This window comes from Pygocentrus nattereri, chromosome 26 (genome assembly GCF_015220715.1).
Source record: "Pygocentrus nattereri isolate fPygNat1 chromosome 26, fPygNat1.pri, whole genome shotgun sequence".
Classification (NCBI taxonomy): Eukaryota; Metazoa; Chordata; class Actinopteri; order Characiformes; family Serrasalmidae; genus Pygocentrus; species Pygocentrus nattereri.
In genome coordinates, this window is record NC_051236.1 from 8,652,000 (window position 1) to 8,723,739 (window position 71,740).

The window sequence follows — 71,740 nt, forward strand, 5'->3', positions numbered from 1 at the left end:
CTACGTCATTTACATGCTGTCCTCTACCAAAATAAGTTTCTGGACTACTAAAATATGTTCTGCTAACTTTAACAAAAAACCTCATATTACAACTGAGCCTCTTTTTCAGGGTAACAAAGACGCTTTCCTCCGAGCGTGTTCAGCTGTCCAATGACATTTCATGAGCGGCAGTTAGAAGAGAAGTGGTGGCTGGTTTCCCAGGTCTCAGAGGAAGTTTGAAAGTGGAATTCTTGACCATTCTTCCTTTACTTAAGGCTTCGTTACTGTATTTTCGCTTCATAATGTGAGATACGTTTTCAATGGGAGACAAATCAGAATGTATTATTCAACATAGAGAGTGGAATGCCTAAAATCCTTGCAGTCGCTCATTGACCAACATTGTTTTTAAAATGTTGGATTATTTGTTGAGGCATTTTTTGGCGAAGCAGTGAGTCTCAACTCCGCTAGACCTAGATGCTCTTTTTAAGCATGATTGTATTACCTGCTTAAAACCTTTTTTTGAACAATTCTCAATATTCCTAGTCCTAGTTATTTCATTCAAATATTTATGAGTTAAACAAAAACAGTCCGTTTTCTTGTTACCACATGAAGTCATTTTAGGTCACCAGATTTGTAAGAACATTACATTTTTAAATCTATAATCTAATGAAAAACTGAGGCCTTTTCTGATGGCCAGTCACATTCTCAAGCTCTCATTCTCTCATCGAGCTTTGGCCTTTTCACAAAATCAGACCACTTCCTCTAGACTATCACTGTATCTGTTTCTGTTTGTCTGTCATTGCAAGCATCACAGAGTTCACAGAGACGTCTAGTCACAGCCAGCTTCTTACACTCCATCATCACCATCTCTTCCAATGGGTAGCAGTGCTGTTTGGGTCTTCTGGCCTTTTGAGGTGATCATTGCTGTAATATGTTGTCTGGGCAATGCGCTGGTGATTTGGGCAGTGTGGAAATGTGGTGCTCTCAGGCAGCCCACCTTCTGCTTCATTGTGTCCCTCGCTGTGGCCGATTTCCTGGTGGGATCTGTTGCCATCCCCATATCAGTGCTGGTGGACATCCGTATGAAGATCCGCTTTTACGGCTGCCTTTTCATGTGCAGCGTTGTCATGATGCTACAGTTGGCTTCTGGTTCTTCACTTCTGGCCATTGCAGTGGACCGTTTCCTCCGTGTGCGCATCCCTGTGACGTGAGTTGTCCTATCTAAAAGACCCATAGCTACACTGCAGATAATTCAGACTTCAGACTTTGTTTTAGCACCATGCTGTACCGTGAAGATCAATTAAAACACACAACCAAAGAACAAACATAGCATATATTTAAACATAATTAATATAAAAAAAGTAAATTAAATAAACTAACATAGCATTTTTTTTCCTTTAAGCATGGCATATTTGAAATGTTTAAGCAACAAAATAATGCTATAAATGTAATGTTGTTATATATATATATATATATATATATATATATATATATATATATATATATATATATATATATTTATATATATATTTATTTATTTATTTATAATTTTAATTCAATTTCAATAATATTAGAGTAAATAAACATTTTTCATTCAAACATGCACAAACAATTCAGGCAGGTTTGTTTCATTGCTGAGACAAAACACAGATAAATAAAGTGTTTAAAAAAGACAATGTATAAATATCAGGACATATACATACTGAGGTTAGACAGTTAGAGTTTGATAGAGCTACTGAAAATACGGATCAATTATATATATCAGAACGGAAAAAGATGTACCGATATGTCTCAGAAAAAGGCTCTGTGTGCGCAGTAAGTATTTTAGTTTGCTAACAAAAACAGTAATATTACAAAAAAGTGGTATTAAGTACTATTTATTTTGTGTATGCCAGTGTGTTTTTCAATTCATAAAAAAGCAGGAAACATACAATACTTAGGTTTAGAAACCTCAAGAAAGGTGCTCTACCAGTACTGCTGGTATCAGCTCTGAACCTCTACTTGAATTATTTATTATTTTATTATTTATTTGTTACTTTTTTGCTATTTTCCTGGATTTATGTTTGTGTGTAACAAATATAATCAAGTTTAATACACACACACACACACACACACACACACACACACACACACACACACATATATATATATATATATATATATATATATAGAGCATGTGTCACAAATGGCTCCTCCCACTTCTCCATGTGATTTTCTGTTTTGGTCTAGTCCACTTTCTTTGTTTTTTGATTCCCAGTCCAGCCCCCTCATTTTGTGACTACACCCCTGATTGTTTCCACCTGTTTTCTGCCTGTTCCTCGTCATCCCTGTGATCCCTGTGTTCGCTGGTCTTTGTATGTTCTGAATGTTTGTGTGTTTTATGTACTGATTGGAGTGTTTTTGTTCTTCGTGCCACCATTGGTTTTTGCCTGTGTTCTTTTGTCATGTCTGACCCTCGTTATCTCCATGTTGGCTATATGAACCTGGACCCTGGATTTTCCCTCAATAAAACTCAACAATAAAACTTCTCAGCACGTGCGTCCGCCTCATTGCTCCATGTCACAGAAAGACCAGCCACCAAAAGACACAGCAAGAAAGCGAGATTCTGGTTTGTGTCTGTTCCGTTGGGACAAAACTCCAGTTGTTTCTACGCAGTCCAAGTCACCCATGTCCCCAGTCGCCATGCCTCCGGACGTGCTGGCAGTTGTTGCTGCAGGCTTACCTGCCTCTGTGGACATCACAGCCCCTTTGTTCTCACCCATCCCGCCCTTGCCTGTGTCTGCTGCTCCCTGTGGGCCTCCTGTTTTTCCTGTGTCTGTTCCCCACGGGCCTTCTTTTTCTCCTGTGTCTGCTCCCCATAGGCCTCCTGTTTTTCCTGTGTCTGCTCCCCGTGGGCCTCCTGTTTCTCCTGTGTCTGTTCCCCACCGGCCTTCTTTTTCTCCTGTGTCTGCTCCCCATAGGCCTCCTGTTCTGCCTTTGTCTGCTGTGTCCCCTGTTTTGCCTTTTCCTGTGTTTTTGCCCTCCTTGGTCCCTGGTCTTGTCTTGTTCCCTTCTGTTGTGTCTGTGCCATTCCTGTTGTGGTTCCTGTTCCCCGGTCTTTTGCATGGTCTGTTTTACGTTCTATTCCTTGTCCCGTTGTGCCTTCTGTCATCCTTCTTTCGCCGTTGTTTTGTGTTCTGCCTCCTTGTCCTCCCTCCTGGCCTGTGTTTCATCCTTGTTCTGTTCATGTTTCATCTGTTCCTGTGTCTGGTGTTGCGTCTTCTGCTTCTTCTTCTGTGTCTGTCTTCAGCTTCCATTCTGTTTTCTGTCTGTTCCTGTGTCTGCTTGTGTTTCTGTTCCTGTGTCTTGCCCTGTGTCCGTTTCTTCTCCTGTTTCTGTGCCTTCGGATCCTGTTGTCTCGTGTTCTGTGCCTGTTTCCATTCCTGTGCCTTCTTCTGTCCCCGTTTCTGCTCCCGCTTCTGTTCCTGTGCCTTCTAGTCCCGTTCCGTGTCCTGTGTCTACTCCTGTGCCTGTTCTGTCTTCTGTTCCTCCTGTCCTGTGTCCTGTCCCTGCTCTTTTCACCCCCCGCTCCTGTCCTTGTTTAGTTCGGTCTCTGTTTTTGGTCTCTTGTTTGGTTATGTTTTTGTTTGATGCACTTCAGAGCGGGCACCTTGGTGGGGGAACTGTCATGATTTGGCTCCTCCCATTCCTGCATGTGCTTTTGATCTAGTCCACATGCTATCTTTGTTTTGATTCCTAGTCTAGCCCCCTTGTTTCGTCACTCCGCCCCTGATTGTTTCCACCCGTTTTCCACCTGTCCCTTGTCATTACTGTGATATTTAAGCCCTGTGTTTGCCCCTTGTATAGTCAATCGTTACAGACCTCCAAACTTCATGCGGCGTAGAGAGCTTCATGGAATCCATGGCTGAGCAGCTGCATCCAAGCCTTACATCACTAAACACAATGCAAAGCATTGAATGCAGTAGTGTAAAGAGCCACCACTAGACTCTAGAGCAGTGGAGACATGTTCTCTGGAGTGACCAATCATGCTTCTGCATCTGGCAATCCAGTGGATGAGTCTGGGTTTGGCGGTTGCCAGGAGAACAGAACTTGTCTGACTGCTTTGTGCCAAATGTAAAGTTTGGTGGAGGGGGGATTATGGTGTGGGGGTATTTTTCAGGAGTTGGGCTTGGCCCCTTAGTTCCAGTGAAAGGAACTCAATGCTTCAAAAGAGATTTTGGATAATTTCATGCTCCCATCTTTGTGGGAACAGTGTGGGGATGGCCCCTTCATGTTGCAACATGACTGTGCACCAGTGCACAAAGCAAGCTCCATAAAGACATGGATGAGCGAGTTTAGTGTGGAAGAGCATGAGAGGCCTGCACAGAGTCCTGACCTCAACCCGGTAGAACACCTTTGGGATGAATTAGAGCGGACACTGCGAGCCAGGCCTTCTTGTCCAACATCAGTGTCTAACCTCACAAATGCGCTCCCGGAAGAACGGTCAAAATTTCCTATAAACACATTCTTAGCCCTTGTGGAAAGCCTTCCCAAAAGAGCAGAAGCTGTTATAGCTGCAAAGGGCGGGCTGACATCATATTAAACATTATATATATATATATATATATATAAAATCAGTATCTCGCCGTTATCGGAACAAACAGACATTTTTCCAAGTCATTTTGGGCTATTTCTTTTGGTCCATTCTTCATGAAAATTACACACAATGTAAAAAAAAGGCTACAGCAATTTTTAAATTATATTAAATACTGAAAGACATCAAAAATGTTTATACATATACATTGTCCACTCCTTGTCCATTTCCTTTTGTTCACTCTGCCACTTTAACTCCTTCTAACATCCTTCTAATCTTAATATCAACCAGTTGCAGCTGTGTCCTCTCAACAGAAGCTTCACAGAGAAGTCACTGACGTGCTCTTCTATAAGGTGTCAGCTTTGTCATTTCCTCTCATCACAGATATTTTGGGACTCCATTTAATATAGAACAGGAACAGACAACACTGCAGACAGACAATGAGTACAGATAAACTATGCAAACATTAAGCACAGGACAGTAGAGATTAACCCTCGAACAAAGGGGTGAAAGAAAATCTGTTGGTCTGCAGCAGCACTAATAGTTGTGTGTGATTTATTGTCAGTGCACTGATAATTAATAATAGGCTTTTAGTAGCAAAACAACAAGAATTTATAGAATTTATAGAATATTTAAAGTGACTGTGTTTCACATTAAAGTAAACTGACTGTGTGCAGAAGGTAAAGGATGGTAGGTTTGCAGAAGGTAGAGGATGGGTGGCCACAGGCCGGGCCTCTTCAGTCTCCTTATGAAGTAGAGGTGCTGTTGTACGTTCTTCTCTAAGGAAGATCTATTTGTGGACCAGGAGAGACGGTCAATGATGTCTGGTCCCACATTCACGAACACAACTACCTACACATTAGTTGCCTCACACATTTTTCTCATGTGTATCTAAAGTGGATGTTTTTAAAGAGGTTAGATAGAAGATAATCAATTACACTTGCATAAGTCAAAGGAAAATTAGTGCAAAAAACATGCGTTTTCAAAAGGAGTTCAAAAAAGTATTTAAAAAAACACAGAGAAAAATGGGATTCCTTACATCTGTGTAAGACCTGATAGATGAATGAAACTGCCCCTTTAGAAAAACGGTACTTAAAGCTTTCATCTTTCAGCTTTCATCAGCTCCACTTGCTTCAGATCTGAAAAAAAAAATCCTTCAACTGTAAGAAGACAAATTAGTGCTTTGGGTCTGAAGGGGTGTGTAGTTGTAGAGAAGCCTCTACTGAGAAAGGGAAACAGAAAAAATGAAGACAATTTGCACAAGAATACAAAACTGGACATCTGACATGCGGAGTAAGGTTTCATGGTGTCACAATTGGCCCCTCCCAGTCTATGTGTGTTTGTTTTGGTTTGGCCCATGTGTATTTGTTTTGGTTTTCTAGTCCTGCCCCCTTGTTTCATGACTCCACCCCTGATTGTCTCCACCTGTGTTTGCACCTGTCCCTCGTTACCCTTATGTGTTTAAGCCCTGTGTTTTCCCCTGTCTGGTGACTGGTCTTTGTTTGAATCTGTGTTTGATGTATTTTGGTTGTGTTGTAGTTGTAGTCTTTCTACTGTTCTGCTTCTTGGATTCTTGTGTCTGTCATGTCTGTCCCCCGATCAATCCGTGTTGGATCTCTGAACCTGGACTGTTACGACTATGACCCTGGATTTGCCCTTATTAAATCTTGCTTATCTCAGCACTTACCATGCCTTATTACGATCTGGCCAAGCATTAGGATCCGGTTCCCACGTGTGTGTATAAGGCATGACCACACATTATTTTTATTTATACAGGATGTTACCAGCGGGGCTCCGAACCTTTATGTGATTTTGCTTTTTTTGACACTAAAAAATGATGAACTTGTGCTTGTTCTGGATGTACATTTTAAATTATGAAGTGAAACAAATACAATACATTAGCTGCTCCTTTCAATCCTTTAAATCAAACTGGATCCAGAAAGGGCCGGTGTGGGTGCAGGTTTTCATTCCAACCAAGCAGAAGCCACACCTGATTCCACCTGGTTAATTAGTTGATCCTGGCTTTAAAAAGACTATCAGGTACAGCTTCTGCTTGGTTGGAATGAAAACCTGCACCCACACTGGCCCTTTCTGGATCCAGTTTGACACCCCTGCCTTAAATGTATTTAAAAAATCGAAACAAATAATTTTCTTCTTGTTTTCCAGGTATAAGTCTACAGTTACTCAAAAACGCTCTTGGATGGTGGTGGCGATCTGCTGGTTCACTGCTGCACTGTTGAGTTTTATCCCCATGTTCGGATGGCACAACTATAACACATGGAATGGCACAACACAAGCAAACTCCACCAGTTTTGAGTGTAGATTCTTCACTGCTAGCAGCCGTTCATATGTTGTAAACTTTATATTCTTTGGCTTCTTCCTTCCTCCGTTGGTTGTCATGACAGGCTTGTACTGTTACATCTTCCTGACCACTAGAAGGCAGTTAAGACTAAATATAGGTGCAGCTACTGAGTCCCGCACATATTACCAAAAAGAGCAAAGGCTGGCTGCTTCACTGGTTCTGGTCTTGGGTCTATTTGTTGTCTGTTGGCTGCCTCTGTTCCTCATGCACACTATAAAATTATATGGTCCTAAAATCGAGGTGTCCTCTCTCTTCATTCACATAGGTGTCCTCCTGTCTCATGTTAATTCAGCAGTTAACCCCATAGTGTATGCATTTAGAAATCCCAAAGATAAAAGAGGAGTTTAAGAAGCTGTACATGAGAGTTTACCATGACGGACAACAGCACTAGGGAGAGACAGCAGACCATAGGTCTAAATCATGTGTTAGAATCCAGTCCTGGTAGAACAATAAACCTCAATATTTCCACTGATTTTTCGAAACTTCTGCCTAGTTAGGGTGTAAACTTATTTGGAAAGTCTTGATTGTAGAGAAACTTACTGAGTCAGATTTGTTCACAGTGATGACAGAAACCAGACGACTATTTTAGTGTCTCTAAAAGCTCCCACAAGTTGTTATATAAATTGTTTATTAATATGCTGCCGGATGCATGAGACATTGTTCTGTGATAGTTTTCATAGTATTTTTTTCACATTTTCCTTCATTTAATTTCCTTCTTTCATCTTTATCTATATTCCAAACACATTGTAACCCCTGGTTCCCATCACCAGCACTTTAAAGAAATCCATACTGATTAGTTTCTTTATAGTGAGCCATTTTACATTAAATCAATCTGTTAGAGAACAACAAAGTGATGATCTCAACAAGGTTGGATAGTAGTTGAGTCAGTATGTATTGATTGAACTGTAGATTTAAAGTCGTTGTTCAAACGCAAACATCACAAAGCATGTTTTTTTATATGAATTTTAAACATTAAGTTAAATATGAATGAATTGTATCAAGTTGTATTGTTAATTAAAATGATTGTACCTGTAATCAGTGGTTCATAGCTGTTTGGTGGAGTCACTGAAGACCAGCTTCACATTTTCTATTGTCATAAACATTTGTTCAAATAAACATCCTGCTCATCTGTAGGTCTTGATGATTTGCATGTCTCTTTTTTAAGTTTGTGACCTGCGTTGGCCCCTATTAATGAATATTAATATTCATATATGAATATTAATAAAGAATATTAATACGATGAATTCGAAAGCATGGGTGCAGTTTCATTTAATATTTACATTCACTTAGATGTAAGTATTAAAATACAGTGAGACTTGACAGAAAACTTGCGACTGTTAAATGTAGAATTCATTATTATTACGCTCTTTACTGAGAAAACAGTACATCCCTTACAACTTGCACAAAATGTAGTAGCACAGATCCTGATCCTCCCAAGACAAACCATTCAGGTGCCCCATTCAGGTGTGTACCTCATTGACTTAAGTGGCTCTTGGCTTGTGTGATGTATTTTGCTATGGATGCCAGTTAAGCACACAGCAGAGTTAATTGCAGTTCAATTCAGTTCAGAATACTTTATTAGTCCCCAAAAAAATTTGCAGCCTTCTCATCCATACACACAACTGTACATATATATACACACACATACATACTTTAAAAAAATGCATGTAGCAATATTCATATTTTGGCTTCTAAACTATCTTGTAATTCTTCAAATGCTGCAATGTTTGGAGGAAAATGACCAAGAAAACGATCATATTCTGCCATCTATCAGATGTGGCTGATTTCCTGGTGTTTAAACCTTCAGCACTGTCAAAACCATTTATTGTTTAATCCTAAAATAAAAAGTAACCAGAGATGCTAAAAATGTCTCATTCCAACATGATATAGTAAGTTACCAGAACAATAATCAGTCTTGCATTCTGTTAGCTTATTCATTTGCTGTTCAATCAAATTTTTATATGTACATTTTTTTTAACTCGGCCATGTTTTTTCTTTTTTAATCATTTCATAATACATCCTGCTGCTGTCAGTACCCACATCGCCAGGAAAGACTGATCCAGTGATAGCCGTACATGGCCATGGCACCATGTTTCAAAGAGGAGGTGGTTTGATTATTTTTGTGAATAAAGGTTTTCTGTGGTCTTCCAGACTCTGTCAAGTTGCTTTTTATAGTTATCAGCTCACTATTGTGTTGTTGCTTCACAGCAATGTATTAAACAGTTGTTTGATATATTGATTTAATGATGTCTTAGCCTCATGAAGGCCTCCTTTACTAGTATTGACACTTTTGTGGTGCTCATGTAAAGAGAATGCAGAATTAAATGGAAGCCAAATAGAAATGCCTCAACAAAAATCAAAGCTAGACGTTTGTATCACCTCAAAAAGACTCCAAATTTTAGAGAGTTTATGACTTTACACGGTCAAGAGAAACTCAGTCACATGTATATCTACAGCAGGCTAGATTATTGTAAGGGCCTCTTTACTGGCCTCATTCAAAAATCTATTGGACATTAGAATCCCATGAGAAGTAAAATTAAATTATGGTTCAGTTTGCTGGACAAGCAGGTACTTTTTTGTTTTTTTTTTGGCATAGTTTGAAACTCCAGCCACCCATTACACTGTAATAATTTCATGATGAACAGACCGAACAGATATGGTCAAAAAATACAGTGGAAAAATATAGTTACCTTAACTTCCATTAATAGTCAAGAAGGTTGACCAGAGTGACTCAGCTCAGTGCACTGGGTTGAACAGTTACGTTAGGACTTCAGTTTACAGTTCATCCAGTGGGAGGAATCTAATGTTGAACATGATGAAAACGTAGAAAGGAAGGTGGTCACTTTGTGTGAGGGCATTCATTTTATCAAATAGTTTTAAAGGATATAACAAGTTACCAGTCATGGAGGGTCCCTTTTACCAGTCCAGGATACCCTCCCCCCAACATCTTGAATCACTAGTTTGGTCAGTGCCTAAAACCAGAATTAAAACAAGGTGAGGCAGCCTTCAGCAACTATAGGCTGCAAGCAGTTGGATTCAATCTGTTACTCTGGATTCAATCTGTCACTCTGAAACTATTTTTATTAGTGGCCACCACATTGCAGTCACTTTGCAACTACTTTTATTAGCAGCTGCGTCAGGTCGCTGTCGCTTTTATTAGCGGTTGACACGTCGCTGTCGCTTTTATTAACGGTCGTCACGTCGCTGCCGCTTTTATTAGCGGTCGTCACGTCGCTGCCGCTTTTATTAGCGGTCGTCACGCCGCTGCCGCCTTAATTAGCAGCCATCACCTTGGCTGTATGTCATGGGGAGTCTTTTTATAGGCTCACCAGGGGAGGAACCAGGCTCAGCAGGGGAGGACCCAACCTCCTCTGGTCAAGCAACCTACAAGTGATTATCTATGTAATAGATAGACTATATCTAGTCTATGAAAACATCAGTGTAGGGTGGGCAGCTAGTCCAAGGTAGGTGGCGGTAGCTGGGGAGTGGGCAGCTGGTCTGAAGTGGGTAGCAGGAGGGCTCGACAGTCAGTCGTCCTTCAGTGTCCGGCCGGACATGTGGGCGGTCGTATATTCGGAAAAAAAGCAGGGAGAGGGAATTAGTTTTATTCTGTCTGTTTGTACGTAAAACAGGGAATGTGAACATTTTCAGAGTGTGGCTAACGACTCCAGCAGATCTTAACTAAAAGGCGAGAACCAGAAGGACACACAGACACGAGAGCACTCTGAAACAGTTTGGCATCCCTCCGCTCCACCGTCCACAAACCTGAGTGACCACGTGCGAGCAGCAGGACGACAGCACCAGCGTCTCAGTTTACTATAATTCCCTGTGTCCATGGACCCCTGGATCTGCTGCCTTTATCTAAGGGGGAACATTAACTACCAAAAGCTAAACTGAACAAGTGAGTTTTCAGCCTAGTCTTAAAGATTGAGACTGTGTCTGAGTCCCGAACTTTCTTTGATAGATCATTCCAGAGTTTGGGGGCTTTATAAGAAAAGGCTCTTCCCCCAGCTGCAGCCTTATGAATTATGAATTCTAGGAACTATTTATAAGCCAGCACTCTGTGATCTGAGTAGTCGTGATGGCTCGTAATAGGAAATAAGGTCTTGCAGGTACTCAGGAGCGAGGCCATGTAGGGCTTTATATGTCAATACAAATTAAGAGGTTAACAGAAACCAAATGACACCACTGTGTTAAGCCAGCTCCATATAATGCTGCTGCCCTCAAAGATTACAACAATGTACTTTACACTATTACACTATAACAATTTGATTTGACTTTTTGAAAGAAATCATTGTTAAAACAAATGTGCTTATCAGTGAGAAGAACAAATGCTGAAACTTACCTGAGACACAGCTGAGTTTCCACAGACTCCTCACAGACTCATCTTGCTGCCCACAAACAGTTGAGAACAGGACGCTGGAGAGGGTGCATGCACCATAATCATTTAGGTTGTATGCATGAATTGTTATAGTTGTAAATTTCACAGTTGTATTCTTACAAACCACACACAGCTTTATGTTGTGTGATTTATTCTGTACAAGTTTTTTTGACAGTAATCTTACTCCATATAAACCCACCCTCCTCTGTCACAATTACTCCAAGCCATGCAACTACACTAATAAAATCAACAACAACAGTAATCGCAGCAGGAAGGTTTACAAGACAGTAGTGCGTCCTGCTATGATGTATGGTTTGGAGACTGTGGCTCTGTCTAAAAGACAGGAGGCTGAGCTGGAAGTGGCGGAGATGAAGATGATGAGATTTTCGTTGGGAGTGACAAGGATGGACAAGATTAGAAATGAGCAAATCAGAGCGATAACCTTTTAAGCCAGAAGCCATCTTGCATGTCTACACCTCCTAAGCTACTCAGAGCAGTGTGGCCTGGGGGGAGAACACCACAAAAATTATTATTTAGCAGATGTCTTTAATAGACTGAGGCATGTTTCGTAATGCTGGTGTGGTTTTGCATTGTGTAACAAATTAACGTAGAATACATGACATGCAAGTTTTTATTCAAGCTCGCAAGGAGGTCTAGCCCCAGCCAGCTTCTTCATACTCTGCCATCACCATCTGTACTGGTTGGTCTCTTTCTCGTCCAATGGGTAGCAGTGCTGTGTGGGTCTTCTTGGCTCTTGAGATGATCATTGCTGTAGCTTGTTGTCTGGGCAATGCGCTGGTGATCTGGGCAGTATGGACATGTGGAGCCCTCAGGCAGCCCACCTTCTGCTTCATTGTGTCCCTCGCTGTGGCTGATTTCCTTGTGGGATTGGTGGCCATCCCCATAACTGTGTTGGTGGACATTGGTATGACCACCTCCTTTTATGGCTGCCTTTTCATGTGCTGTGTCATCATAATGCTAGAGGTGGCTTCTGTCGTCTTACTCCTGGCCATCGCAGTGGACCGTTTTCTGCGTGTGCACATCCCTCTGACGTGAGTAGTTTTATATCCTTATATCTGAAGGAGATTTAACCATTCTGCAGATAAATAACTTCAGATTTCCGTTTCATACTGTGCTACACCTTAACAACTCCTTCGTCCATTGGCTCTCATGACAGGCTTGTACTGTTACATCTTCCTGACCACTCGAAGGCTGTTAAGAGCAAATATAGGTGTGGCTGCTGTGTCCAACACATACTACCAAAGAGAACACAGACTGGCTGCTTCACTGGTTCTGGTCTTGGTTCTGTTTGTTGTCTGTTGGCTCCCTCTGTTCCTCACGGTTACTGTAAGATTATATGGTCATAACATTGAGGTGTCCTCTGTTGGCATTGACATGGGTGTCCTCCTGTCTCATGCTAATCCAGTAGTTAACCCCATAGTTTATGCGTTTAAGATCCCCAAGATAAAAGAGGCGTGTAGGAATCTGTGGAGAAGAGTTTATCATGACAGAGAACAGCAGCAGATTGAACAGAACAACACACAGAATATTACAAACAAAAACACAAAAAGCAATGCAGAAAATTGGAACATTTTTTAAAATGCAATAAATACAAGAATCTGTGATTTGTTCATTATTTTGAACCTTTATTAAACTGAAAAAAGTACATAGAAATCAAGGTTTAATATTTTGGCTGATCAACTTAATCATATTTTGTAAATACAAACACATTTTAAATACAGACAGGGCAAATTAAGAAGCAGGGAGTGAAAACAGCTGCATTTCAGGTCGGTGGAGTGCCACCAGGGAAGATACTCTGTGTTTGGTGGGGTCTGTGCGTCCCTTCAGTCACTGAGTGTAAAATTTTAAATTGGGACAGGGCAAATTAATAGCAAAAAGTTTAAAGAATATTGAAGTTACACAGTCTTTAAACATTCCACAATTAGCAGGCTGGTAACAGCTGAGTGTATCATGACTGGGTATAGAAGTAGCATCCACGAAAGGCTCAGTCTCAGCAAGCAAAGACCAGTTGTAGCTCACCACTGTTGAAAATGTGTGGAATGTATGTCATGAATAATGAAGAGGAGAATCAGATGACGACCGCAGACGGTTTGCAGCGGAGTCCTGAATCAAGCAAGAATTGGCCAAAATTCTACTTGCAAAACTTATATTATTTCATTACATGTAAATTAATGACATTCTTCATGTTAGGACTGAAAAATTTAGGTAAAATATCCAATTGCAATATTCTGACTTTAACTGCCATTATATTTTATATAAATTGAGATCCAGGTCTGTTTATTTTATATTTGGCCAAGAAAACCAGCACATCGATTTGTGCACTCTGCATATGGGTATACTTGTTATTAGGTTGTTTTTTCATTTGTTAAGACAACCACTGTTCATAATATAGGATATAATAATCTTTCAAATTGTGATTTTGATATAAAAACAATGACTCTTTTCAATCCTGCTTCATACAGTGGAAGCGATGTGTGAGAATTTGTTAGGACCTAACTAGTCAGTTAGAATGTTGAGATGAAATGGTCAAAAGGGAGAAAACAAAATTAACTAATACATCAAAAGAGCTGCAATGAAGGTGAAATGGAATTTTGAAAGGTCTGATGATGAGATCTGCAGTAGCCCTGACCTCTCTGTAGTCTGTGAAGATCTTTGAACCCCTTGTCCTTGCAAACCTGAAGGCCATTACAAACTTTCTGCTGGATCCTCCGCAGTTCGTATACAGAGCTAACAGGTCTGTTGATGTGGTCAACATGGCCCTGCACTTCATGCTACAGCATCTCAACAGTCCTGGAACCTACATTAGAGTTCTGTTTGTGGACTTCAGCTCAGTTTTCAACACCACAGCACCAGAGCTGCTGCAGATCAAACTGTCTGTGCCAGATCCCATCTGTTAGTGGTCACGACCTTCCTGACAGACAGCAGGTGTGGATTGGAAAGCACACATCAGACCCCCGGACCCTCAATTCTGGATTTCCACAGGGCTGTGTGCTCTCATCCCTTTTCTTTAGGGTGTAATGTAATTTTGAAAGGTCTGTGAGAGATCTGCACTGACCGTAATTAAGGCTACAGCAGTAAATGTCTGTCAGTCTTGATCTGCTCTGCATTAACATTATTGACCTGTGGGAGAATTGCTTTTATAGCCATTGTAATTTTCAGACACGTCTGAGTCCAGAGTGGCCCCTGCTGTACAGACACACAGTCTAGGTCATTTATGTGCTGTCCTCTACCAAAATAAGTTTCTGGACTATTAGAAAAAAATGTTCTGCTAACTTTAACAAAAACCTCATATTACAACTGAGCCTCTTTTTCAGGGTAACAAAGACCTTCATTCAAGCGTGACTTTTAATCCTCAACACCTTTCATGTGTAATGAGTTGTGTTTAGTGTTTATGATCCATTCAGGGTTGAGTGGTTTTATACTGAGTAACAAGATCATGAATTTTGTGTCACTTCATATGAACTCATCCCTTCCCGTTCATTTTATGAATAAAATCACATACCTGTCTGTATACTTGAACAATTTAATGCGTTTGCCTTGAAAGGGCTCCACTTCCCCCTTGTCAATGAAACTGCTGTCCAATACCGGATACTGCTACCCACTGCATCTGGGCTTCCACAGCACGTACCGGATTCACTGTGCACAAAACAGCTCACTTTTCCAGCTCCAATTAGTATAGCAGCATCTACTCCAACCAACCCGAATGAAGTATTAACAGCTGTGCTGAAGTTTTAAGAGCTCCTCACGCTGCCCGCACGTGTCCCTGGCAGTGAACCAAACGATATCTGGGCTAAATCTCACGAGACTTTAAAGCCCAGCATCTCGCTCGCAACGAGCCAAACGAGAATTTACTCAGCTCCCACGAGACTTCAAACAAAGCCTGCAGGCACAAAGCATTCACAGTGCACCGCCCCCCTCTGCTGGTCAGGTGTGGGAGTGCCCCAATCTATAGCCTACTATCCCTAGTACAGGCTACATCCACCACCCCTTTAACCGAACACCGTCCCGGTGTCATTTTATTGCTGCCATGGCCTAAAATAATCCCCAACAGACAATGATGCTACTGGGCGAGCTGCAGCCCCACTCACTCCACCCTGTGGTCTCCCAGGCGGGCGAGGAACGTTATAAGGATTGGAACGTTGGCCCGCTGTCTTCCTGGTAGTCCGCCTCACCTGACGAGCTGGTGTATTGCCGCTGGTCACGACTACCCTAGGAGATTGTGGCAGGTCAGACTCACCACTAGATCTCAACCACTGTCCAGCAAGGGGATGACCCTCCTCACTACTAATACTACTACTCCTTGAAGGATACGCTTGAAATGGACTTTCGTCTTCACTTATGGGGCTACTACTCCTCAGAGGAGAAATTTGAAGCTGACCTCCATTTTCTTGTTCAGCTGGACAACTGACTAGAGGATGTCCAGGTACCACTTTCAGTTCTGAACGGTGCAAATTCTTCTCTGGGCCAGGATTCTCTATAGGACGGACTGAATACACCCTTCCTTCTCCATCAAGGCACTGAGTGATACAGTATTTTGTGCTGGCCCATACATCCTGAATCTTATTGCGACCTTGCAAATGATTCTTTCTGTAGACTACCGTTCCAACCGGTAAAATATCGCACCCACCAAGTTCATTCTGCCGTGCACGCTGAGCTGCAGCATTCTCCAGTTGTTTCTTGGCATGAACAAAGACAGTGCGAAGGTGTTCCTGGTGGTGTTCAACCCATTCTTCTACCGTGCCCTCAACGAGGTCTTCTCCTACTCCTAAAAGAGAGTCTACTGGTAGCTGTGGCTCACGACCAAACATAAGTTCCTAAGGGGAGTGGGAAGTGGCCTGATGTACCGTGGTGTTGTATGCAAAAAGTAGTTGCGGTAGGTGCTTGGGCCATCGTTTCTTTTGCTCAGATGGAAGTGTACGCATCAAGTCATGCATTGTGCGATTAAATCGTTCACACTGTCCGTTTCCTTGTGGCCGATATGGGGTGGTGCGGCTCTTTTGAACACCATAGATTTTACACAGACTTTTCAGAAGATCACTTTCAAAGTTTCGTCCCTGGTCAGAATGTATACGCTGGGGAACACCATACACATAAAACCATTTCTCCACCAAGATTTGAGCAACCGTGCTGGCTCGTTGATCCGGTGTAGGGAAAGCCTGTGTAAACTTGGAAAAAACACATCTGTAACCACAAGCACATTTTCTCTCCCATCACTAGCCCGGTCCATCAAAGTGAATTCAATGGCTATAATCTCCAATGGTCTGGAAGCAGATAAACTGCCCATGAATGTTCGTATTTTGGGTTGCCCCATTTTTGCCACCACACAGCGAGAACACTCTTTGCACCACTGTTCGATCTTCTTCCACATGTGAGGCCAGAAACATCTCCGCCTTACCAAACTTGCTGTTCTTTCTGCTCCTTGATGACCATGGTTATCGTGAAGGGCAGTGAGAACTTCATTCTGTAGACACTCTGGTAGCACTAACTGCCAACATTCTTCCACTCCATCCAAACGGTACAACACACCATCACATTCTCTTAACTTACTCCATTGACGCACCAGTTCCAGGACTTCTTTAGATTCTTGTGTTCGCTCCACAGCAGTTGGAGGCTCATGTCTTTGCCAATGTTGCAGGAAGGGCCCGATGACTGGGTCAGCTGATTGTAGTCTTTGCAAGTCTGCCTTGGGACGAAGAGGGACAGCATCTACCGTGGATACCGTAACTTTTGTTGCACCGCCTTGCACTGGAATGCAAATCCCAGGAGCGGTTTCCTTGAAAGACGATGGTGTTAAACAAGCTGATAGCCGAGACAAAGCATCTGCATTTCGATTGGACAGTCCAGGCCGATACTTAATATCAAAATCGAACAAAGCCAATTGGGACACCCAGCGTTGCTCCACCGCCCTGAGTTTAGCTGTCTGCAGGTAACTTAAGGGGTTATTATCCGTGAAAACTGTGAATTTTGCACCTAATAGGTACTCTCGAAACTTTTCAGTGACAGCCCACTTCAGGGCAAGCAGTTCCAACTTCATGGAGCTATAATTAGACATGTTTTTCCTCACTCTCTCGCAATCCACGACTAGCATAAGCTATTGGTCTGCGTCCACCTTCTTGATCTTGTGATAACACCGCCCCAAGTCCCACATGGCTAGCATCAATCTCCAACACAAAGGGTTTTGAAAAGTCGGCATAACCCAAGACAGGCGCACACACTAGCTTTGATTTCAAGGACTTGAAAGCTTCTTCACAGGCCTCACTCCAATGGCCCTCCAGAGGCTTTGACTTGACTTTCCTTTCCCCCCCCTGCAGCACAGCCACGAGTCGATGAAGACTTCCACAAACCTACGATAGTAGGATGCAAAACCAAGGAAAGATCGGAGTTGTGTTACAGTCCGGGGACGCTCCCACTCAGACACTGCTTTGATTTTCTCTGGATCAGTTGCCACACCAGCTGATGAGATCACATGCCCCAAATATTTGACCTGAGACTGGAAAAATTGGCATTTTGCCAACTTAAGCTTCAGATTGTTTTGCTGTAACCGCTTGAGCACAGTTTCTAGGCGCTGGAGATGCAAGTCAAATGTGGAAGAAAATATTACGATGTCGTCCAAATACAAAAGCAAGGATTGAAAGCGTTCATCGCCGAATATACGCTCCATTAATCGCTGAAATGTACTTGGAGCATTGCAGAGGCCGAAAGGCATTCTATTGAACTCAAAAAGTCCAAATGGTGTGCAAAAAGCAGTCTCAGCTTTGTCATGTTCAGCCATAGGGACTTGATTATAGCCACTGGCTAAGTCCAAAGTTGAAAAGAACTGGGCACCCCCTAATGCATCTAATGACTCGTCGATGCGTGGGAGGGGATAAGCATCCTTCCGAGTCTTTGAGTTGAGTTGTCTGTAATCCACACAAAGCCTGATGGTACCATCCTTCTTTTGGACTACCACAACAGGTGAAGAGTAGGGACTGCAACTCGCCCGAATTACCTTACGGTCTAAGAGCTCTTGGATATGACCTTTAACTAAATCGTACTGGGAAGGGGGAAGGCGTCTATATCGCTGTTTAACTGGAGCGTCATCAAAAAGAGGAATCTCATGCTCAATAAGACTGGTACAACCCAACTCTCCCTCATTCTGACTAAAAACAGAACTATAACGTTGCAAAAAGCCTTTCCCCAGCTGCACTTGCTCAGGAGTAAGAGTAGACCACGAAACACCAGTCAAATCAAGAGAATTTTCAGCTATAGTCAAAGACTGAACTACGGCCACCTGTTCAGGGCACTGAAAAACTTCATCTACCTTGCCAGTTGATGTTGGCTGCAATTCCACAATGAACAGCTGTCCCAACGCAGCTCTAGGTGGAAGTCAAATGTCTCAATGTTCTACATTGACAACTGGGACTGCTACTGAACCTGAGTCAATAGAAAGAAGAGCACGAGACATAAGCAGACCATCTGGTAATGTATGTGCATGTGGCTCAAAAAGTGCAGATGACAAGACTGCTCCAAAGCTTGGATTACACACTGCTACGACCAACTTAACTGAACCAGCCGGAACTCGCGCTGCTGCTCGACCACGGACCGTCACCTGACCCAGACAGCCTGTAGGAGGCAAACACTCCAGGCGGTGACATTCAGTAAGTGCTTGTCTCCAAGGTTCAACTGCAGACTGAATAAAAGGACTCTGGAAGAGGGCAGACCCATGCTGAGAGAACAAGTCAGAATAACACTTGTTAATAACATTCATTCCCAACAGCCCTGGTACCTTGGCTTTCTGCTGTCGGAATGACAAGTCGCTGGAATCCCTCACGACCAACACTCCCATGCGTGGTAGCACTTTACCCAAAACTTGAATATCCAGTTCAAGATAGCCCAGGTAGGGAATATCTAAACCATTGGCAGCCATTGGCATAAGCTGCAACCACTGACAGGCTTGTAAAGCCCTACCACCCCTATCCTGGAAGTATTTACGGAAGGCCTCTTCAGTTATAGTAGTGACCATTGACCCAGTATCAAAAAGGCAAGACATGGCTACCCCACCCATATTAACCTCCACCAATGGACAGGTACCAACAAACTTATTAAAACAAACTGAACTACTCGTAGAGCCCTGAACATTCCCGTCCGATGCCTGGCTCTGAACACCAGCGGGAATTAGTTTTCCGAAAAAGTAGGAGTTCTAACTGTGGGCCTAATCTGTCTCTCAGGTGTCCCACCTACTGACACATTATGCCCTCTAGTGGATAGTGAATGTCTTACTCTGCTAGGACAGGACCTTACCATATGACCAGGCTGTTGGCAGTTCAAACAAATAGGCCGACCATCAGGATGGAAACGATAGGGCCGTACATTTGATGTTTGTCCTCTACCCACAGAAGTACTAGAGGAGTCTAAACATTTTAAAATAGCATCAAGCTGAGCTTGCTGCTTCTTAAAACACTCCTTTAATTCTAGCAACTCATTACTTTGATGTATTTGGGGACCATTATCCACTCTAGGACTATCCATAAATCTCACCTGCGAATCACAGGAATAAACCCTACTCCTTGGAGCCACCAGTCGTTCTCCATCTTCTACCTAGCGAATAGCCTCACCACGAATATCTAAAAGAGAAGCTTCAGGATTTCGACGTACAAAACGCTTCAACTCTCTACGAAGGAGACCATCTCGGACATGTTCTACAAATTGGTCTCGAACTAATGCATCAGAGTTTGGAAAACCTCGTACTAGGCACCCCTGGATTTTTAAGCTTATCATTTTCAGCCTGTAACTGTTGAATTTCCTCAGTTAGCTGTCTTAACTGTTCTGCCATATTACCCTCTGAAGTAGACATATTTAACAAAACAGACAAACAAAAAAAAAAAAGACAAATAAAACAAAAGAAGAAAACTCCCGCTTCTTGATAGTCCGATGCTGCAGTGCCAATACTCCCAAGATTAACCACTGTTCTTTCCTTCAACCTAAACGAGTGCCAACTCTCAAAATACTTGTAAAAATAAAATAAACAGTCATCAAACTCTCAATTCACCTTTAAAAATCCTGCCGACTACGCCAATTGTAAGCCGTGTGGCCGAGGCCCACAAAACACTTCCCTTAAATAGATTTACAAGGATTAAGGGCCCAAATGCAAACAAACACTCCAAAAACAAAATATACATAAATTAAATAAATCAAAAAACGAGTAAACAACAAAATTAAGCAAAACACCAAATGAATTATATAAATTTAAATAAACACTGCACTCCACAAAAAAAAAGGAACTTGTTTCTCAGCTTAGTTTATATTACTATGGTAGAAGTAAGCTACTGGTTTCCTCCCCTTAACTGGCCTCCCACAGTCAGAACTGTTAATAAAAAAAAGTGCGACACTAACTAAAACAAGAATGGTTGGCACTTGACTCATTTAAGGCGTAGTTCAGTTAAAAATCCATCTCTAATAAATCTATTTTCTATTAAGACTTAATGGTAAGGAAAGAACAGTGATTAATTTTTTTTCCACATGCCAGGGATACCACTCCTAAAACAGAAGACACACTATTAGTGCTATACAATTTTGCTGAAAGCCCTGAACCCATTGAATAAAATCACATTCCTGTCTGTATACTTGAACAATTTAATGCGTTTGCCTTGAAAGGGCTCCACATCCCCCTTATCAATGAAACTGCTGTCCAATACCGGATACTGCTACCCACTGCATCTGGGCTTCCACAGCACGTACCGCATTCACTGTGCACAAAACAGCTCACTTTTCCAGCTCCAATTAGTATAGCAGCATCTACTCCAACCAACCCGAATGAAGTATTAACAGCTGTGCTGAAGTTTTAAGAGCTCCTCACGCTGCCCGCACGTGTCCCTGGCAGTGAACCAAACGATATCTGGGCTAAATCTCACGAGACTTTAAAGCCCAGCATCTCGCTCGCAGCGAGCCAAACGAGAATTTACTCAGCTCCCACGAGACTTCAAACAAAGCCTGCAGGCACAAAGCATTCACAGTGCACCGCCCCCCTCTGCTGGTCAGGTGTGGGAGTGCCCCAATGCACATATCCCTAGTACAGGCTACACCATCTTTTCCTGTGTGTAACTAAAATTATTCATACACCAGCAAGATGACATCATCTGGTAAGCAACAAATCAGACACACAGTCTACGTCATTTACATGCTGTCCTCTACCAAAATAAGTTTCTGGACTACTAAAATATGTTCTGCTAACTTTAACAAAAAACCTCATATTACAACTGAGCCTCTTTTTCAGGGTAACAAAGACGCTTTCCTCCGAGCGTGTTCAGCTGTCCAATGACATTTCATGAGCGGCAGTTAGAAGAGAAGTGGTGGCTGGTTTCCCAGGTCTCAGAGGAAGCCTGTGCTGCCTTCACCCTCCTAGCTTTGGTAGTATCGTGTGATTGGGGGAGTCCTAAGTAACAGGTGGAATTGGAAATTACTAAATTGGGGAGAAAATCGGGTTCAAAAAAAAGTGCTTGGATTAGAGCTGTAGGAATTTGTAAAGTCTTCATGAATTTCCACATCGAGGTCTTCACATGATTTTTTTCCCCAAGAAAATCCATGATATAATGTTGGTATAGAATGACCCTTATACCAAACTCTGTTCCAAAAAAAGTCAGGAGTGTGTTTACTGCTGTGTTACATCACTTTTCTTTTTAATGAGGCTCAATAAAAGTTTGACGACTGAAGACACAAAGCGATCCAGTTTTGAAAGTGGAATTCTTGACCATTCTTCCTTTACTTAAGGCTTCGTTACTGTATTTTCGCTTCATAATGTGAGATACGTTTTCAATGGGAGACAAATCAGAATGTATTATTCAACATAGAGAGTGAAATGCCTAAAATCCTTGCAGTCGCTCATTGACCAACATTGTTTTTAAAATATTGGATTATTTGTTGAGGCATTTTTTGGCGAAGCAGTGAGTCTCAACTCCGCTAGACCTAGATGCTCTTTTTAAGCATGATTGTATTACCTGCTTAAAACCTTTTTTTGAACAATTCTCAATATTCCTAGTCCTAGTTATTTCATTCAAATATTTATGAGTTAAACAAAAACAGTCCGTTTTCTTGTTACCACATGAAGTCATTTTAGGTCACCAGATTTGTAAGAACATTACATTTTTAAATCTATAATCTAATGAAAAACTGAGGCCTTTTCTGATGGCCAGTCACATTCTCAAGCTCTCATTCTCTCATCGAGCTTTGGCCTTTTCACACAATCAGACCACTTCCTCTAGACTATCACTGTATCTGTTCTGTTGTCTGTCATTGCAAGCATCACAGAGTTCACAGAGACGTCTAGTCACAGCCAGCTTCTTACACTCCATCATCACCATCTCTTCCAATGGGTAGCAGTGCTGTTTGGGTCTTCTGGCCTTTTGAGGTGATCATTGCTGTAATATGTTGTCTGGGCAATGCGCTGGTGATTTGGGCAGTGTGGAAATGTGGTGCTCTCAGGCAGCCCACCTTCTGCTTCATTGTGTCCCTCGCTGTGGCCGATTTCCTGGTGGGATCTGTTGCCATCCCCATATCAGTGCTGGTGGACATCCGTATGAAGATTCGCTTTTATGGCTGCCTTTTCATGTGCAGCGTTGTCATGATGCTACAGTTGGCTTCTGGTTCTTCACTTCTGGCCATTGCAGTGGACCGTTTCCTCCGTGTGCGCATCCCTGTGACGTGAGTTGTCCTATCTAAAAGACCCATAGCTACACTGCAGATAATTCAGACTTCAGACTTTGTTTTAGCACCATGCTGTACCGTGAAGATCAATTAAAACACACAACCAAAGAACAAACATAGCATATATTTAAACATAATTAATATAAAAAAAGTAAATTAAATAAACTAACATAGCATTTTTTTTCCTTTAAGCATGGCATATTTGAAATGTTTAAGCAACAAAATAATGCTATAAATGTAATGTTGTAATATATATATATATATATATATATATATTTATTTATTTATTTATTTATAATTTTAATTCAATTTCAATAATATTAGAGTAAATAAACATTTTTCATTCAAACATGCACAAACAATTCAGGCAGGTTTGTTTCATTGCTGAGACAAAACACAGATAAATAAAGTGTTTAAAAAAAGACAATGTATAAATATCAGGACATATACATACTGAGGTTAGACAGTTAGAGTTTGATAGAGCTACTGAAAATACGGATCAATTATATATATCAGAACGGAAAAAGATGTACCGATATGTCTCAGAAAAAGGCTCTGTGTGCGCAGTAAGTATTTTTGTTTGCTAACAAAAACAGTAATATTACAAAAAAGTGGTATTAAGTAGTATTTATTTTGTGTATGCCAGTGTGTTTTTCAATTCATAAAAAAGCAGGAAACATACAATACTTAGGTTTAGAAACCTCAAGAAAGGTGCTGTACCAGTACTGCTGGTATCAGCTCTGAACCTCTACTTGAATTATTTATTATTTTATTATTTATTTGTTACTTTTTTGCTATTTTCCTGGATTTATGTTTGTGTGTAACAAATATAATCAAGTTTAATACACACACACACACACACACACACACACACACACACATATATATATATATATATATATATATATAGAGCATGTGTCACAAATGGCTCCTCCCACTTCTCCATGTGATTTTCTGTTTTGGTCTAGTCCACTTTCTTTGTTTTTTGATTCCCAGTCCAGCCCCCTCATTTTGTGACTACACCCCTGATTGTTTCCACCTGTTTTCTGCCTGTTCCTCGTCATCCCTGTGATCCCTGTGTTCGCTGGTCTTTGTATGTTCTGAATGTTTGTGTGTTTTATGTACTGATTGGAGTGTTTTTGTTCTTCGTGCCACCATTGGTTTTTGCCTGTGTTCTTTTGTCATGTCTGACCCTCGTTATCTCCATGTTGGCTATATGAACCTGGACCCTGGATTTTCCCTCAATAAAACTCAACAATAAAACTTCTCAGCACGTGCGTCCGCCTCATTGCTCCATGTCACAGAAAGACCAGCCACCAAAAGACACAGCAAGAAAGCGAGATTCTGGTTTGTGTCTGTTCCGTTGGGACAAAACTCCAGTTGTTTCTACGCAGTCCAAGTCACCCATGTCCCCAGTCGCCACGCCTCCGGACCTGCTGGCAGTTGCTGCTGCAGGCTCACCTGCCTCTGTGGACATCACAGCCCCTTTGTTCTCACCCATCCCGCCCTTGCCTGTGTCTGCTGCTCCCTGTGGGCCTCCTGTTTTTCCTGTGTCTGTTCCCCACGGGCCTTCTTTTTCTCCTGTGTCTGCTCCCCATAGGCCTCCTGTTTTTCCTGTGTCTGCTCCCCGTGGGCCTCCTGTTTCTCCTGTGTCTGTTCCCCACCGGCCTTCTTTTTCTCCTGTGTCTGCTCCCCATAGGCCTCCTGTTCTGCCTTTGTCTGCTGTGTCCCCTGTTTTGCCTTTTCCTGTGTTTTTGCCCTCCTTGGTCCCTGGTCTTGTCTTGTTCCCTTCTGTTGTGTCTGTGCCATTCCTGTTGTGGTTCCTGTTCCCCGGTCTTTTGCATGGTCTGTTTTACGTTCTATTCCTTGTCCCGTTGTGCCTTCTGTCATCCTTCTTTCGCCGTTGTTTTGTGTTCTGCCTCCTTGTCCTCCCTCCTGGCCTGTGTTTCATCCTTGTTCTGTTCATGTTTCATCTGTTCCTGTGTCTGGTGTTGCGTCTTCTGCTTCTTCTGTGTCTGTCTTCAGCTTCCATTCTGTTTTCTGTCTGTTCCTGTGTCTGCTTGTGTTTCTGTTCCTGTGTCTTGCCCTGTGTCCGTTTCTTCTCCTGTTTCTGTGCCTTCGGATCCTGTTGTCTCGTGTTCTGTGTCTGTTTCCATTCCTGTGCCTTCTTCTGTCCCCGTTTCTGCTCCCGCTTCTGTTCCTGTGCCTTCTAGTCCCGTTCCGTGTCCTGTGTCTACTCCTGTGCCTGTTCTGTCTTCTGTTCCTCCTGTCCTGTGTCCTGTCCCTGCTCTTTTCACCCCCCGCTCCTGTCCTTGTTTAGTTCGGTCTCTGTTTTTGGTCTCTTGTTTGGTTTTGTTTTTGTTTGATGCACTTCAGAGCGGGCACCTTGGTGGGGGAACTGTCATGATTTGGCTCCTCCCATTCCTGCATGTGCTTTTGATCTAGTCCACATGCTATCTTTGTTTTGATTCCTAGTCTAGCCCCCTTGTTTCGTCACTCCGCCCCTGATTGTTTCCACCCGTTTTCCACCTGTCCCTTGTCATTACTGTGATATTTAAGCCCTGTGTTTGCCCCTTGTATAGTCAATCGTTACAGACCTCCAAACTTCATGCGGCGTAGAGAGCTTCATGGAATCCATGGCTGAGCAGCTGCATCCAAGCCTTACATCACTAAACACAATGCAAAGCATTGAATGCAGTAGTGTAAAGAGCCACCACTAGACTCTAGAGCAGTGGAGACATGTTCTCTGGAGTGACCAATCATGCTTCTGCATCTGGCAATCCAGTGGATGAGTCTGGGTTTGGCGGTTGCCAGGAGAACAGAACTTGTCTGACTGCTTTGTGCCAAATGTAAAGTTTGGTGGAGGGGGGATTATGGTGTGGGGGTATTTTTCAGGAGTTGGGCTTGGCCCCTTAGTTCCAGTGAAAGGAACTCAATGCTTCAAAAGAGATTTTGGATAATTTCATGCTCCCATCTTTGTGGGAACAGTGTGGGGATGGCCCCTTCATGTTCCAACATGACTGTGCACCAGTGCACAAAGCAAGCTCCATAAAGACATGGATGAGCGAGTTTAGTGTGGAAGAGCATGAGAGGCCTGCACAGAGTCCTGACCTCAACCCGGTAGAACACCTTTGGGATGAATTAGAGCGGACACTGCGAGCCAGGCCTTCTTGTCCAACATCAGTGTCTAACCTCACAAATGCGCTCCCGGAAGAACGGTCAAAATTTCCTATAAACACATTCTTAGCCCTTGTGGAAAGCCTTCCCAAAAGAGCAGAAGCTGTTATAGCTGCAAAGGGCGGGCTGACATCATATTAAACATTATATATATATATATATATATATATATATATATATATAAAATCAGTATCTCGCTGTTATCGGAACAAACAGACATTTTTCCAAGTCATTTTGGGCTATTTCTTTTGGTCCATTCTTCATGAAAATTACACACAATGTAAAAAAAAGGCTACAGCAATTTTTTAATTATATTAAATACTGAAAGACATCAAAAATGTTTATACATATACATTGTCCACTCCTTGTCCATTTCCTTTTGTTCACTCTGCCACTTTAACTCCTTCTAACATCCTTCTAATCTTAATATCAACCAGTTGCAGCTGTGTCCTCTCAACAGAAGCTTCACAGAGAAGTCACTGACGTGCTCTTCTATAAGGTGTCAGCTTTGTCATTTCCTCTCATCACAGATATTTTGGGACTCCATTTAATATAGAACAGGAACAGACAACACTGCAGACAGACAATGAGTACAGATAAACTATGCAAACATTAAGCACAGGACAGTAGAGATTAACCCTCGAACAAAGGGGTGAAAGAAAATCTGTTGGTCTGCAGCAGCACTAATAGTTGTGTGTGATTTATTGTCAGTGCACTGATAATTAATAATAGGCTTTTAGTAGCAAAACAACAAGAATTTATAGAATTTATAGAATATTTAAAGTGACTGTGTTTCACATTAAAGTAAACTGACTGTGTGCAGAAGGTAAAGGATGGTAGGTTTGCAGAAGGTAGAGGATGGGTGGCCACAGGCCGGGCCTCTTCAGTCTCCTTATGAAGTAGAGGTGCTGTTGTACGTTCTTCTCTAAGGAAGATCTATTTGTGGACCAGGAGAGACGGTCAATGATGTCTGGTCCCACATTCACGAACACAACTACCTACACATTAGTTGCCTCACACATTTTTCTCATGTGTATCTAAAGTGGATGTTTTTAAAGAGGTTAGATAGAAGATAATCAATTACACTTGCATAAGTCAAAGGAAAATTAGTGCAAAAAACATGCGTTTTCAAAAGGAGTTCAAAAAAGTATTTAAAAAAACACAGAGAAAAATGGGACTTCCTTACATCTGTGTAAGACCTGATAGATGAATGAAACTGCCCCTTTAGAAAAACGGTACTTAAAGCTTTCATCTTTCAGCTTTCATCAGCTCCACTTGCTTCAGATCTGAAAAAAAAAATCCTTCAACTGTAAGAAGACAAATTAGTGCTTTGGGTCTGAAGGGGTGTGTAGTTGTAGAGAAGTCCTCTACTGAGAAAGGGAAACAGAAAAAATGAAGACAATTTGCACAAGAATACAAAACTGGACATCTGACATGCGGAGTAAGGTTTCATGGTGTCACAATTGGCCCCTCCCAGTCTATGTGTGTTTGTTTTGGTTTGGCCCATGTGTATTTGTTTTGGTTTTCTAGTCCTGCCTCCTTGTTTCATGACTCCACCCCTGATTGTCTCCACCTGTGTTTGCACCTGTCCCTCGTTACCCTTATGTGTTTAAGCCCTGTGTTTTCCCCTGTCTGGTGACTGGTCTTTGTTTGAATCTGTGTTTGATGTATTTTGGTTGTGTTGTAGTTGTAGTCTTTCTACTGTTCTGCTTCTTGGATTCTTGTGTCTGTCATGTCTGTCCCCCGATCAATCCGTGTTGGATCTCTGAACCTGGACTGTTACGACTATGACCCTGGATTTGCCCTTATTAAATCTTGCTTATCTCAGCACTTACCATGCCTTATTACGATCTGGCCAAGCATTAGGATCCGGTTCCCACGTGTGTGTATAAGGCATGACCACACATTATTTTTATTTATACAGGATGTTACCAGCGGGGCTCCGAACCTTTATGTGATTTTGCTTTTTTTGACACTAAAAAATGATGAACTTGTGCTTGTTCTGGATGTACATTTTAAATTATGAAGTGAAACAAATACAATACATTAGCTGCTCCTTTCAATCCTTTAAATCAAACTGGATCCAGAAAGGGCCGGTGTGGGTGCAGGTTTTCATTCCAACCAAGCAGAAGCCACACCTGATTCCACCTGGTTAATTAGTTGATCCTGGCTTTAAAAAGACTATCAGGTACAGCTTCTGCTTGGTTGGAATGAAAACCTGCACCCACACTGGCCCTTTCTGGATCCAGTTTGACACCCCTGCCTTAAATGTATTTAAAAAATCGAAACAAATAATTTTCTTCTTGTTTTCCAGGTATAAGTCTACAGTTACTCAAAAACGCTCTTGGATGGTGGTGGCGATCTGCTGGTTCACTGCTGCACTGTTGAGTTTTATCCCCATGTTCGGATGGCACAACTATAACACTTGGAATGGCACAACACAAGCAAACTCCACCAGTTTTGAGTGTAGATTCTTCACTGCTAGCAGCCGTTCATATGTTGTAAACTTTATATTCTTTGGCTTCTTCCTTCCTCCGTTGGTTGTCATGACAGGCTTGTACTGTTACATCTTCCTGACCACTAGAAGGCAGTTAAGACTAAATATAGGTGCAGCTACTGAGTCCCGCACATATTACCAAAAAGAGCAAAGGCTGGCTGCTTCACTGGTTCTGGTCTTGGGTCTATTTGTTGTCTGTTGGCTGCCTCTGTTCCTCATGCACACTATAAAATTATATGGTCCTAAAATCGAGGTGTCCTCTCTCTTCATTCACATAGGTGTCCTCCTGTCTCATGTTAATTCAGCAGTTAACCCCATAGTGTATGCATTTAAAATCCCAAAGATAAAAGAGGAGTTTAAGAAGCTGTACATGAGAGTTTACCATGACGGACAACAGCACTAGGGAGAGACAGCAGACCATAGGTCTAAATCATGTGTTAGAATCCAGTCCTGGTAGAACAATAAACCTCAATATTTCCACTGATTTTTCGAAACTTCTGCCTAGTTAGGGTGTAAACTTATTTGGAAAGTCTTGATTGTAGAGAAACTTACTGAGTCAGATTTGTTCACAGTGATGACAGAAACCAGACGACTATTTTAGTGTCTCTAAAAGCTCCCACAAGTTGTTATATAAATTGTTTATTAATATGCTGCCGGATGCATGAGACATTGTTCTGTGATAGTTTTCATAGTATTTTTTTCACATTTTCCTTCATTTAATTTCCTTCTTTCATCTTTATCTATATTCCAAACACATTGTAACCCCTGGTTCCCATCACCAGCACTTTAAAGAAATCCATACTGATTAGTTTCTTTATAGTGAGCCATTTTACATTAAATCAATCTGTTAGAGAACAACAAAGTGATGATCTCAACAAGGTTGGATAGTAGTTGAGTCAGTATGTATTGATTGAACTGTAGATTTAAAGTCGTTGTTCAAACGCAAACATCACAAAGCATGTTTTTTTATATGAATTTTAAACATTAAGTTAAATATGAATGAATTGTATCAAGTTGTATTGTTAATTAAAATGATTGTACCTGTAATCAGTGGTTCATAGCTGTTTGGTGGAGTCACTGAAGACCAGCTTCACATTTTCTATTGTCATAAACATTTGTTCAAATAAACATCCTGCTCATCTGTAGGTCTTGATGATTTGCATGTCTCTTTTTTAAGTTTGTGACCTGCGTTGGCCCCTATTAATGAATATTAATATTCATATATGAATATTAATAAAGAATATTAATACGATGAATTCGAAAGCATGGGTGCAGTTTCATTTAATATTTACATTCACTTAGATGTAAGTATTAAAATACAGTGAGACTTGACAGAAAACTTGCGACTGTTAAATGTAGAATTCATTATTATTACGCTCTTTACTGAGAAATCAGTACATCCCTTACAACTTGCACAAAATGTAGTAGCACAGATCCTGATCCTCCCAAGACAAACCATTCAGGTGCCCCCATTCAGGTGTGTACCTCATTGACTTAAGTGGCTCTTGGCTTGTGTGATGTATTTTGCTATGGATGCCAGTTAAGCACACAGCAGAGTTAATTGCAGTTCAATTCAGTTCAGAATACTTTATTAGTCCCCAAAAAAATTTGCAGCCTTCTCATCCATACACACAACTGTACATATATATACACACACATACATACTTTAAAAAAATGCATGTAGCAATATTCATATTTTGGCTTCTAAACTATCTTGTAATTCTTCAAATGCTGCAATGTTTGGAGGAAAATGACCAAGAAAACGATCATATTCTGCCATCTATCAGATGTGGCTGATTTCCTGGTGTTTAAACCTTCAGCACTGTCAAAACCATTTATTGTTTAATCCTAAAATAAAAAGTAACCAGAGATGCTAAAAATGTCTCATTCCAACATGATATAGTAAGTTACCAGAACAATAATCAGTCTTGCATTCTGTTAGCTTATTCATTTGCTGTTCAATCAAATTTTTATATGTAAATTTTTTTTAACTCGGCCATGTTTTTTCTTTTTTAATCATTTCATAATACATCCTGCTGCTGTCAGTACCCACATCGCCAGGAAAGACTGATCCAGTGATAGCCGTACATGGCCATGGCACCATGTTTCAAAGAGGAGGTGGTTTGATTATTTTTGTGAATAAAGGTTTTCTGTGGTCTTCCAGACTCTGTCAAGTTGCTTTTTATAGTTATCAGCTCACTATTGTGTTGTTGCTTCACAGCAATGTATTAAACAGTTGTTTGATATATTGATTTAATGATGTCTTAGCCTCATGAAGGCCTCCTTTACTAGTATTGACACTTTTGTGGTGCTCATGTAAAGAGAATGCAGAATCAAATGGAAGCCAAATAGAAATGCCTCAACAAAAATCAAAGCTAGACGTTTGTATCACCTCAAAAAAATTTTAGAGAGTTTATGACTTTACATGGTCAAGAGAAACTCAGTCACGTGTATATCTACAGCAGGCTAGATTATTGTAAGGGCCTCTTTACTGGCCTCATTCAAAAATCTATTGGACATTAGAATCCCATGAGAAGTAAAATTAAATTATGGTTCAGTTTGCTGGACAAGCAGATACTTTTTTGTATTATTTTTGGCATAGTTTGAAACTCCAGCCACCCATTACACTGTGATAATTTCATGATGAACAGACCGAACAGATATGGTCAAAAAATACAGTGGAAAAATATAGTTACCTTAACTTCCATTAATAGTCAAGAAGGTTGACCAGAGTGACTCAGCTCAGTGCACTGGGTTGAACAGTTACGTTAGGACTTCAGTTTACAGTTCATCCAGTGGGAGGAATCTAATGTTGAACATGATGAAAACGTAGAAAGGAAGGTGGTCACTTTGTGTGAGGGCATTCATTTTACAAATAGTTTTAAAGGATATAACAAGTTACCAGTCATGGAGGGTCCCTTTTACCAGTCCAGGATACCCTCCCCCCAACATCTTGAATCATTAGTTTGGTCAGTGCCTAAAACCAGAATTAAAACAAGGTGAGGCAGCCTTCAGCAACTATAGGCTGCAAGCAGTTGGATTCAATCTGTCACTCTGGATTCAATCTGTCACTCTGAAACTATTTTTATTAGTGGCCACCACATTGCAGTCACATTGCAACTACTTTTATTAGCAGCTGCGTCAGGTCACTGTCGCTTTTATTAGCGGTTGACACGTCGCTGTCGCTTTTATTAGCGGTCGTCACGCCGCTGCCGCCTTAATTAGCAGCCATCACCTTGGCTGTATGTCATGGGGAGTCTTTTTATAGGCTCACCAGGGGAGGAACCAGGCTCAGCAGGGGAGGACCCAACCTCCTCTGGTCAAGCAACCTACAAGTGATTATCTATGTAATAGATAGACTATGTCTAGTCTATGAAAACATCAGTGTAGGGTGGGCAGCTAGTCCAAGGTAGGTGGCGGTAGCTGGGGAGTGGGCAGCTGGTCTGAAGTGGGTAGCAGGAGGGCTTGACAGTCAGTCGTCCTTCAGTGTCCGGCCGGACATGTTGGCGGTCGTATATTCGGAAAAAAAGCAGGGAGAGGGAATTAGTTTTATTCTGTCTGTTTGTACGTAAAACAGGGAATGTGAACATTTTCAGAGTGTGGCTAACGACTCCAGCAGATCTTAACTAAAAGGCGAGAACCAGAAGGACACACAGACACGAGAGCACTCTGAAACAGTTTGGCATCCCTCCGCTCCACCGTCCACAAACCTGAGTGACCACGTGCGAGCAGCGGGGCGACAGCACCAGCGTCTCAGTTTACTATAATTCCCTGTGTCCATGGACCCCTGGATCTGCTGCCTTTATCTAAGGGGGAACATTAACTACCAAAAGCTAAACTGAACAAGTGAGTTTTCAGCCTAGTCTTAAAGATTGAGACTGTGTCTGAGTCCCGAACTTTCTTTGATAGATCATTCCAGAGTTTGGGGGCTTTATAAGAAAAGGCTCTTCCCCCAGCTGCAGCCTTATGAATTATGAATTCTAGGAACTATTTATAAGCCAGCACTCTGTGATCTGAGTAGTCGTGATGGCTCGTAATAGGAAATAAGGTCTTGCAGGTACTCAGGAGCGAGGCCATGTAGGGCTTTATATGTCAATACAAATTAAGAGGTTAACAGAAACCAAATGACACCACTGTGTTAAGCCAGCTCCATATAATGCTGCTGCCCTCAAAGATTACAACAATGTACTTTACACTATTACACTATAACAATTTGATTTGACTTTTTGAAAGAAATCATTGTTAAAACAAATGTGCTTATCAGTGAGAAGAACAAATGCTGAAACTTACCTGAGACACAGCTGAGTTTCCACAGACTCCTCACAGACTCATCTTGCTGCCCACAAACAGTTGAGAACAGGACGCTGGAGAGGGTGCATGCACCATAATCATTTAGGTTGTATGCATGAATTGTTATAGTTGTAAATTTCGCAGTTGTATTCTTACAAACCACACACAGCTTTATGTTGTGTGATTTATTCTGTACAAGTTTTTTTGACAGTAATCTTACTCCATATAAACCCACCCTCCTCGGTCACAATTACTCCAAGCCATGCAACTACACTAATAAAATCAACAACAACAGTAATCGCAGCAGGAAGGTTTACAAGACAGTAGTGCGTCCTGCTATGATGTATGGTTTGGAGACTGTGGCTCTGTCTAAAAGACAGGAGGCTGAGCTGGAAGTGGCGGAGATGAAGATGATGAGATTTTCGTTGGGAGTGACAAGGATGGACAAGATTAGAAATGTGCAAATCAGAGCGATAACCTTTTAAGCCAGAAGCCACCTTGCATGTCTACACCTCCTAAGCTACTCAGAGCAGTGTGGCCTGGGGGGAGAACACCACAAAAATTATTATTTAGCAGATGTCTTTAATAGACTGAGGCATGTTTCGTAATGCTGGTGTGGTTTTGCATTGTGTAACAAATTAACGTAGAATACATGACATGCAAGTTTTTATTCAAGCTCGCAAGGAGGTCTAGCCCCAGCCAGCTTCTTCATACTCTGCCATCACCATCTGTACTGGTTGGTCTCTTTCTCGTCCAATGGGTAGCAGTGCTGTGTGGGTCTTCTTGGCTCTTGAGATGATCATTGCTGTAGCTTGTTGTCTGGGCAATGCGCTGGTGATCTGGGCAGTATGGACATGTGGAGCCCTCAGGCAGCCCACCTTCTGCTTCATTGTGTCCCTCGCTGTGGCTGATTTCCTTGTGGGATTGGTGGCCATCCCCATAACTGTGTTGGTGGACATTGGTATGACCACCTCCTTTTATGGCTGCCTTTTCATGTGCTGTGTCATCATAATGCTAGAGGTGGCTTCTGTCGTCTTACTCCTGGCCATCGCAGTGGACCGTTTTCTGCGTGTGCACATCCCTCTGACGTGAGTAGTTTTATATCCTTATATCTGAAGGAGATTTAACCATTCTGCAGATAAATAACTTCAGATTTCAGTTTCATACTGTGCTACACCTTAACAACTCCTTCGTCCATTGGCTCTCATGACAGGCTTGTACTGTTACATCTTCCTGACCACTCGAAGGCTGTTAAGAGCAAATATAGGTGTGGCTGCTGTGTCCAACACATACTACCAAAGAGAACACAGACTGGCTGCTTCACTGGTTCTGGTCTTGGTTCTGTTTGTTGTCTGTTGGCTCCCTCTGTTCCTCACGGTTACTGTAAGATTATATGGTCATAACATTGAGGTGTCCTCTGTTGCCATTGACATGGGTGTCCTCCTGTCTCATGCTAATCCGGTAGTTAACCCCATAGTTTATGCGTTTAAGATCCCCAAGATAAAAGAGGCGTGTAGGAATCTGTGGAGAAGAGTTTATCATGACAGAGAACAGCAGCAGATTGAACAGAACAACACACAGAATATTACAAACAAAAACACAAAAAGCAATGCAGAAAATTGGAACCTTTTTTAAAATGCAATAAATACAAGAATCTGTGATTTGTTCATTATTTTGAACCTTTATTAAACTGAAAAAAGTACATAGAAATCAAGGTTTAATATTTTGGCTGATCAACTTAATCATATTTTGTAAATACAAACACATTTTAAATACAGACAGGGCAAAATAAGAAGCAGGGAGTAAGAAAACAGCTGCATTTCAGGTCGGTGGAGTGCCACCAGGGCAGATACTCTGTGTTTGGTGCAGGGGCGTAGCAGCAAATTCTGGGCCCTGTACACTCTCAATGTCAGTGGGCCCCTATCCATGCCAGTACACGAGGAACATGACCAAAAAAAGGGGGTATTTATTTAAAATAAAAAAGCATAAATAAGGTTTTAAGCTACAATCAGATCAGATTATATTGATGAGAGGTTCTTTCATTCACCACCTGTATTGATGCATTTGGCCTACTTGTGCTCAAAAAAAAAATCATAATCATAATCATAATTTTGATTGATACTGAGATCAACATGATTATTCATTGGCTTTGGTAACATCATGAATTCATTGAGCACTGATAGCTTTTAAGCACAGCACTGCACTGCAACGCTAAGGCTTTTTACCAGACAAAAATAATACATTGCTAGTGTGCACTTGAGCCTACTACAGTGATATTGGTAGGCTATTTACATGTTGATATATACAGCAGAAATATTGCTCGGTGGATCATTTATTAAGTTTCACTTTCAGCTCTGCTGTGTTAGTAGACAATATGCTATAGCACACGCACTGAACCAAAAGGCTAACTTACTTTAAACTTAAGGTAAACAACTCACATTCAGGCAGTAATCCTACCAGTCACTCTCTCTCTCGCGCGCGAACCAACATACCAACGTAAGGGGGGTCGGAGGGGGGAGCTCGCCCTTGAATACTTGAACAAAGATCTCACCTTGTCTTTGTTCATCTCTAACCTCAGGCTCATCTTCAGAAGAGCCGTCAGGACTGGCCACTGCTGCTCCTGCTGCTGCGCCAGCGCCACTGTTTGTTTCTGAAACTGGTTAATGTTGACAGCTAACGTTAGCCGGCTCATAACTGTCTTTATACTTACAGCCGCAAGCAGCCTTGTTGGCAACTAGCTAAGCTAACGACTTCACGTGAGCATACAAACAGCAGCAGCTGTCTGGAGTGGACTACGTTAACTTTAATTGGACTTTGCATAACAAGCAAACTCGGTTCACCTTTGGGAAAGAAAGCTGTCAACAGCTGCCTCCCCTCATTCTGCATTCTTTCTTTTTCCTTCCTTTCTTTCTTCTTTTGATAACCTGATTTGTGCTTTTTGGGCAACATGATGTCCATGATTTTCATGGGCCCCTCTCCCTACTCGGGCCCTGGGTAGTCAGGTCCACTTTTCCCCCCACTACCACGCCCATGGTTTGGTGGGATCTGTGCGTCCCTTCAGTCACTGAGTGTAAAATTTTAAATTGGGACAGGGCAAATTAATAGCAAAAAGTTTAAAGAATATTGAAGTTACACAGTCTTTAAACATTCCACAATTAGCAGGCTGGTAACAGCTGAGTGTATCATGACTGGGTATAGAAGTAGCATCCACGAAAGGCTCAGTCTCAGCAAGCAAAGACCAGTTGTAGCTCACCACTGTTGAAAATGTGTGGAATGTATGTCATGAATAACGAAGAGGAGAATCAGATGACGACCGCAGACTGTTTGCAGCGGAGTCTTGAATCAAGCAAGAATTGGCCAAAATTCTACTTGCAAAACTGCAAAATCAGTATCTTCAGTTCCAGTTAAAACTGTAATGAAAGGAAAAGGTGATATTACACAGTAGTAAACATGCCTCTGTCCTAACTTTTTTGAGTGTGTTACAGACATCAAATTCTACATTTCTTTATGTTTACAAAATACAATTAAGTTCTAAAATATTGGAAGTCTTCTCTTTGTAGGTTTGTCAGTTAAATAAAGATATAAGAGACTTAAGAAATCATAGATTCTTGATTTTATTGCATTTTATGAAATGTCACAACTTTTCACACTTTAGCTGCTTATATTTTAATTGAACATCAAACAGTAAGTCAACAGAACAATAATCCTTGTGACATTCTGTTATTCTTTATTCTATATTATTTCATTACATGTAAATTAATGACATTCTTCATGTTAGGACTGAAAGATTTAGGTAAAATATCCAATTGCAATATTCTGACTTTAACTGCCATTATATTTTATATAAATTGAGATCCAGGTCTGTTTATTTTATATTTGGCCAAGAAAACCAGCACATCGATTTGTGCACTCTGCATATGGGTATACTTGTTATTAGGTTGTTTTTTCATTTGTTAAGACAACCACTGTTCATAATATAGGATATAATAATCTTTCAAATTGTGATTTTGATATAAAAACAATGACTCTTTCAATCCTGCTTCATACAGTGGAAGCGATGTGTGAGAATTTGTTAGGACCTAACTAGTCAGTTAGAATGTTGAGATGAAATGGTCAAAAGGGAGAAAACAAAATTACATCAAAAGAGCTGCAATGAAGGTGAAATGGAATTTTGAAAGGTCTGATGATGAGATCTGCAGTAGCCCTGACCTCTCTGTAGTCTGTGAAGATCTTTGAACCCCTTGTCCTTGCAAACCTGAAGGCCATTACAAACTTTCTGCTGGATCCTCCGCAGTTCATATACAGAGCTAACAGGTCTGTTGATGTGGTCAACATGGCCCTGCACTTCATGCTACAGCATCTCAACAGTCCTGGAACCTACATTAGAGTTCTGTTTGTGGACTTCAGCACAGCTTTCAACACCACAGCACCAGAGCTGCTGCAGATCAAACTGTCCCAGCTGTGTGTGCCAGATCCCATCTTTTGGTGGATCATGGATTTCCTGACAAACAGGAGACAGCAGGTGTGGATTGGAAAATACACGTGAGACCCTCAGTACTGGAGTTCCACAAGGCTGTGTGCTCTCATCACTTTTCTTCAGCCTGTACACCAATGATTGTGTCTTCAAGGCACCAGGAAGGAGGTCGAGCAGCAACTACCTCCTGCTTGCTGAATACAAGACTGTAGAGATGGTGGTGGATTTCAGGCGCAAACTTATGAGGCTGATGTTATCATCATTTTCTTTAGTTCATTTGAAAATGAATGAAGTTGACCATCTGGATAAATTGTGCTCCTTGTGTGTGTTGCTAACATTGTTAGCCTCTTTTTTCCTCCAGTAAACGTTGCGTGTCTGAACTCTGAAGTCTTTTGATTGGCTTTCAGAATAAATGTAACCAGGTGAAAAGGAAAATAGTGTAGTATAATAAAGTATTTATTAAAAATTGATGATGTGAACTAAATCTAGAGATACTATGATATTATTTTGTGCCTAAAATACCTTTACAAGGAAAAATGTCCAGCTCTCCACCTCTATGGAACAGAACTGAATCTCTAAAGACAGTAAATGCAGTGTTTCAAGGAAAAAGGCAAAACAACTTGAAACAGCTTATTGCAAATGCTACTTAGCAGGAAGATGCTGCAGTAATGACTGTGCATGACTGTAGCAAAACAAACATGCAGAGTCTCACATATGAGGTTGGAACCTAGGGGTTTAGTTGATTTCTCTCATTAAGGTTGGTGGTTTTGATTTATATAGATGTCAACATTTGATCAAAAAGGTGGAAAGACAATACTCCTAAACAACAATACTGTTTTTTGCTCCTTGCTCTTTTTGGTCCTATGGGAATCTACGAGTACATTAATGTTACGTTAACAGCAATTTATATGAATATTTTAGGGTCGATCCATATCAAACATGGGCATATGAATCTTACAAATGCATTCCATCTCTTATTTGAACATGTAACAGGCATTAACATTTTATCTTGTAGCATTTTCACAGTGACGCTTTCAGTAGCAGATCCTGGCGTAGAGCTGCCACTGCTTTCCGTTTTCTGTCAGCTGACTGAAACATGTTCTTTAGGCTGGCACTTTCTTTCAGGCAGTCACGTACCTTCCAGAAGGCTTAGAATGATGTTTATTCTCATGAAATTGGCCCCGACCACTGTAAATCAAACAGTGATGGGTTGATTTTACTGTAAGTTCGTTATTATGTTATTGATTATTCTGAAATGTTAGACCTTCAATTCAGACCTCCTAACCAATGAGAGAGCTCACTTGGCTCTATCTACTCAGTCCATGACTGAGGTGTCCTTGAGCAAGACACCTAACCCCCAACTGCTCCCCGGGTGCCGTGGATAGGGCTGCCCACTGCTCTGGGCAAGTGTGTGCTCACTGCCCCCTAGTGTGTGTGTGTTCACTAGTGTGTATGTGGTGTTTCACTTCACAGATGGGTTAAATGCGGAGGTGGAATTTCCCCGGCTGTGGGATCAAAAAAGTATCACTTAACTGCCATAATGAATTCCAAATTTACCTCAATTTATCCCTAAAAATAAAATGAGTATTATTAAAATAATTGCAGATTTTAAAAACATTAAGCAAGATTATTATATTAAATCAAAATGAACTACAAATTACAGACACATGCTTTTGTTTTACAAAATCATTAGGCCTTTTTAAAGACCTAGAACACCCAGAGGGTTCCTCTTTTTGAGTCATAGGTCTAAAGTCTGAGCTGACTGGAGTCCCCATCTTTGGGTTCAGTTGAGCAAATTTTTCATAAAGATGCTTATTGAAAAAATGCTTGTTGTTATGACAACAGGATGCACAATGCATTCAAGATTCAAGATTTTTATTGTCATGTGCACAGCAGAACAGGCAGTTGCACTGTAATATGAAATTCTTACTTTGCTGTTCCTCCATTCACCATATATACTCTTAAGAGAATAAAAAAAAGAAAATATAAGAATAACTGTAAACAACCGTAGTAAAAGGTAAAAGCAAAAAGTGTACAGTATGTGCAAAGTTGAAATAAAATTAAAGTTACATGTGCGTATGTGCAAATAAGTGTAGCAGCCGTTCATAAAGTGCATCAAGTGACAGATGAAAACAGATGTAAACAGTAAACAATAAACAATATTACTCTGTGCAGTAATAGATGTAAACAGTATTGTTCTAACAGCAGCAGTACAGTGCAGGTAGGGTGCAGTTGTTGAGTGCAAGGTTAAATCAGTTCAGATTGGGAGGGGGGAAGAGGTAGTTAGTGAGGAGTGATGGCCTGTGAATAGAAACTGTTGGTCAGTCTAGTTGTCCTGGACTTCACACTCCTGTAATGTCTGCCTAAAGGTAGGAGTGTGAAGAGCCTGTGCTGGGGGTGTGTACTGATGATGTTTTGTGCCCTTCTGATGACCCTGGTGTGATAAATGTCCTGTAGTGTGGGGAAGGCTGCTTCTGAGATGGACTGGGCAGTTTTGATTACACGCTGGAGAGCCTTCCTGTCCTGAGCAGTGCAGTTTCCATACCAGACCGTGATGGAGCTGGTAAGAACACTCTCGATCATGCTCCTGTAGAAGGTGCTGAGAATTTTGGCTGGCATGCCAAATTTCCTCAGCCTTCTCAGAAAGTACAGTCGCTGCTGGGACTTCCTGATGATGAGGTGTGTATTCTGAGACCAGGTGAGAACCTCACTGATGTGGATGCCAAGGAATTTGAAGGTTTTCACCCTCTCCAGCTCAGTCTCACCAACATACAGGGGTGTGTGTAGCTCCCGCTTTCTCCTTGGATCAACAATCATTTCCTTGGTCTTGTCTGCATTCAAGGAGAGATTGTTGTTATGACACCAGGCCACCAGCTCAGCCACCTCTTTCCTGTATGCTGTCTCGTCCCCACCAGTGATCAGTCCAACGACTGTAGTATGATCAGCAAACTTGATGACGCTGGTGTTGTTCTGGGAGGCCACGCAGTTATACGTGAAGAGTGTGTACAGAAGGGGGCTCAGCACACAGCCCTGTGGGACCCCTGTGCTGACTGTTCTTGTGCTGGATGTGTGGCTGCCGACTCTGACTGACTGGGGTCTAACTGATAGAAAGCTCAGCACCCAGTTGCAGAGAGCAGGTGTCAGTCCGAGGGTGAGGAGCTTTTCTGAGAGTTTGTGTGGGATGACTGTGTTAAATGCTGACCTGTAGTCAATGAAGAGCATCCTGACATAGGTGTTCTTGCCCTCCAGGTGTGTGAGGGCTGTGTGAAGGGCTGTGTTCACTGCGTCGTCTGTGGACCTGTTCCGTCGGTATGCAAACTGAAGAGGGTCTATAGTGTTTGGAATGGTTTCCTGGACGTGAGTCATGACTATTCTCTCGAAGCACTTCATCACGATTGGGGTGAGTGCAACAGGGCGATAGTCATTTAGGCTGGTCACAATGCTTTTCTTTGGGAGGGGTACGATGGTGGTTGACTTGAAGCAGGATGGCACAAAAGCTTGTGCAAGGGACAGATTGAATATGTCCACAAACACATCGGCCAGTTCTGATAAGCAAACCCTGAGTGCACGTCCGGGGATGTTGTCTGGGCCGGCTGCTCTCCGTGGGTTTATTCTCCTCAAGGTCCTGCACACATCCACTGATGTCACAGTGACTGATGTGTTTCGTGTGGCCATAGTGTCTCTTGGTCGGCCAGGGTTGAGGACCTCGAAGTGAGCATAAAACTCATTTAGCTCATCAGGTAGCATGGTGTGGCTGTTTGTAGCCGCCCTGCTCGTCTGCTGGTAGTGGGTGATGTGCTGTAGTGCTTGCCACATGCGCCGAGAGTCCGTGGTGGTGTAGTAGCCCTCCAGCTTCAGCCTGTACTGTCTCTTGGCCTCCTTGATAGATCTACGCAGGTCATATCTGGACCTTTTCTGAGAGAAATGCAGCATGGCAGGCACGTAGCATGGACTGAACTTCACCGTTTAACCAGGGTTTCTGGTTGGGGTATTTTCTGCAGCGCCTTGTAGGGACAACGCTTTCGACGCAGCTGCTGATGTAGCCCATTACCCCAGAAGCATAGTCCTCTAGATCAACAGTACAGTCCTCATTCATAGCAGCAGTTCTGAACACATCCATGTCTGTACTGTCAAAGCAGTCCTGAAGCACCAAGTCAGTTTCTTCATTCCACACTTTGATAGTTTTACTCACTGGAAGTGCTTGCTTGAGGAGTTGTCTGTATGCTGGGTAGAGGAACACGGAGATGTGATCTGACTGTCCGAAGTGTGGCCGAGGCACGGCCCTGTAGGCCCCCCTCACGTTGCTGTAAACTTGGTCAAGTATGTTACTCTCCCTCGTTGGAAAGCCCACGTGCTGATGATACTTGGGGAGGACAGTCCTCAGGTTGCAGTGATTGAAGTCGCCAGCCACAATGAACGCGGCGTCCGGGTGCGCAGTCTCTTGTTTACTGATGGCGTCATGCAGCAGCCCTAGCGCCGTGGCAGAGTTCGCGCGTGGCGGGATGTAAGCAGCCAGAATGTGCACAGAGCTGAACTCTCTAGGCAGATAAAAGGCTCTGCACTTCACCATCAGCAGCTCTAAGTCAGCTGAACAATGTTTTTCAACAGTCTTTACGTCCGTACACCACCTGTTGTTCACGTAGATGCAGACACCGCCGCCTTTGTTCTTCCCCGACGCTGCGGTGCGGTCCCCGCGGTGGACGCAGCTGGATCGCCGAGTCTGGCGTGCTGTCCGAGAGCCAGGTCTCTGTGAGCACCGCACTCTCTGAACTCACGCTGGGTTGTTATTCTGGTCCTCAGCTCATCCAGCTTGTTTTTGAAGGAGCGAACATTAGCTAGCAACAGGCTAGGTAGCAGTGGCCGTGTAGCCCTAGCCTTTAGCCTAGCATGTAGCCCACCTCTCTTGCCCCGCTTCTGCTTTGGCCGCTCTGTTCGTCGGCTGCGCCGCTCACCCGAGGCCGGTGCTGCTGGGCCTTGCCGGCTGGTGCCAGTGGAGTGCGAGCGTAAAAGAAATTTGAAGTCCGAGAGGCTAAAGGTAAGTTCATGATGAACTTTACCGATCTCCAGGAGTGCCTCTTTACAGTAACTGACTGTACTGTACATGTTCTGTACACTTAAATAAAATAAATACTAAAGTTAAAATAAGTAATAAATAGCGTCGGTTGCAGGAGGAGCACGCAAAGACGTCTGCCACGGTGGGCGCCATCTTGGTCACGTGCATGTGCACCAAGTTGTTTTTGTGTATATCAGCTATCTATAGGATGTCCTTTAATAGGGTGGGGCATGATTCACAATCCTGGTGTGGTTTAACACCGTGTAACAAGTCTATGTAGCACACATGAACATGCAGGTTTTCAATGGTGCTCACAAGGAGGTTTAGTCACAGCAAGCTTCTTACACTCCACCATCATCATCATCATATGTACTGGTTGATCTATTTCTCTTCCAATGGCTAGCAGTGCTGTGTGGGTCTTCTTGCCTCATGAAGTGATCATTGGTATAACATGTTGTATGGGCAATGCGCTGGTGATCTGGGCAGTGTGGACATGTGGAGCCCTCAGACAGCACATCTTCTGCTTCATTGTGTCCCTCGTTGTGGCTGATTTTCCTGGCCGAATTATTTGGGTAAAATAGGTAATTGTATTTTTTCATTCCAATATTTTGGCTCAATTGAAATTATTTTTCTATAAATTGAGATCCAGGCCAGTTTATTTTTGGTTTTAGCCAAGAAGACCAGAGCATCCAGTTTTTCTATGCTCTGGGTGTTCATGTTATATTCCATCACTTGTTAAAACAACCACTGTTGATAATGTAGGATGTAATAATCTTTTACAGTTTGAAAATGCCTCCCTTTTAAATTCTGATTTCGATATGAAAACAATTAATCTTTTAATCCTTTGAACAGTGGAGAGCAAATGTGCAAGGAATTGTTATGACGCCCGGTCGGTTAGAATGTTAAATTGAAATGGCCACAAAAGAGAAAACAAGATAAAATCATAAGAATAGAACGGAGCAGAGATCAGGAATGTATTTGTAATGTATTTGTGAAAGGTCTGAGAGAGAGAGATCTGCAAACGCAGTAATTAAGGCTACAGTGACAAACGTCTGTCAAGCGTGACCCGCTCTGCATGAGACATCATGTCTGAGTCCAGAGTGCCCCCTGCTGTACAGGCACATAGTCTAGGTCTAGATAATCCAAAACTGTTCTCTACCAAAATAAGGAACTGGGCTATTAATAAATATGTCCTGCTTACTTTAACAAAAAACTTATATTAGAGCCCAGCATCTTTTTCAGGGTTAACAAAGACACATTTGTTCAAATGTGACTTTTAATCATCAATATCTGCCTTGTGTACTGAGTTGTGTTTAGTGTGTATGAGTCATTCAGAGTTGAGTGGTTTTCCTTTCATGGTGAGATTGAGGCATGTTTCACAATGTCACACATTTATTTATAGCCCCCACATCCGCGCACAGTGTCATCTGCAGAAGCCTGAAGTTACTACCACCATAAACAAACAAGGTGACAAATTTTTTGTCCAGGGAGCTTATTTCACCAGTCATACCTCAAAAAGTCACCCCCTCTTTCCCTGTGGTAATGCTTTCTTCCAGAAGTTGTGGGATGAAAACGGTTTGCAGCAGCAGGTATAGGCGAACACAGCACTCAGCTCAACTCAACAGCTGATAAATCGTGCACTGGGAGAAAGATCAGAATGTATTATGCACCATAGAGAGTAAATTTGCTAAAATCCTTCCAGTTGCTCATTGAGCGACGTTGTTTTTAAAATGTGGGATTATTTGTTGGTGCATTTTTCGGCAAAGTGGTGAGTCTCAACTCATCTAGACCTAGATGCTTTTTTAAAAGCCAAGCATCACTGAATTGTTTAAGAAGTTTTTTGAACAATTCTCAGCTTTTCTAATATTAAATAAACTATTATTTCATTCAAGTATTTATATGAGTTGAATAAAACCAGTCCAATTTCTTGTTACCACATGAAGTCATTTTTAGGCCACCAGATTTCTAAGAACATGTTAATATTGTTCAGACTGTTGCAAGAGTTGAAGCTGAATTCAGTTATACTAAACTATGAATTTCAGAGCAAACCTTCTTTTGCCTACACATAGAAGTGACTTTTTAAAAGCCACACTTCTTAAATTTGAAAGCATTTTTATTTTTTAATAATTTGTATAATTTTTAATAATCTATGAAAAACTAAGGTCCTTTCTTCAATATTACATTTCTGATGTAGAAAATGTCTGATGCTAGAGATGCTATATGGATTTAAAGTGTTTCGTCTGAACGTCGGCATTTTGACAGTCAGCCCACTTCCTCTAGTCTTTTTGTGCACTTGTGGTCAGTTTGTGTTTTCTCACTGCTTATCGAAACTCCATTTCATTAGAACTTTCAAGGAGGTCTAGCCACAGCCAGCTTCTTACACTCCATCACCACTGGTTGATCTCTTTCTCCTCCAATGGGTAGCAGTGCTGTGTGGGTTTTCTTGCCTCTGGAGATGATCATTGCTGTAGCTTGTTGTCTGGGCAATGTGCTGGTGATCTGGGCAGTATGGACATGTGGAGCCCTCAGGCAGCCCACCTTCTGCTTCATTGTGTCCCTCGCTGTGGCTGATTTCCTGGTGGGGTCTGTGGCCATCCCCATTGCTGTGCTGGTGGACATTGGTATGAACATCCCATTTTATGGCTGCCTTTTCATGTGCTGTGTCATCATAATGCTACAAGTGGCTTCTGTCGTCTTACTCCTGGCCATCGCAGTGGACCGTTTTCTCCGTGTGCGCATCCCTCTGACGTGAGTTGTCCTTTGTCCATATATCTGAAGGAGCTTTAACCATCCTGCAGATAAATAACTTCAGATTTTGATTAGTACTGTGACCGTGTGACAGCCGTGTTACTTGTAGAGCACTGTGGTGCTCTGTGGTGTTTATTTTATGTAGTGACACTGATACGTTGAAAGCTGCACCTAATAAACTATTTTAAGACGCAGAACAAAGAAACTGATACTATTTATTTCCTTCACAGGTATAAGTCCACAGTCTCTAAGAAACGCTTATGGATCGTGGTGGCACTCTGCTGGGTCAGTGCTGCGTTGCTGAGTTTTATCCCCATGTTTGGATGGCACGGATCTTTGGGTGCAGACAGAATTCAATGCAGCTTCTTAACTGTTATTTCCACTTCCTATGTAGTAAACTTTATTTTCTTCAGCTTATACCTTCCTCCTTTGGCTCTCATGACAGGCTTGTACTGTTACATCTTCCTGACCACTCGAAGACAGTTAAGAGCAAATATAGGTGTGGCTGCTGAGTCCAGGACATACTATCAAAAAGAACACAGACTGGCTGCTTCACTGGTTCTGGTCTTGGTTCTGTTTGTTGTCTGTTGGCTCCCAGTGTTCCTCATGTTTACTGTAACATTATATAGTCCTAATATTGAGGTGCCTTATGTTGCCATTGACATAGGTGTCCTCCTCTCTCATGCTCATTCAGCAGTTAACCCCATAGTTTATGCGTTTAGGATCCCCAAGATAAAAGAAGCATGTAGGAATCTGTGGAGAAGAGTTTATCATGACCGAGAACAGCAGAGTGACCAGAACAATACACAGAATAATACAGACAGAAGACAAACAGAATCGTAGCAAATGCTGCTACAAAAACCAAGGAAAGTTTATTCATATAGCACGTTTCATGCTTTCATACACTGCTGTCATTTGAAAAGTAAAAGAGAATGAAAATTAAAATGGTAATTAAAACATTAAAAAATAGATTTAAAAGAGAAAAACATTCCATTAAAAGTCAAACTAGAAAAAAAATTAGAACAATTAAAAATAAGTTAGGGTCAAAAAGTGCCATTACAGAGGAAAAGGGCTGGAAATGCTAACAGTGTTTTAAACTGCACTGACAGCCTAATTAAATAGGATTATATTAAGCGTGGACTTTGCGCGTCTATTGTCGGGACTCTTCTAATGCTCTCTGTCAACTGGTTCCAAAAAAAAGTCAACAGTACAGAAAATAGAAGTGCTAAATAGCACATGGCATAGCTGTAAAAACCTACTGCAATGGATGATTTATAGGAGATGCACAAAGATTGAAACTGAGAATGAAAAAGGTATATAACCTGCCAGTAACTCGACAAGCTTAAAATTTCATTGAATATCAAATACTAAGACAACAGAACATTATTGTTATATTCTGTTAACTTACTTGATGTTCAACTAACTTTTTAGTTTTATTACTTTTTTCCATTTTAAGGAATTTCTATGTCACTTTCCATGTTGCTTGTTAACATAAGCCAACAAAATTAACTTTTTTTCCCATTTCAGTAGTCTTGACTGGCACAATTATCTAACGATTTGCCCCATCATCTAGTTGCTCTCTAGCTGGGATTACTCATAACATGCTGTGAAGAAAATGCCATATACATTTGTTGTCCTGACTAAACCCCACAATCTACAAAATAACTACTATTACTAGTATTTGGTGACATCTACGGGTCCTTTCAGAGAGTTGTTGACTGCAAAAGTACTGAACAGTTTAATTTAATATTGAGTTAAATTGTCTTTTTACTTATGGTCTTCTGAAATGTATGTATATGTATACTTTCATCTGTAATTCCTTCACGGTTCACCCAATATCATCATAAATACTTTCAGATTAAAGCTTAAATTCTGTATTTTAATTTCAGTCTTTGTTTCAAATCATATTCAGGAGTTCAGTTGCTTTCATTAGATGAAAATGAATTATATACTGGGTACATATGGGGTAAAATATCTACTTTTCCAATATCTAATTGAAATGATATAAATGGAGATCCTGGCCTGCTTTTTTTTTCTTTTCAGAAAACCACAGCAACCACTTTTTCTATACTCCACACATGGGTGTTCACAAGCGTTGTGTGTTATTAGGTTATACTGTAACATATAAGCAACATATTTTGTGGTATATTGTTTGTTTATGTGTCTCTCTGTTCATGGCTGTTCCTGCTTAACCAACATCAATCATGTAAGAACTGCTGACCAGTCAGAATCCTTGCTGGTGTGACTGGGAAGGAGCCTAAGCCTTAAAAGCTGGAATCAAGCTGCTTATACTGCTTTACCTTTATACCAATTTGAGCACTGATTCTCATTCTGGCTAACTCTGTGCTACTTGGCTCTAGTCTGCAGAGTTTTGGGTCAGTCGGAGTCGACAGTTGGAGAGAGGATCAAGCAGTGAGTGTGGGGCACAGACTCTAGATTACTCTGAGTATAATGTAGTGCTGTATACTGACCAGCGTCTCAAGGTGAGTGGACTCCTGCAACAGCCAATGAAAACTGAGAGCGCAAAACAAGAAAATACACCAAGCGAACAAAGAAAACTGGCATACAGCCACTCACATGTGGAGTAAAGCTTTTCAATTAGCTCAGTTTGTGGCACAAGCACAATCGAGCGTTCATACATTTAAAACTAAAAATATATATATACTAAAAGCAACTTGCAAGGTTTTCCACTGCATATTTTAGTTATGTGTGATTTTGTATTTTTAACCTGTACTTCCTTTAACTTCCTTTTACTGTTTTACAAGAGTGTGTGTTAGGGGTGCATTTATGTTGGGTGTTTTACCAGCTCACTTACTGTTAACAGAAGCATTTGTCTTGTGGTAGGGGTTTGCTTATGTTGGGTAAATCTTGTCAGCACACTACTAACTCAGTTTACAAGAGATTTGTATAATTTGGGCTTTCAAACAGGTAAGAGGGCTGTGCCAATACACTGTACACCATGTAGAATTCTACTCTGTCCGGTCCCTTAAGCCAGTGGGTGAGCACGACCTGCTTAATTTTGACATAGTAGTACTGCTTGTTATTGTGGCTAGCTTTCATAAAATTATTTCAAAACCTCTCTTTTGTCTGTTTCTCACTCCTTTTTCCTTCCACTAGTTCTAAATAAGACCAAAGTGATTTAAAAAACTGCACCCCTTCAAATTGTGATTTCAATATTAAAAACAAAAGACATTTTCAATCCTGCTTCATACAGTGGATGGCAAATGTGAATGAAGGTATGACCTACTTGGTTGGTTAGAATATTGAGTTGAAATAGTCACAAGGGAGAGAACAAGATTAACTAACACTAAAACTAACCAAAGGGGATTAGAACTGAACATATAGCAAAGAAAATTAAATAGAATTTTGAAAGGTCTATGTGAGAAATCTGCAAGGACTGTAATTGAGGATACAGTGGAAAATGTGTGTCAGTCTTTATCTGCTGTGCATAAAGATTATTTGTCCCTCTTGGAATTCTGCTTCTGTTGCTTTTGCAGTTTTTAGAAGTGTCTGACTCCAGTGCCCCCTGCTGTACAGATACAAATATAGGTGTGGCTACTGAGTCCAGCACATAGTACCAAAAAGAACGCAGGCTGTCTCCTTCACTGGTTCTGGTCCTGGGTCTCTTTGCTGTCTGTTGGTTCCTTCTGTTCGTCATGCACAATGTCCATTACTATGGTCATAAAATCAAGGTGTCCTCCTGTCTTGTGTTAATACAGCAGTTAACACCATAGTGTATGTGTTTAAGATCCCCATGTTGGAAGTACATGTAGGAGGCTGTGGAGAAGAATTGATCATGACAGAGACCAGCAGCAGAGTAAACAGGACAATACAATGCAGAATAATGCAAATGCAAACAGCAACACAGAGCTCCTCGGCATAAAACACAGCAAGAAAGACAGAAGTACAGAAAACAGACGTGCTACACAGGAGTTATACGACCCTACTGCAACTGATGACAAAAAATGATGAGTGACACACCTTTCAGCCATCACAATCATCTCTGAACTTTCTCTCCTCTGTCAAACAAAGGAAGATGTTTGGCACTGTTGAAACGATTAGTAACTGTCACCCAACCAGTATTTCAGTCAGCCTTATTGAAGTTCATTTAATAGGTGCTGGCCCTTTAAGAAATTTACAGAAGTTTCACTTTCTGCTGAGGCAATTTCTGGTCATAGAACTGCTTACCGGCCAAAACAGAGAGCTCCCATAGAAATGTATGGGCAGAAGAGCATGCGGTTTAGCATGCGGTCTAGATTGTTAGATTTTAGCCCAATGAGAGGTCTGATCGACTGTAGCCAGCTGTAGCTTTAAGCCTAGCTTTAATTCTGTTTACTAATCCTTCTGCTACATGAGTGTTTTCTGCATCTCTAATGCAAAGTTACTTAGAGTTGTACTAGTTTTCAACAATACAGTTGCACTGAAAGTGTTTAAAAGTATTCCAAAAGCATGTTCATTCCTAATCTGTTAACTCTTGTTTGCCTGCGGTGTCTCGCCTGTTGATTTCAATGACTTAAAAAAGCATCCACAAGATCTTTTACGTGCAGGCATCATCGAAGAATCAAACATTCCATATGCATCCTGTATTGTACTTGTGAGAAAGAAAAATGGGGAACTGAGGATGGAAGTAGATTACAGGAAGTTAAATAGCCTTACCAAGAAAGATGCGTACCCACTACTGTGTAGAACAAATAACAGATATAAGCAATACAAAAGTAACATATTTGCTAAAGAAAAAGATGAATCTCCTGTGCGGCCCTCTCTCCAGTCTCCCCGTGGTGCCCCCTCCCCCACCTCCCAGTGATCTGTTCAATTATGCCTCAGTGTCAAGTTTGGCAGACACCTGTGTTTGGACATGGGCCTCGAAAAGGCATCAAGAGTCAGGGGTGGAAAAGAGAAAAAAGAAAAGACAGCGAGATGCTTGCGTGACGCTTGCAGATAGGACAATGTTTTAAATAATAAGTGTTGAAATACAAACTGACTTGTTTAGGACTCTAAGATTAGGACTTGGGGACTCAACCTGAGACTTGCCTGTACTGACTCAACACTTAAATCGAGACTCAAATGTTTTGATTTGGGACTTGAATTGGGACTCGAGTGTCAAGACTTACTTGTTACATGCAACTTTGTGACTTGTTCCCACCTCTACTGATAGACTACCAAAACCATTCCGATCAAATAAGCAGCACTTACAGCTTTCAATTTTTACGAGCTCCACTTGCTTCAAATCTGGAAAAAAAAAGTTTTCATTCATTCATTACAATGTGAGATGACAACTCAATGCTATGGGTCTGAATGGATGTGTAGTTGTCAAGAAGCCTTTACTGAGTAAAGAAAATTGACAAAATGAAGAAACTTTTCATTAGAACACCAAAACTAGGCATCAGAGATGTGGAGTAAGGTTTCATGGATTTCCTAGACTGTGAGAAGAAAAAAATGCAAAACCAACCTCTAAGATGAACTTTGGAAGTATTAAAAAATATACATTACATGCATTATAAAACACAAAAAATACAAAAAAATAGAAATAAAATTAAAGCTGGTCGTTGAGGCTTCAGTACAATTTTATGTTAAATATATGTTTTGCTTTTTGCTGACACTACAAAAAAATTATAGTTTTCCTGGATCTGTCTTTGAATTATGAAGTGTAACAAATACAATACATTAGCTGCTCATTTCAGCCCTTTTAATTTATTAAAAATCTTAACAAATAAATAGTTTTCTTCTTGTTTTCCAGGTATAAGTCTACAGTTACTCAAAAACGCTCTTGGATGGTGGTGGCAATCTGCTGGTTCACTGCTGCACTGTTGAGTTTTATCCCCATGTTTGGATGGCACAATGAAAACACTTCGAATGGGACGACACAAGCAAACTCCACCAGTTTTCAATGCAGTTTCTTCACTGCTAGCAGCCGTTCATATGTTGTAAACTTCATATTCTTCAGCTTCTTCATTCCTCTATTGGCTATTATGACAGGCTTGTACTGTTACATCTTCCTGACCACTAGAAGGCAGTTAAGAGTAAATATAGGTGCAGCTACTGAGTCCCACAAGTATTATCAAAAAGAACACAGACTGGCTGCTTCACTGGTTCTGGTCTTGGGTCTATTTGTTGTCTGTTGGCTCCCTATGTTCCTCATGCACACTATAATATTATACGGTCCTAAAATCGAGGTGTCCTCTCTCTTCATTTACACAGGCGTTCTCCTGTCTCATGTTAATTCAGCAGTTAACCCCATAGTGTATGCATTTAAGATTCCAAAGTTAAAAAAGGAGTTTAGGAAGCTGTGCATGAGAGTTTACCATGACAGAGAACAGCAGCAGATAGACAGTCCAAAAAACAGCAGGGCAAAAGACAGTAGCACAGAAAGCAGAAGTGCTACCCAGGAGTCAGAGTTGTAAAAAATCCTGCTGCAAGTGATGAGATTCTAGAGAAACTTACTAAGTCAGAATTGTTCACAGTGGTGATGACAGAAACCAGATGCCTGTTTAATGTCTCTACAAGCTCCCTCACAGAAAGTTATCACATGAAATGGATATTAATATGGGTGTAGATTCACTGGTTGTCCTGGATCATAAATAAAATGGTTCATTTTGTGTTTTACATGAATGAATTTAAAGTTAAATATGAATGAATTGTATCAAGTTGTATCCTTAATTAAAATGATTGTACCTGTAATCAGTGGTTCATAGCTGGGCAGTCACTGAAGACCAGCTTCACACATTCTATTGTCACAAGTGTTTGTTCAATAAAACATCCTGCACATCTGTAGGTCTTGATGATTTGCCTGTCTATTTTCTAGAGTTTCTGACCTGTGCTGGCCCTTTTTACTAAGATGAATTAGAAAGCGTGGGTGCAGTTTCATTTTATATTTACATTCACTTAGATGTAAGTATTAAAATGCAGTGAGAACTGAAAAACATGGACATGCAACTGTTAAATGTAGAATTCATTATCCATTCCAGCCCTCTGGCATGTGTTAATTACTACATTTGGCAAAGCTCACTGGTTTGTGTGATGTATTTCGGTGTGGGTGCCAGAACATGCCTGATATCTTAAAACGAAGGCAGCAGTTGTGGTAGGAGAGTACCATTCTCCTGGCAACCACTAAACCCAGACCCGTCCATCGGATTTGCCAGATGGAGAAGCGTGATTCGTCACTCCAGAGAACATGTCTCCACTGCTCTAGAGTCCAGAGGTGGCACCTTACACCATTGCATTCGTCGTTTTGCCTTGTGATTGGTGATGGTGAAGGCTTGGATACTCAGCCATGGAAACTCATTCCATGAAGCTCTCTATGCACTGTTCCTGAGCTAATCTGAAGGGCACATGAAGTTTGGAGTTCTGTAGTGATTGACTCTGCAGAAAATTGGCATCCTCTTTTACGTGGCCTAAAACATGGCTGAGTTGCTGTTGTTTCCAATCACTTCCACTTTGTTATAATAAACTGACAGTTGACTGTGGAATATTTAGTAGTGAGGAAATTTCACGACTGGACTTGTTGCACAAGTGGTGTCCGATTGCGGTACCACACTGGAATTCACTGAGCTCCTGAGAGCGACTCATTCTTTCACTAATGTGTGTAGAAGCAGTCTGCAGGCCTAGGGGACAAACAAAGTTTAATACAGGAGAACGAGTATCAGGGTCAAAACTAGGCGAGGGTCAAATACCAAAAAGCACAGGCAACCAAAATCCAAGGGGAAGACAATATCGTGGTCAATAAACAATCCAAAAAAGGTCCAAGTTCAAATATACAAAACCAGCTGGTGAAGGTACAAAAAGGGGGGAGATCAAAAGGCAAAGTCAAAATAACAAAGATACAGTGTGTTGGGTTAATAATCAGGAGATAAACATATTGATGTAAACTATCAAAGAGCTCCAAAAACTCAAAATCAGCTGTTGGATAAACATATTGAGGAAAATTATCAAGGAGCTCCACAAACTCAAAATCAGCTGTTGGATAAACATATTGTGAGCTAAAATCACTGCCAAATCCAAGTCTATTGGCTTTTTAGAAAAGATAAAAGGCATTCATTAAAAAAAAAAAAAAAAAAATACTAAAAAGGTTTCCGTGTATGTATGTACATCAAGGTGCAGGAATGTATTAAAAGTGGCTCCCTAAACATGACTGCGACATTAACAGTTTCATCAATTAGCATCAAACGAGTTAAGTAAGAGCAAGAGCAAATTTGTTGCCACGTACTCATTTCATTAAAAAACCTACACAGGGAATTGGTTCCTGATATCCTCAGTTAAACGGCCAAGGAGACCCTTATTGTGCTTGTTCCCAAGCCAGTAAGTCCACTCTATGACTGCAAGGTGTTCCTTAAGCATTTTGTCAGTTCTGTTTCCTCTCAGGCACCAAATGGTGAATTTGTATGTGAACCATGCCATCTCAAGGTTCTGGGTGTGAGCTCCAGTAATGGGATCCACAAACGAATGGGTGTGATTCACAGTAAAGTGAGTATAACCCAAGCTTGAAAGAGCCCCCTGATAAGCTCTCCATTCATCACTAATGATAGTGGTGCCAGGCCAAACCTGCTTTACCACTAATGGTATTAAATGTTGGCAGGAACTCTTTTTAACAAGTTGAAGGATTGGGTGTTGCCTATGCGCTACCCCAAGCATACCAAACACCCACTTCTTGCGATTCCAGGTAGCAGCTGCTTTTCCACGGCCATACTGACAAAAAAACACACTTAACTACATTATATAATATAGACGTTTTTGACATAGTGCTTTAACCCCTTAACAAACCATAACAATGTGCTGACTGGACTGGTTACATGATGTTCAGTGCATGATAACATGCTAACTGTACAATTCACATTTAATAGTCACAGCTGAGTTGCTTGTCTTATAACTAACATAACTATCTCTCTGTATATCTCTCTGCCCATCCTGTGCGTCTGATGGTGTTGCTTCATCTTGATGCCTTGATCAGGCGCCCACTGCTAGCCAGCCTTCTGGACTGGTTTGACCACTATGGAGCTTCCTGCTGTACAACAATGTGCAAACCTCACCTGCATGATCTGACCTTTCTGATGATGCTGCACAGACTCAAACTAATAAATCACAGCTTCACCTTCCTAAATTCATTGCTTCACCTGCCTTTCCCCTTTTCTGTATTTCAATATTTTATACTAATAGTTAAACCTTACTCTCTTTACATATTGCTCTTTTGTTACTTTTTGCTATCCTGGGTTTTTTTGTGAAGCTACTTTGCAACAATTCCTGTAGTAAAAAGTGCTGGATAAACTTCAACTTGACTCGACTTTATTTGTTACAAATAACATAATTCTTTCTGTTTACTAAGCAACTTGTAATATTCCCCCAATAAAACCATGCTTTGACAATTTGTATGTCTTGGCTGTGCTTCATGTCAACAAAATAACATGTTGTGCTTGTGCTGTGTACATCTGGTTAAGGGGTAGCACGATTTTAGAAGGAAATGGGTTTGAAAAAACTTTTATTGTATTTTAATTGCCTCCTGTTGCATCAATCTGTGACGAGGCGACAGAGTACCAGACGCTTGCAGATAAGAAGACAGGAGGTTTTAATAGGCAACAAGACAGATATATCCAGAAAGGGCAAATCACAAATCGAAGCCGGAGTCCAGGCAAAAATAGTCAAACACAGGCCAGAAGGGAGAATACAAAAGGGTCAGGCAGAAATCTAAATTGGGAAAGGAAAACAAAACAGAAGTTGAACGCTCAGTGATTGTATAGAAACAATACTTCACAACGTTAGAAAGTTCAGCCTGAGTTTAAATACACTGTAGTGCCTAATCATTGTAACTATGCACAGGTGCGAACCGTCAATAGTCTGGGGATTGTGATCTCTGACAGGACCGCTGTGGCATCATGTGATCCTGTGTAGAATTCTGTAGGTTGGTTCAGGTTGGACCAAAATAGAGTCCGACTTTCCTTGCTCGATCATGTGATCTCCAACTGTCTGCAAATTCGCAGAAATGTGCTTACACCTAAACAAAATGCAAAGATGGCGAATGAAAGGTATACTGTTCTTGCACCTGAAAAATAGGATCTTTAGGCCCAATCCCATTTCATCCCTTGCCCTTAACACTTAGCCCTACCCCTCCGTTTTGCGCATTCACATCTAGAGGTAGGGTTGTCCGGATTGTTGTTGAGATGGAGGGGTAGGGTGAAGGGTTAGGGCTACATGGCCCTTCAAACAGAGGTTTTTCAGAGGCAACACTACAAACGGAGTGTTATGAGAAAACTCCCCGAATGCTCTGCGTATCATCGGCAAGATGGCTGCACAAGCGGCCAAAGAGACACAAACGTAGGTATTTCTCTGTTTAAAAGCTGCTGTGTTGTAAGAACCATTGTAATAGTGTTTTATGGTCTTTTCCTTCATAACGCCCGTAAAAATCACTAGTAATACGCTGATGTCTCGGTCACCACCTGGCAAAATTTCCCATTCCACCTTATATGGTGTAGCGGTTACGTTCTGGTACCTGAGGTTGCTGCACCATGTAAGGTGGAACCTTTGATGATGAAGCTTGTGATTAGAAAGTTCAGCTTCATGTCACCGAAGAACTCTTAGTGGCGATAATAAATAATTGCCCCCTCTTTGAAGGCGTATGATGCCCTAAATGTACTAAAGCAGTGAGGAGCTGATCTTTCCCCTCCTCTGCTATCACTACATACTGGCAGGGTGGCCTACAGAGCAGTACTAGTAACTGTTAATGAAGTGATGTGGTTTTTTGTTTGTGCTCTTTTTTTATTCGCTGACTCGTTTGATTGATTGATGCATAAAATTGAAGTTGTGAATGAATCGCGAGCGCCCTGCTTTTCAGTCTCCTTCAGATAAACGTGTGATATACCATTATTGCTATAGTCTGGAGACAAAGCAGGAAAACATGTCCTGATTATTTTTCCAGGCAATTTTAAATATGATTCACTTTTCCTGTCATGTGACACACAAGTGAGATCACCACAGCTGGAGGTGGCATATTGGAAATGGCTGGAAAACCTTGTCTCGTTTGTCTACGTAAAAGTCGCTGATGACAACTGATGACGTATCCGGTTCTTGAAGGGTCGTCTCATTTCATAGGGCAAAGATTTCAACCACTACCTCCTGTAACTCAGTTTCAAGGGGGAGAGTTACACTCGAAAACAAGGGGTAGGGGTAAAAATAAGAAATGGGATTGGACCTTGCTGTTGTATTTATTCCTGGTTAATATTTAAGCTCAATTCAGTCATTTTGTTAGCAGTTGACGAATGTAGCTTTCATCAATGGCCACAAATTCTCTTTCTCCTTCAATTTTGTTTTACGTTTCTTGCATGTCGCGTTATTGCACATTTGCATATGTTTCTAATTTTTGAAGAAATGGCTAAAAGAGTTCTTGAACTCCTCGCAATGCCATCTTTCATCATGTCTAGCTGCCTCAAACGTAGGCCTTGTGAGAACCTGGAAGAATAAAGAGAGCACATGGCTTTTATTATTGGGTACATTAAAATAATTACTGTATATTGAGTAAGAGAAAAAAATCTTAGAATTTTTACTATTTAAATGTGTCACACATACACAATTCATTTCAAAGCATGTAAACTTTAGTAAACATGTAGATGTTATTATTTACTGTATGCACAAGCTAAAAATTGGTTAATTAATAACTAAATTGTGGCAGTTGATCGCACAAAAATAAAATGTTACGTCGACATGATTTCAATGTTTAAATGACTGTGTTTTGTCAAAAGTTGTCTGTAACACATTTTATTCATCTGAAAACACTTGTCACAAAAATCTTGCAAATTCAAAGAGCCACTTTCTTCAGTGCACTTGGTATAGATATTTCAGTTTTAAAGGTAGTGAATGAGCTCATACCTGTAAATAAACTTCATCCAGCATGGTAAGCTGGGCCTCTAAGCTGACTTCTCAAGAAAAGATCCTGATCTGATGGCCTTTGCGACTTTCTTCCCTTTGTGGCTCTTATGTCGCATATCCTTGGAAAACAGAAGCAAGACATGGCAAAATAATGACACCAATTAGACCTTTACTGTTTATGTTAAGCTGAACCCCAAGGGCTGGCAACCCATGTTGTCATTTAAACAAATGTCCATGTTACCATCATGGCTGTAAATATGTCTCAGTGTGTGCTGATGGCCTACTACAGGCTAAAAATACAATATAAACAAAAACACAATCTCACATTGTCTGCTCTAAGCTTTAGATCAGCTATAGCCGCTTTCCTTGTATCACTAGCAGGACAATTTTCCTCAAAATGAAAACAGATTCTTTAAAATGTCTTTAAATGTTTGATTTCTTTTACAAGGCTGAAGTCAGCCACTCATTCACCTGCTTCTTGTTCGACTTTCTCCATTCCACCTTAAATGGTGCCTGAGGCGCCAGAATGTACCTGCGGCATCATTTAAGGTGGAACGTGACAATTCGAATGAGAAGCTGACTTCGGCTTGTTCGTAGTTGCAGTTATGTATTATAAAACTGGTTGAAACCTGTAAGCAGCATTAAAATTACCAAAGATGACACGAAACCACACGAAACCATCTGTTGTGTTACTTTTAGGTTTCAACTTCATTTTATGGTGGCAGGTTCTTCTTTTACTTTTCTTCTCAGCAGCTCCTTGTTCTGTAGCCATTTTATTAACCGGGTTATCTTCGTTTTTGTAGGTTCACCTCAAAGGCAAAAGCTTTCTTTCCAGTTTCATTTTCAGTCTGCATCGCTAGTTGCTTGTATTTAAATAAACCAGAGTTCAGTGTTTTTAACCTCACTCACCTGCCGATGATCGTCTCCGTCCGCTTTGTTTGTCTTCTGGAAAGGGGCTTTTCATACTTCGCGGTCAGCCACGCCCCCAGGAGCCATCAGCCAATAGAATTCGCTGACAGAAGCAGCCCTGCGCGCGCGAGTTTTGACATTGATGTGACGTCATATAAGTAGCTAACTAACTTAGCTAAGTACCTTAAATTAACGAGCATTACGAAAAAGGCCAAGAAAACATGCCAGTTCCTCACAGATACCGAGTAGAACAGACATGGTGAGCAGAAAAGACGCTAGGTTATATAAAAACACTGTACTTCGTGAACTTTCTCGTAATTTGGCTGTACCGTTAATTATATGTTTGCCAACCTTAGCCAGCTAGCTAGCCAGCTTAACTGGTGTGCAGCGCTCGTCTAACGTTAGTCTAGCTGTCCTTAGCTAAGGCGTTCTAAGATGTATAAAATACACTGACTAGCTAGATAATTAGTATTTTATGAACGTAGTAAAAACAATGAAAAACAGGTTGTGACTGTCTAACTTAGCTTCTGGATACGTTAGATAGGTTAGTTGTGTTCTCCGTCTAGCTAGCAAGGTGCTTCATGTCTTAACATTACATTGAGTTACATTAGGTTATGTTCTCATGAGTTACTATGAGAGGACTGATGTCTATTTATTTTATTCACACAGTGCCTAAACAGTCCACTAGAAAACCAACAGGTCAACCTCGACATGATGCTGAATCTCAGGCACCTGCAGCGAAAAAGACTGAAGAACAAGGTGTGCACAAATATCTATATAGTTGCATGTATGTGGAAAATAAATCAATATGTCTAAATAATAAATATTATTTTCCCTTTTCAATTATGTCAAGGACGATTGTGAACCGAGCCATTGAAATTACAATGCAAATGTAAAGTGGACTAATTACACTGTAAAATGCATTGTTAAGAATATTCACCATAACAGAACCGAGTTAACAACCACAGTACTTTCGGAGTAGTTAGTGTGAGTATATCTTATTGAATTCATATTTTTTGGATATATAGACATGTGCTTATTATAGTTATATATTATATTTGGAAATGCAGCAGAAGCAGAAAGCACACATGCTCATGCAGTCCGAAAGGGTTCTCTAGTCTGAGGCCAGAGGACAGGTTTAGCGTGCATGATTTGAGCCCTGGTGATCTGTATTTGTTCCCTGATGGCTGTTTTGTAGTTAATTCAGATGTAGTCTCAGTCTCAGGTGCTCTGCCCACCTATAGATGGACAGATGATTATATTCTTACATTTTCAAGTAATCTTATATCTAATAGTGCATTTTCTGAACTACAATTTCTCTTTTGCACAGATGCACCAACCTTAAAAGTTGCTCTACAAAGGGCCAGACAAACAATTGAAGTACAGAAAAAAGAAATCGAGAGTTTGAAGGAGAAAATAGTCTTCCTTGATGAGGACAGAAATTCCTAGCCAGGAAGTCCTGCTTTGAGGAATACTGTGTTATTTGTGCATATTATTCTGTTAGTTTTATTAGTTCTGATTTTGAGCATTCAAATAAGAAGTTAATTGTGGTATTTCAACATTCATACAACTATAACCCTGTTTCCAAAAAAGACACCTTGTAGGATGTAAATAAAAACAGAATGCATTGATGTGCAAATCATTTAAACCCAATACTATTTTCAGTTTAATTGAAAATAGTACAAAGACAGCATATCAGTTGTTGGACATGATAAATATTGTTTTTAAAAAATATATGCCCATTTTGAATTTGATGCCAGTAATGCATTTCAGAAAAGGTGTTTACCATGTTTACCACTGTGTTTCATCACCTCTTTTTATAAACAACACTCTGTAAGCCTTTAGGAACTGAGAAGCATCGTTACTGTAGATTTGAAGGTGAAATGTTTTCCTGTTTTTGCTTTATGCAGAATTTCAGTTGCTCAACAGTTTGGGGTCTCCTCTATCATATTTATAATTTCATAATGTGCCAGAAATTTTCAGTGGTGACAGGTCTGGACGGAAGGCAGGCCAGTTTAGCACCCAGACACTTTTATGAGGGAGCCATGAAGATATGTTGTAATATCTCAGATAATGGCTATTGAACTGTGGTCTAATCTGATGGCCCCTCTCCTCTTTAGATGTGACATCCATGATTTCCAAAAAGAATTAGAAATTTTGATTCAGATGACCGGACAATTTTCCACTTGCCTCAGTCCATCCTCAGTATGTTCAGGTCCAGAGAAGGGTTTTTCGGAAGTGTTTCTGAGCTCATGCAGTGACTTCCACTACAGAATCGTCTGTTTTTGATACAGTGCTGTCTGAGGGCCGGAAGATCACAGTCAGCTAGTGCTGTTTTTTGGCCTTATTCTTTGCATACAGAGATTTCTCTGGATTCTCTGAATGTTATTAATGATTTTTATATACCGTAGATGATGAAAAAGTTTTTTTGCTATTTTACATCAAGAAACATTACTCTTGAATTTATGCACTATTTTTTAGCTTTTTTCTTTCAGAAGAAAAAAAAAACTGTTTGGGATACACTTTTTATACCCAATCATGTTACTGACCTGTTGCCAATTAGCCTAATTAGTTGTGTTTTGCCCAGTATTTTTTTCATGTTACACAAATTGATCAGTCTTGTTGCCCTGTCCCAACACAGAAATGCATTCCTGGCATCACATTCAAAATGGGCGTATGATTTCCATTGCACATCATTTCATGATGTTTTTATTTACATTTTACACAGTATCCCACCTTATTGGAAATGGGGCTATACAACCAGAATCTTTAAGCCCACAGTAATCATATATTACAGGGACCTTGGGGTTTAATAAATACAACTCAGATGTACATTTATTTTATTTTGTTTGTTACAGCTCTTGCACCAAAAGGTGACACTACAAGGTCATGGCAGGTGTTCAGCACTTTTGAGAGACAAGAGGAATACAGAGGACTCTGAAGATTCATTTTCTTCATCTGAAGAGTCTTCGTCCCAATCAGATTCCTCACCTGCAAGGGAAAAAAAGAAGCAAACTAAGAAGATGAAGTCCAAGAAAGCCAAGAAAATGGGAAGAAACAAAAGAGGTATGTCATGAACACTGAACAAGCACTATCAGGAAAAGCTACTGTAGAGGTGCATTTTTGTCTCCCGAGGTACAAATACTGTAAATGTAGCCTCAAACGTACAGCTGGGTCTTATTTAAAGTCTTAAAGTCTTATTGTATACCTCAGAGTTTCTAATGTACATTACATAGTTTCTTACAATGTAAGGTGCATTTTTTTCATTTAAAAGCCTATGTTTAGGGCATGCTGTGTAGAGTGCATCTTTAAAAAATGTATTGCAACAGTATATACATTCTCAGAAAAAAAAGTATGAAACACAATTATATGATAAGCCATTGAAATGATATGTTCTAAGCTGTATTGACTCCAAACACTCCGTCTTGTCTACAGACGTTTTATTTTATTGTTCTGTTTGAAAACATTAGGTTATTTAAAGGTACAAATATGTACCTTTCAGCTGGTAAAAACTTTTGGACCTTAAAATACTTGTTGCACTTTTGAGGGAACATTTACAGTATTTGTGCCTTGATGAACCAAAAATGTACCTGCACAGAAACTTTATTTCTAACAATGTAGAACAATTATAGTCCCTAATGAAAGGTACTGAAGATATAACCTTATGGGGAGGGTGAAAGTGAGGTACATTTTCTGAGAGTGCAGCTTCATCAATTGTGTCACGATTGGCCCCTCCCAGTCCTGTACGTGTTTGTGTTTTGGTATAGTCCACATGCTTCTTTGTTTTGGTATCTGTAGTCCTGCCCCTTGTTTTGTAACTCCGCCTCTAATTGTTTTCACCTGTCCCTCATCTTCCCGGTGGCGTATTTAAGCCCTGTGTTTTCCCTTTGTTTTCACTGGTCTTTGTTTGAATCTTTGTTTGCTTTGGTTGATGTATGTTGGATGTGTTGGTGTTATCTGCTGTGTTGTTTGAACCTGCTTATTGTTTGTCTGTCATGTCTGCCCCCCATTCAGTCCGTATTGGCTCTATGACCCTGGACTGTCTCGACCCTGATTTTGGATTTGCCTTTAATAAATCGCGCTTATCTCAGTTACAAATTGTGTATTATTACACATTGTTGGTGTTTAAATAGCTAACCAAACATAATACTGACAACATATTAACATTGAGTGAGCAGCTAATAGTAGCAGGCAGTATTGGCAAAAATTTATATCACAGTACAATTACGATTACTGACTATTTCAGTGTATGTCATAATACATTTATGTATGTATGTGTGTGTGTGTGTGTGTGTGTGTGTGTATAAATTTTTCCTTCATATAAAACCATTTTGGGTGCTTTAAGTAAACCTGTTTTGTAGATTAACATTGACATATTATTCTGGATGTCTCTTCACTTTTCATAAGAACATTTTAAAACTGAAGTAAATTATTGAAGTATATATATAATATTTTTTTGAAATAGTGCAGTGTACCCTGTGTCCTATTATAATACCCCTTTGTGGTAAAATCAGTCAGTACAATCAGTAAAACACAGCCTCAAATTGTGGACTGTTATAATGGGGAAAAAAACCTAATTACAACATGAAAATATACAGTACTGTTAAAAATTATTTATTAAGAGCATTCAATTGTCCTGCCAAGCACTACAGTTTGTTACAGTTGTCAAGCAATATAATGGGAATTACCACTTCAATATGAAATTAAATGACAGGTATGTGTATGTTGTGTATTCTGCAACAACTTCAAACATTTCAATTGTATAAAGTATATCTTATATGAATAAAAACGATAACACTTCGGAAAGGAAGATTTATGTTATAAGCATAATACAGGTGACAGGGATAAGAGGGTGGAATGCTGTGAACATGGGGGATCTTGTGAAAACAACATGCTTAAGTAAGACATTAATTCCTGATATATTCATACATGGAAGAAAGCTTTAATCACCTTCATCTTCACACATTAGTTCATGTGGAACTCAACTGCACAGTTATTAATATATGTCTTACTCATTTCTTCCTGCTTAATGGTTCATTACTTTCTGATGAGTTTATCCTTAGTAAATGCCTTAATTACTGTCAGTGCATGTACCATTATTATAAATGGTTAGTGAAAAATCTTTTCTAATTCATGGTTCATATTAATAAACAAAGTATAACAGTAAGACACTTTACTGAGTTAAAAGGATCTGCCTCTTACCTGAACCTATCATGTACCCGTATTCATTGGCCAGTTTATCAGGTACACTGACTAATTGTTGACCCTGCGAGTCTTTGACAACATCAACTACTTTCTTTACAGGAATATCTATGCATTACATGAGCTATCACTAGAGCTAACTGTTTAATGTTAGATGAGAGACAGTTGTCGTCTTCTAAATATGTTAAAATATTTTCTGCTCATTAAATGATGTGGAAATATATTGGCTTGTTGAAGTAATGTTGGGAACAGAGACATTTCTAACTTCAGCTCTCAGTTAGCTTAGCCACAGTGCTAAAGCCCTGTTCTGTTTTTCCCTCAGTACTTTCCTTGCTGTAAATATGAAAAAATTAGTGAATAATTAAGGGGATTCAGTGTGTCATTGGCATTATCATTAGTTTGGAAATTAACAGCAAACAGTCAACTTCACAACATAAATTTTAACATGAGATAAAATGTAAATCAGACTGCATGTTGCATATCGGCATCACTTCATCCACAAAGAACAAAAGTAAACACGTCAAGTGCCTCCATACTTAAGAAACTCAATTTCCACACGATACGGCAGCATTTTCACCTACTTGTTAATTCACATGGGATTAATATAATCTAAAATTATTGCTACTGCTCGTTTTATGTAAACTAAAAGATGCTGGAATCTTTACTGAAGCGGGAGCATGCAGTCAGTATAAATTTCTGACAAGGCACATTCGAACAGAGAGGGGCCTACAGCCTTTAGTGTACCGTAATGTGACATTTTGACATGACGGAGGCATGAGACAGTATGATAAACTTTTGCAATAGTTTGAACTTAATTTGAACTACACCATTTAAAATTTTGCAGATAATTTCATCAGGAGGTGTGATTCCATTGTTCAGTCTCTAACTTTAATATGTCTTATGATATCAACTGTACAACCCCATTTCCAAAAAGGTTGGGACACTTTGCAAAATGTAATTAAAAAACAGAATGCAGTGATATGTAAATCATTTAAATTCTGTATTTAATCAAATGTTGAAATTAAGAAATGTTATTGTTTTTTGATGCCAGCAACATGTTTCAAAAAAGTTGGGACAGGGGCATGCTGATCTTCTCAGTTCTCAAACACTCTTAGACTGTTGTTAAAAGAAGAGGCGATGCAACAGAGTGGTAAACATGCCTCCATGCCAACTTTTTTTAAACTGTGCATGTTTGCAATGGGCATATTTTTTTACAAAAATCAATAGCATTTCTCTGTTTCAATGTGTGAAATGTTAGCTTTGTACAAGCCCAATTCCTATGAATTTGGGACGTTGTGTAAAACAAATAAAAACAATACAATGATTTGCAAATCCTTTTCAACCTATGTTCAATTGAATACACTACAAAGACAAGATATTTAATGTTCAAACAGATAAACTTTTATTGTTTTTTGCAAATATTCACTCGTTTTGAATTTGATGCCTGCAACAAGTTCCAAAGAAGTTGGGACAGGGGCATGTTTACCTCTGTGTTACTTCACCTTTCCTTTTAACAACACTCAATAAGCGTTTGGGAACTGAGGACACTAATTGTTGAAGCTTTGTAGGTGGAATTCTTTCCCATCTTGCTTGACGTACAACTTCAGTTGCTCAACAGTCCGGGGTCTCCATTGTCGTATTTTGCGCTTCATAATGCACCACACATTTTCAATGGGAGACAGGTCTGGACTGCAGGCAGGCCAGTCTAGTACTCGCACTCTTTTACTATGAAGCCACGCTGTTGTAACACGTGCAGAATGTGGCTTGGCATTGTCTTGCTGAAATAAGCAGGGACGTCTCCGAAAAAGACGTTGCTTGGATGGCAACATATGTTGCTCCAGACCTGTATGTACCTTTCAGCATTAATGGTGCCTTCACAGATAACTTGCACTTGTAGATGGAGCGACGAACTGTGTTCACTGACAGTGGTTTTCTAAAGTGTTCCTGAGCCCATGTGGGAATATCTGCTACAGAATGATGTCGGTTTTTAATGCAGTGCCGCCTGAGGGATCGAAGGTCACAGGCATTCAATGATGGTTTTCTGCCTTGCTGCTTATTTGCAGAGATTTCTCCAGATTTTCTGAATCTTTTGATGATATTATGGACTGTAGATGATGAAATCCCTAAATTCCTTGCAATTGCACATTGAGAAACATTGTTCTTAAACTATTGTTCACAAAGTGGTGAACCTTGCCCCATCCTTGCTTGTGAACGACTTAGCCTTCCAGGGATGCTCCCTTTATACCCAATCATGACACTCACCTGTTTCCAATTAACCTGTTCACCTGTGGAATGTTCCAAACAGGTGTTTTTTGAGCATTCCTCAACTTTCCCAGTCTTTTGTTGCCCCTGTCCCAACTTCTTTGGAACGTGTTGCAGGCATCAAACTCAAAATGAGTCAATATTTGCAAAAAACAATAAAGTTTATCCATTTGAACATTAAATATCTTGACTTTGTAGTGTATTCAATTGAATGTAGGTTGAAAAGGATTTGCAAATCATCGTATTCTGTTTTTATTTATGTTTTAAACAATGTCCCAACTTCATTGGAATTGGGGTTGCACTATCTTCAATTAAATATAGGGTTTAAATGATTTGCATGTTCTGTTTTACTTCACATTTTGTAATGTAATGTAATAAGCCTTTATGTATATAATATAGCCTTTTTGCACAGCATCCCATTTATTTATTTTTTAGAAATAGGGTTAGATATCCACTGTAATGATTGCCACATAACACTATGTCTCTTATCACATTGTCACATTGTTGTGTAGGCCCATGTGGACCCTGTTATGTAGGACTGTCACATAACACTTGGGGGCTTTTATTTTCCCTGTCATTTGCAATTGTCATGTAAGCCGAGCTACTGTCATGTAACGCTAGGGTGCTCTTATCACACAATCATGTGCCACTGTTATGTAGGCCCATGCAGGCTCTGTCATGTAGTACTGTAGCATAACACTAGGGAGCCCCGATCCCACTGTCATGTAGGCCTGGTCAGTGGCATGTGAAAACATCACAGTGTGCTTTAACTGCTGTTCTTCAGATGAGATTAAGGTCACTGAGAAATGCCCTGGGCTTTAAGCTGAATCTCAAATGTCTCACTACTTCTATATAGCGCACTGCATAAGTCATGAAACCATGGCATATCATTTAGGGAATTGTGTAGCTAATAGCCGAATATAGACGGCTTTCTATTTGAGATATAATGCACAATTTGGGTGCATAAGACAATAATTAATGATTTACATAGTGCTCTACACAGGAGGGGGGGGGGGGGGGGGGGACATTTGAGATTCAGCCACTGCAATCTAATCCAAAGGATTTCTACATTAAATTAATGTAATTTGTACATTTAAATAAGTGCTGTCGCCTCACAGCAAGAAGGGCCTGGGTTCGATTCCCCAGCCGGGCGACCAGTGTCCTTTCTGTGTGGACTTTGCATGTTCTCCCCGTGTCTGCGTGAGTTTCCTCCAGGTCCTCTGGTTTCCTCCCACAGTCCAAAGACATGCAGTTAGGCCGATTGGACATGATACACTTGCCCCTAGGTGTGTGTGTGTGTGTGTGTGATTGTGTGTGTCTGTCTGTCTGCCCTGTGTTGGACTGGCAACCTGCCCAGGGTGTATCCTGCCTTCTGCCTGATGACCGCTTGGATAGGCTCCAGTACCCCCCCATGACCCTGAGGGAGAAGCAGCTTAGAAAATGTGTGTGTGTTTAAATAATGACAAGAGAAAAGTAATTTAAAATAATTTTCAATAATACTTTTTATTATATATTATTACAATAGGGCGGCACGGTGGCGTGGTGGGTAGCGCTGTCGCCTCACAGCAAGGAGGGCCTGGGTTCGATTCCCCGGCCGGGCAACCAGGGTCCTCTCTGTGTGGAGTTTGCATGTTCTCCCCGTGTCTGCGTGGGTTTCCTCCGGGTTCTCCGGTTTCCTCCCACAGTCCAAAGACATGCAGTCAGGCCAATTGGACGTGCTAAATTGCCCCTAGGTGTGAGTGTGTGTGTGAGTGACTGTCTGTCTGTCTGCCCTGCGATGGACTGGCGACCTGTCCAGGGTGTATCCTGCCTTCACCCCGAAGACTGCTGGGATAGGCTCCAGCACCTCCCCGCGACCCTGACGGAGAAGCGGCTTAGAAAATGGATGGATGGATGGATGGATTATTACAATAATACTTATTTATTTATTTAAAAAATTATTGAAAATTATTTTAAATTACTCTTCTGGTCATTTAAGCTGAATCTCAAATGTCTCACTACTTCTATGAATATTGTGCCTCACAAAAATGGTCATTGATCTCACATTAAGCGTAAGGGCCAAATTAAAGACCATATAATAGGCCAATAAATGGAAATGTTTAAAACATAAAGGGGACAAATCTGTACATGTACCGGGTCGGTTAGAAAGTGGAGTTGAAATGGTCACAAGGGAGAAAACAAGATGAACTGATAAGAACTGAACAGAACAGCAATGAAGATGAAATTGAGTTTTGAGTTTGGTCTGGGAGAGAGATTTGCAAAGTCAGTAATTAAGGATATAGTGGAAAATGTCTGTCAGTCTTAATCTGCTGTTCATAAAGATGTTTGTTCTTCGTACTAGACTAAGTACTAATAAATATTTTCTGTATATTTGAACAAAACCCTCATGTTACAGCTGAGCATCTTTTCTCTGAGTTAAAAAAGACACTTTTTAAAAAGTGACTTTACTGGATTTACTGGACTACAGGCTAGTAGCCCTGAGCCCTGAGCCCAGGTCTTTGAACGCCTGCTCATTGCAAACCTGAAGGCCATTACAAACCCTCTGCTGGATCCCATACAGTTTGCATACCGAGCTAACAGGTCTGTTGATGAGGTCAACATGACATTGTGCTTCATGCTACAGCATCTCAGCAGTGCTGGTACCTTCACTACAGTTCTGTTTGTGGACTTCAGCTCAGCTTTCAGCACCATAGTTTAGAGCTGCTGCAGATCACAGTGTCCCAGCTGTCTGTACTAGACCCGATCAGGAAGTGGATCATGAGTTTCCTGACAAACAGGATACAGCAGGTGCAGCTTTGGAAATGACAGTGTCTTCAAGGAATCAGCCGTGCATGTGGACCTCATAGTTTGCAGACCACAGCACTGTGGTGGACGTGGTGGAAGCTGATGTATCTGCCAACAGGAAGGAAGTTTTGCAGCTGGCCTCCTGGTGCAGCAGCAACTACCTGCTGCTGAATGCAAATGACTGTAGAGATGGTGGTGGACTTCAGGCACAACCCCCCTTCAACATCAATAACAGATAAAGAGCACCTAAAACCTATCCGAACCAGTATAAGTATACTTATACAGTATATGAACTCTCCAAAAATAAGATACTAACTATAACAGCACAGCACTTGTTGAATTTTGGTTAATGTGCTGTCTTTGGTCATGTGAGGCAATATTAGTTTTGTCCATGTACAGCGAGTGTGTGACACTAGAACTTTACATAAATCAGGCCCATCAATCAGGCCAACATCTGAGTCTGACAGAATTCATATCCAGAGTTTATTGGAACCTGTATTAGACTAGATTTCACATTTAATAGCCTCATACAGCTGTTTACCTCCAAAAACCTTTGTTTCTGTCAATTGTGACTCTTACTTTCTTAAAAGCTCATCTGTCCTGACCAGTTGGGCTGTGGCATATGTAGATTGTTGTGAGAAGTCAAAAGCTCAGACAGAGAGTGCTAAAGTCCGTGTAGTGCTCAATAGTAAGGATAGTAAGTTTCCAGTTTGCTTGAAACAAGGTGAAGTGAGTTTGATAAAGGGCACGTGCCGCTCGAAGCCTAATCATTAGTTTCAAGTTTCAAGCTCTTGTCTCAGAGGAAATTCACACACCTGGAGATCTCATAGTCTATAAGCAAATAGTGAATATGAAACCTGAATCACAGAGTAAGATTGTCTAACTGGTCTTTGTGAAAAATGTTAATGTCATGATATTATTCTGTCTCCAAAGACAATTACTGCAGAGTGCTCACCCACTGACTGGGCTGTCCCTGTCATAGCTGATACCTTAGATCAGTGGTTCTCAAACTGGTTCTCCAAGGTGGTATGCAAGGTGGTGTGCCAGAAAATTGCTACATGCACTGTAAAAGGAGATGATGAATAACTGATTCTAAAGGTTTATTGTGTAATTTACATAATGTTTCAGAGTTTTTATAACTTTGTTTAAATATAATTAGATGGTGTTTTGTGTTTTTAAAAATACCGTGTATGCAGACACAGTACTTCTATTATGTCTCTTGTGTTTGCCCTGAACAGTGGTTATACCTTGGATAAACTATTATATCATGGCTGAATAGCAGATTCCAGGAGCAATGACCCCCAACCCTGGTAAATCAAACGCACCTGCTGCATGTGGATGATAATTCGTCGGCTGCCCTTGCCAGACTTGATGCTAATTTAGACACAGATGAAAAATAACTATAAGACGGTATGACACAAGTTATCTAAGGCTGTACTTACTGTGGAAAGGTGGAAGAACCTAGACCACAATGTGTTGTGTTCCGTTGAGAATCTCAGCAACGAGAGCATGAAACCAGTACATTTAAGATGACATTTGTGCACTAAACATGCACATTGGAAAGATAAACCTGTAGAATTTTTTCAAAGGAAGCTCAAAGGTCTGAAGCAGTGCAAATACACAATAAGGAATACTGCCACTCCAGTTTCCAAAGCCCAAAAAGTGTCCCACCATGCTTGCTTGCTGATACCCACTTGCGGAAAAGTGGGTAAGCCCCACACAATTGGTGAAAAACTTTGTTTACCACTGGCAAAAGAGATGAGTGTATTATGTGCAGCGAAAATGCTGATCAACCTGGTGCCGCTTTCGAAATGCACAGTCACTCAAATTGCTGATATGGCAGATATCACACAAACAATGACGGAACGCATTAAAATGAGAGATACTTTTCACTGCAGTTAGATGAGTCTACAGATGTAATTGATTTAGCCAGTTTGCTCGCTTATGTGAGATATGAGTTTGAGGGCATGAAGATGTTTTTGTTCCGTAAGCCACTACCAACATGAACTACAGGACTGCACATATTTCAACTTCTGAATGAATGGATTGAAAACTGTCACCGACTTGAAAAAATGCATTGGAGTTTAAATAGACAGTGCCAGAGCAATGGGAAACACACCAGTGTAGTTGCACGTATTAAAGAAGATGCACCAGAGATTAAATGGATGCACTGCAGCATTCATCGCGAGGCCCTGGCAGTCAAGAAAATGCCTGTGGATTTAAATTCTGTCCTAGACTCTGAATTTTATAAAAAGGCTCAACCAGTGAATTCACATCTGTTTAACATGTGATGAAACGGGCAGCAAATGTGCAGTTTTTGCTATACACTGAAGTAAGATGGTTATCAAGGGTCAAAGTGCTCACAAGGCTTTTTGAACTGCACCCTGAGGTACGCATGCTTCTGCATGACTAGCAGTCTCCGTTGGCAAGTCTGTTGGAAGATCCAGTGTGACTCGCAAAATTAGGCTGGCTTTTATTTTCTCACGTTTGAATGAGCTTAACCTGGGAATGCAGGCCCTGTCTTTAACAGGCTTTGAAATGTGACAAAATCAGTGCAAGTTGCAGCTTTTTGTTAATAAAGTCAAGAAAAATGTCCATTGGAAAAACGATTCTCGGAGTATTGAGACCACATTAAAGTGGATCAGGAACCCCTTCATTCTTGAAGTCATAGGAATGCCTGAGAATTTTATCTGTGCTGAACAGGAGAAGTTGATTGAGTTATCATCTGATGATAATTTAAACGGATGTTGCTGCTGAACTTCTCGATCCAAAGACAGAGGGAATACCCAGCCCTCTTGTTAAAGGCTTTTGAGGTTTGGGGTTTTTGTGGTTTTTGATGCCCTTTGCTACAACCTACCTTTGTGAGAAAGGCTTCTTAACTCTCACTGCAATCAGGACCAAGTACTGTATCAAAATGGATGCTGAGCCAGATCTGTGTTTGAAGCTCACTGGTCTGGTCTGACATCACAGGGCTATAATCAACTAAACAACCCTCTCACTGAAATGGTAAGTGGTCACTGCATATATTTGCCTACTGTGTACAAGTGTGTGGCACGTGTGTTTGTCATATGACTTATAGATGGTACTTGAAGATTTGGCTTTGATAATGGGTGGTGCTTGGTCTAAAACGTTTGAGAATCACTGCCTTAGATGATTCTGACAAGGTCTCCATACTACTGATCTACTGTCTGCTGGTCTCCCAAACCAAGAGGGCCTCTTCCTGAGTCCATTGAGTTAGATGTCAGCAATAGCCCGTAAGCCCACAGCTTAAACAGCAAATACAAGCCAGGAATTTGGAAGTCCCACAGGCCTTTTCCCAAATTGATCTTGATCATGTTCCAATGGACATTGGAGAGAGTAATGAAACGAATGAACCTCCAGCAGGTCATTGCTTTTCTGGACGATGTCATAATATTCATGGATGAAGCATGGGGAAAGATTCATGAAAGTACTCAAACACATTTATGATTTTGGAAAACTGTCCCTTTCCAAATGCTAA

At 40.9% G+C, this 71,740-nt stretch overlaps 3 protein-coding genes, 2 long non-coding RNA genes and 1 pseudogene across 8 annotated transcripts; 4 read left to right on the plus strand and 2 right to left on the minus strand.

Annotated features, from left to right (window-relative positions):
* Positions 1-854: 854 nt before the first annotated feature.
* On the plus strand, positions 855-8,060 carry LOC108414982 (annotated as a pseudogene).
* Positions 8,061-10,773: 2,713 nt separating this feature from the next.
* On the plus strand, positions 10,774-29,827 carry LOC119262502 (adenosine receptor A1-like). Of its 2 annotated transcripts, none has more exons than XR_005129696.1 (2): positions 10,774-10,815; positions 28,487-28,572. XR_005129696.1 is itself a non-coding variant. In XM_037534799.1 (2 exons), exons 1-2 carry the CDS (start codon positions 22,661-22,663, stop codon positions 29,070-29,072), a joined length of 918 nt encoding a protein of 305 aa, XP_037390696.1. In that variant the 3' UTR covers positions 29,073-29,827. The 2 variants fall into 2 exon arrangements, 1 of the variants encoding a protein (XP_037390696.1); XM_037534799.1 differs by lacking the exon at positions 10,774-10,815 and adding an exon at positions 22,661-22,992 and having other exon boundaries at positions 28,487-29,827.
* Positions 29,828-32,475: 2,648 nt separating this feature from the next.
* LOC108414983 (adenosine receptor A1-like) lies at positions 32,476-51,733 on the plus strand. Of its 3 annotated transcripts, XR_005129708.1 has the most exons (3): positions 32,479-32,515; positions 47,595-47,717; positions 50,972-51,053. XR_005129708.1 is itself a non-coding variant. In XM_037534847.1 (2 exons), the coding sequence occupies exons 1-2, from the start codon at positions 33,716-33,718 to the stop codon at positions 51,633-51,635; spliced, it is 996 nt and encodes a 331-aa protein (XP_037390744.1). In that variant the 5' UTR covers positions 33,699-33,715; the 3' UTR covers positions 51,636-51,733. The 3 variants fall into 3 exon arrangements, 1 of the variants encoding a protein (XP_037390744.1); XR_005129707.1 differs by lacking the exon at positions 47,595-47,717 and having other exon boundaries at positions 32,476-32,515; positions 50,972-51,056; XM_037534847.1 differs by lacking the exons at positions 32,479-32,515; positions 47,595-47,717 and adding an exon at positions 33,699-34,047 and having other exon boundaries at positions 50,972-51,733.
* On the plus strand, positions 44,775-46,108 carry LOC108414984 (adenosine receptor A1-like). Its single transcript, XM_017687925.2, has 2 exons — positions 44,775-45,234; positions 45,465-46,108. Exons 1-2 carry the CDS (start codon positions 44,903-44,905, stop codon positions 46,075-46,077), a joined length of 945 nt encoding a protein of 314 aa, XP_017543414.2. The 5' UTR covers positions 44,775-44,902; the 3' UTR covers positions 46,078-46,108.
* Positions 51,734-54,686: 2,953 nt separating the features above from the next.
* Positions 54,687-56,007, minus strand: LOC108414985. Its single transcript, XR_001856945.2, has 2 exons — positions 55,050-56,007; positions 54,687-54,909 (listed from the first exon to the last, which is right to left on the minus strand). It is a non-coding gene; the product is annotated as an uncharacterized LOC108414985 (long non-coding RNA).
* A 397-nt stretch (positions 56,008-56,404) lies between these two features.
* On the minus strand, positions 56,405-58,081 carry LOC108414986. The gene is made up of 3 exons (XR_001856946.1): positions 57,994-58,081; positions 57,085-57,203; positions 56,405-56,667 (listed from the first exon to the last, which is right to left on the minus strand). It is a non-coding gene; the product is annotated as an uncharacterized LOC108414986 (long non-coding RNA).
* Between the last annotated feature and the right edge of the window lie 13,659 nt (positions 58,082-71,740).

Bases quoted from the DNA above. Each gene is read 5' to 3' on its own strand.
- LOC108414984 (XM_017687925.2), top strand. From the start codon at position 44,903: ATGGGTAGCAGTGCTGTGTGGGTTTTCTTGCCTCTGGAGATGATCATT. The intron at 45,235-45,464 runs GTGAGTTGTCCT...TTTCCTTCACAG, and splicing joins CGTGTGCGCATCCCTCTGAC to GTATAAGTCCACAGTCTCTA.
- LOC108414983 (XM_037534847.1), top strand. From the start codon at position 33,716: ATGGGTAGCAGTGCTGTGTGGGTCTTCTTGGCTCTTGAGATGATCATT. The intron at 34,048-50,971 runs GTGAGTAGTTTT...CTTGTTTTCCAG, and splicing joins CGTGTGCACATCCCTCTGAC to GTATAAGTCTACAGTTACTC.
- LOC119262502 (XM_037534799.1), top strand. From the start codon at position 22,661: ATGGGTAGCAGTGCTGTTTGGGTCTTCTGGCCTTTTGAGGTGATCATT. The intron at 22,993-28,486 runs GTGAGTTGTCCT...CTTGTTTTCCAG, and splicing joins CGTGTGCGCATCCCTGTGAC to GTATAAGTCTACAGTTACTC.